This window comes from Phalacrocorax aristotelis, chromosome 3 (genome assembly GCF_949628215.1).
Source record: "Phalacrocorax aristotelis chromosome 3, bGulAri2.1, whole genome shotgun sequence".
NCBI lineage: Eukaryota > Metazoa > Chordata > Aves > Suliformes > Phalacrocoracidae > Phalacrocorax > Phalacrocorax aristotelis.
The window spans coordinates 3,826,974-3,882,063 of record NC_134278.1 but is presented as its reverse complement, the minus strand read 5'-3'; the positions used below and the strand labels follow the sequence as shown (position 1 = coordinate 3,882,063).

General features: G+C 50.3%; 1 protein-coding gene across 1 annotated transcript; it reads left to right on the top strand.

The window, feature by feature from the left end:
* The first annotated feature begins 1,423 nt into the window (after positions 1–1,423).
* Positions 1,424–24,419, top strand: FAM167A (family with sequence similarity 167 member A). The gene is made up of 3 exons (XM_075086549.1): positions 1,424–1,757; positions 10,319–10,875; positions 20,521–24,419. Exons 2-3 carry the CDS (start codon positions 10,489–10,491, stop codon positions 20,782–20,784), a joined length of 651 nt encoding a protein of 216 aa, XP_074942650.1. The 5' UTR covers positions 1,424–1,757; positions 10,319–10,488; the 3' UTR covers positions 20,785–24,419.
* Positions 24,420–55,090: the final 30,671 nt, after the last annotated feature.

Below are 55,090 nucleotides of genomic sequence, written 5' to 3'. Positions count from 1 at the left end.
TAAGGCCTTAAATGCAGCTGTAGCTCTGTGTCAGATGGTTTTAGCATGAAGGCAACAGCTCTTCCATCCCACTGGTCCCTCTCCACCAACAGCAGCCCCAGAAAGGGCGGGTGCAAGCCGTTGGGCAGCCTCCTGCAGCACAGCAAGAGCTGATCACCAGACTGAATTTGCAAATGCACATCTGAAATCTGACAAAAAAAGGTGCTGGCAAAGCAAAATAAACTATTTTAAAAATTGCATTTGCATTAGAAATGTGAAAATGTTGTTCTTCACTGAGTCTGCGCTACTGTGTCTCGCAGAGCGCCCGCTCCCCCTGTGCTCAGTGCTGTACGGACACTGCATCCAAATTACTGGGGGGGTCCTGGGCACCCCAAGTCTGGCTGTCATTTGAAGGGAGGTGGGAAATCCCAGACCTGTGATGTGGTTTTTTAAGGCCCTTGTTGGGACCCTGCACTCGGGAAAAGGCTGTAAATCTTTCCCTGATGCCCATGGGAGGGAGGAGGGACAGTTTAGGCAGGAGAAGGGAAGGGTAAAAAACAAAAAGGAGGTGGTGAGGGGGTTTCCCCCACAAAAGCTGGGTGCGGGAAGGGGCCTGGATGGCTAGGTGTCGATGGCCAACTCTTAACCCTTCGCACCACCAAGTTCGCAAACACAACCGGTGGTCCTGAGACACCAGATGTGCAGTAGCTGCACATGGGGACAGATGTGTGGGATGTTTCTGAGAGCTGTCCCAGGCTTTGAGGAGTTAAACTTCAGCTCCTGGTGAAGGAAAGAAACCCCCTCTGTCCTGTGACTTACTTCTGGCCCCGAGTCAGCCAGCAGCTGGGGCACATGCCTCTATCAGTCCCTCCTTGGAAGCAGTTACAGTGATTTCCAGCCCCACTGGGGGAAATGTGGGAGAAACAGGGGTTTTCCCAGTACAAAAGACAGGCAAAGGCTGGTTTCTGAGCTGTTTTCTGTCCAGGGATGGATGGTGCCAGTAAGTGAGTACCAGCCACAGTGCCCGCAGATACCCACCCCACGGCTTCCTGGAGATGCTGATGCAGCCTTGCAAAACTCTCCTCCACACGCATGCTGACTCCTGGGCAAGCTGTGGCATCTGGAAAACGTTATCCCGAAGCTCTCCTGAGTGCCAGAGGACCCCAGGCTCCTTGGAGAAGGGCTGGTAGCTCTCCGTGGCATGCAACGGGAGCAGCCGGGGGGACACCAGCCCCGGTTTGTGTCAGCAAGAGCCGCAGGCTCCTTTGGGAGTACACCAGCTCTCCAGGCATCTCCTGAAAGCCTTTTGGGTCCCTGCACTTGACAGCACCCCTTCATCCCTGTTTTACCCACACCATGGGCATCACTACCCCTCCTCCCTTGTTTGGGTGCCAGAGTCGGAGGATGTTTAGGACCCAGGCTGTGCAGCTCCTCCCTTTCAGGTCTCTCCAGGGTTATTGCATGGTGGGAGGTAGGTTCAGGGCTTGGTGGTATGAATGAAAGAGAGAGAGGAAATCTGGACTGAAAAGCTCAAACTGGAATAGCTCGCCTGTCTCCAGGCAACAGGCCTGACGCAACCGCTGGAAAAAAAAAAAAAAGTCCCTTAAATAAAAAAAAAACCACACACACACAGAGATTTCTGAAGCGAGACGGAGAGGAGGATGAGACAGTCTCCTGAAGGCACTGGTGACACTGCTCTGCAAATACCAAGTTGGAGACCCGAGGCAGAAGGAGGGAGCCAAGATGTCCGTGCAATCTTTCCTCTGACTCTGTCCCCGGTAAGTTTGTTGCTCACGTTGGCTTGGCCATGCTGGGGCTGGGGGGGAGCACAGCCACCCTGGGGACACCCACTTGCACCCAGGACAGGAGCTGTCTGAAAGAAGCCTGGTGCTAGAGGGGACCCCCGGCTTTTCTAGCCCTGCGGAAAGGGGTAGCAGCAAGGATCAGGTCCCTGGGGAGCATCAGGGTAGGGGTGATGGGGACCCCATGCATCGTGAAGTTCAGCACTGGGATCTGGCACGCTGGCTATGACATGGTGGGGCTGGGGGCTTGCATTGTCGTCCCCCCGCCCCAGCAGCAACCTCCTGCCTTGCCGAACGCCCCTGGAGATGGCCCGCACGGTGGCTCCCTGTTGATTGGGACAGGCTGGAAATCCAGGCAGGGTTTGAATCCTCCTTTACGACGAGGCTTGTAGATTTTGCTCTCAGCTGGGAGCGGCGTGGGGGTACTCACCACCTTCAGGGGGATTTTTCTGCACTGGATGAGGTGTAATGGAGAAGAGCCTGGCCAGGTTTCGGGATGATCACCTGTTGCTCCCTCTGCCCCCTCCCCAGGATTTGCAAAAGCCCAGGAAAGGTTTGTCATCTTCTGCAGGGCTGACATAATGGGATAAAGCTAAAAAGATACGCAGGGCGTAGCTACCTTTGATTTTTGAAATAGGCACTGTGTGCTGAGCACAGCAGGTTTCCACCTGCTCAGGTCTGGCCCTCGCAGCTCACGTTAACACTAAGGTGGGGGGAGGGAGGGGGGGGAATCACCCAGAACTTCTTCAGAGCCCTTTATAACAGCTTGGAGCTAATTACTAAAATAATACCGTCAGCCCACACCCCTCCCAGCACAAGCGCTTGTGCAACCCCAGCCAGCGCACCCCGGTGCGATGCACACCCCTGCACCCACACCACCCAGATCGACAGCCCGCACCCTCTCCAGTCCGTGCAGACTGACACCTCTCCCACAACGGGCACCCGTGCAGTGCTAAGAAGGCACCTCCCTATTTCCCGGTGATGCTCCCTGTATTATTCAGCACTGCTCTGCCCTTCGGAGCTTTTCTACATCAGGGACCCCAGGGAAGGGGGGGTAAAATGGATGAAAACCAAGTGCCTTGTTTCCAGTGAGAACCTATGTCTGGCTGGTACCGTTATCTCGGCTTTGTCTGCTCATCCCCTGAATCCCACGGACTCCCCAGTTTTCAGTGGGAACAAGCCAGTTTTGGCTGCTATGGGTTTTCTCTTTGCCAGCCATCATTTCAGCATACTGGGGCTGTTGCTGTTATTTGCATCTCAGGTCTCCTCCGCTTTCAAATGCAGTGGTACCTCTTCAAGGGGGGATCTGTACAGCACAAAAATAAAGCAGAATGGGAGAGAGCCGGCTTCTCCGGCAATAGCTCCGCAGCCATTAGGTGTTTGTAAAATGTAGCAGAGACACTGCAGAATAAAAATAATAATAATAAGCAGCCTCAGGGTAATATAGCCTTTCCGGGGGAAGGGAGTGGGGGGGGTCTCTTTGCAAGCAGCTCACCTTAAATAATATTAAATAACAAAGTGCAGCTCAGCACTGGGAGAAGGCAGGTCTGAGTACAGAGGTTGTATGAGCATTGCTCGGGCAGCCGCCAGGGCGGGTAATTGGATGGGACAGGGGGGATGTAAAGGGGATTAGGGGATCACCGGGGGGCTGACCCTGCTCCCCTGATCAATCTAACTTGGAGCCTTGGGGTCTCCAGCGGGAGCTGGCCCTGGCGCTTGTCTCTGCAGGGGGTGAGCTCAGTGCTGGGCAGTATGAAGCCCAGCACAGCTGGAAAGAGGTTGTTTTTTTGTTGGTGGCTTATTTTTTTTCTGAAAACATAGCCTTCTGCCTTCCATGATGCATTTAGGGAAAAATAACTCCCTGTGCCAGTCTCCTGGGAAGAGAGCATTTCTCAGCCTGATCTGGCTCCTTCCCAAGGAGTCCCAGCCCTTCACATTACCCTGGTTGCACGAGCACAGAGGTCCCCGGCTGCTCCGGCTGCTCTTTCCTTGCTGAAACACGGCTGTGCTTGGGGTGCCAGCAGGGAAGATAAGGGAAGGAAGTGGCTCTGCCAAACCACAGGTCCTTTCGGGGGCATCTCTGGGGACAGGTTAGGTGTGCCACCTCCAGGATTAGGTCCCAAAACCTGCTAGGACCCCAGGGCAGTGCGTGGAGGAGCAATCCTTGCCCATAATCCATGGCTCCCTTCACCTCAACAGACCTTACCAGAAGATGACTAGGGTAGACAGGGTGTCTTCATCAGGAGTGTGTAAGCTTGCCTTTGCTACTGCTGCTTAACCCCTTTTCCTCTAAGAGTAATAATACCCGGTTTTGCCTGATGGGCTGAGAGCATTGACCCCCTCCAGTGTCCCAGTTTGCAAATGCTTCCCACTCACTGGAAGACTGGTTTGCAGGAATGCCAAATATCTGGAAATGCCCACCTTCATGCAGAATTGCCACCTGACTGCTGGAAATCCACTGATCGATGGGAGCTGAGCTGAGCTGAAAATGGAGTTGCCAGGGTCCGTCTAAAGCAGGCAGCAATCTCAGTCCTGCTTCCTCAAAAGAAGCAGGCTTGATTTTGTGCAGGGGAGACAGGAGGGACGACGCAGTTAGGCAGGGAGGGATGAATGTATTTACTGAAGCAGGTTCTGACACTACTAGTGATGCTGGAGATCAGCCTGGGAGAAATACCTTAGGGCAGGGAGTGCAAACTGGTCCCCTGTTACCTCTGTGCTTCTGCTCCGCTCCTGTTGTCAGGCTGGTGGCTTGGCGGCAGTCACCGATTGCTCTCCCCTCATTACACTCTTTGGGGGGTCTGTCTGGGGGTCATTTCGGCAGAAGGATATGTCAGGGTGAATGCTCACCCTGCTCCAGGTCATACACGAACGGAAAGCCCCACTTCTTCCTTCTTGCCCCTGTGTTCCTGTGAATGCCATGTCTACATCTGAAAGGCTGAAGGAGCAGGATGGGCTGCTTCCCTGCTGCTGACCTCAGCATCTGAGCTGTCTGGGAGGTCTTCTAGGGAATTTTTCATGGCAGTAAATGGGCAGGTGCACTCAGGATCCCATTAAACCAGGTGCTGTACCTATATCTCAGCTCACTGCATGGAGCAGCTCTGTGACCACCTCGCCAAAACCCTCCAAGGGCATTGCATTCTGGATCAACGCAGGGACAGAAAATTGGCTCCTCCTTGGGATTTTGTCATGTATTAGGCTGGAAGTTGGGACTCTGTGTGTGTGGGAAGGGTCACAGCCAATGTGGGCAGCCCTGCAAGGAGGTCTGAAGGAAGAGTCACCAGACGTGGACCAGTGCTCCTACTTCTGATGCCCAGCTTGGTCACTTTGGTGTCTTTGTCTTGCCCCTGGAAGAAAGGCCAAGCTCACAGCCCACATGAGTATGGCCAGGCAGTCTCCATGGACACTCGGTCCAGTGGGCATTAACTGATGGCTGGGGTCTTTGCCGTGACCCCTCCAGCCTTGCAAGGACAGACCCACTTCCATCCTGCCCCAACCATTGTGAGCAGGCAGAGAGCATCTTATCCTGACAGCACCAATTTCAACAGGGGCCTCTGCCCTGGAGGAGCCCTGGCTTCAGGATCAGGCAGATCTTCAGGCTGCTGGAGTCTTCTCTTTTTAGGGGTAGCGAGGATGAGGGTCACTTTGGGAACCAGACCAGTTTTCCGCAGGAGCAGATTGAAGGTGCTACAGGAAGGGATCGGGTGTCGAAATGCTGGATAATATAAGCCAGGGAGACTGGCTCTCCTCTGAGACTGTGGGATGGCCAGGGGAGCAATCTGCCCTCCATCTCTGCAGGAGCCTTGCGCAGAGCAGCGTGCTACAGCCATGCTGCTTGCGGGGGCTGTGGCAGGGGACCACAGGGTGAGGAAGAACCTGAGCTCTCCAAAGCCCACATGGCACAGCAGCTTCTCTCCTGAGTGAGGTCATTTTGGCATGGGGAAGGGAGTTATTCATGTACAGGCTCCCTGAAAGGGAACCACCAGCTCCAGGGAGCTGCGGTGTTCACCCAGATGGGTGTCTCCTCCCTTCATCCACTGCCCTGGACTTCAGCATCTCTGCTGCCTGGAGGATGCTCTGGATCCTCCATCCACCACCGTGCAGCAGCCAGAGTCCTCCCTAACTCCATTGCTATGGCAACCCCCTTGCACAGGCATCTCATCCTCGATGCCCTGCTGGCAACCTGCTGCAGACCTCCGGGGGGGTCAGCCATCCTCACCCCATCCCTGCCTTTTTGCTGTGCTGAGAAGGAAAAAGAAAGCAAGCAAATACAGCTCTGCCTGCAAGGGGTAAGCACACCGGGCACCTTCCCCCACCTCTTGCTCCACCTCAGTATTTCTTCAGCCTGCTGTTTCAGGCTCAGGGTCCTCCTTATTCACTAGGATCTACAGAGCTCAATAGTGATGTTAGCAGGTGCAATCTGCTCTAGGGTTTTATTTTGTAGGAGATCAAGGGGTGTCTGCATGGTCCACAGAATGACACCTACGCAAACCCTTGGAGCAAACGCCTTGCAAACAGTCAGGGGATCTGCATCCCATACTCAGTGGATCCTAGAGGGAGTCCCTACACTGGTTATAGTCAGAGCATGGGGACCCGGATGAGATGGAGATACCTGAAGATACCAGAGGTGGATCTCTGTATGTCTCCGAAGATCCTCAGAGCTTTATTCCTAAAAGCCAGTTGCATGACCTGCCTGCTCAGTAAGACGGAAATTGAGCCATAAAAGGGGCTGAAGCGCTTCCTGAAGGTCATTAACAGGCTGAACCATTACCTCTGCCCTGCTTAATTCATGCCAGAAGTGCCATGAGGGCACCCCTTCATCCTGCAAAAGGACCTCCCTCAGCCTGGGCTTTATCTCATACTGAGGCTCTTTTTATTCTCTGGATGAGCAGAGTAATCCAGACTCTTACAACCACTGCCGCTCCTCTGCAGCAAAAAATGGTATTACAGTAAGATGAAGCCCGCCAGGAATAGTGAAGAGAGCAGAATAATTTGCTCCCCACACCTCTTCCTTGGCTGATAGTTTTATTTATTCTGCTTTTCCCCCTTTCGTTTCCACCCTGAGTATTTCTCCTTTCTTTTTTTCCCTTTCTTCTCCTAGACATCTTGCTGCCCAGCATGTGACCTTCCAAAGCATCATGTGTCCTCATTTACAGCTCTTAATTTAACAGGCTGTAACTGTGCTGCCCTGGTCTAGCACATACCATTCAATGCTGCTTTGTGAATGCTTCATGTTCAAAGCTGACCAGGGCACAGAAAGCTGATGGGGAAGGTACAGATGTATAAAACTTCTCAAGCACATAAAATTCCAGCAGGGTAAAAGGCTGTGTCTAGCATCATTTTGTGCAATCTCCCCTTTGACCATGAACAGCACTGAATTTATTGTTATCCATCATCAGTGATGACAAAGCGAAGCTTCTCTCACACCCTGTGTCTCCTAGTACTTGCCCCATCACACCTGGTTTGTCAGGGGATGTTCACATGGGTCTCCCGATCCGCTGCTCTACTGCATGTGCAGGGATGTCTGGGGGTGTGTGATGGGGACAGCTCTTCTGCATCTGCTTCAGGGTTGGAGGAATGGCGGCAGTGGGAAGTTGTGGTGGCAATTTGTGCCACTGGACATGGTTTCTTAGAACATTGGACACCCAATGGGCCTCACAAGGTGTGTCTGGCATGCGGAAGAGCAGGGCTTGCATTGCTGACCTGCAACCATGCAAAAGCCAAGCCTCAGGGCATGCCACCTCTGTGAGTCTTGGTGTGGTAGGACTTCACACCCAATCCAGTTTGACAGTCTTATTCCTCCACCCTGGTCAGGTACTTCTGCTAACCCTTTTGCCTTACAGCTCGCAGGGTAGGTCAGTTAAGCTGACTCCTCGGATGGCAAAGAAATTAAAGGGTGTTTTGTTGTCACAGTAACCTGATGTGTCCTTGTGCCTTCAGGACTGATAGGATTCATGCAAGGGAAGGGGGAAAACCCTGAGTAAAGGCTCAGAGTGAGGTGGGAGCAGACTCTCACCCCATTTTGGTGCTGAAATCCTATTACCCCTAATTAGGCATGGCATGAACTCCCTGAGCCTGCCAAGTGTGATAATGAAGACAAATCATTGGTTAATCACTTAAATTTACTTGCACAGGCCAGCTAGAGGGTAACTGAGCCTGGGCAGGGAGAATGGGAGTCTGTTGATTTGAGCCAGAGGCCAGGTTCGTTCCTGGGAATTAGGTAGCTCTCAGGCAGCGGACAGGTTTGTATTGCAGCCTCACACACAGCTATTTTTCACACGCTTACCACTTTCAGGTCTTTTTTTCTACAGCAGGCATTTGACCCAAATCCAGGATATTGATAGGAAATTAGAGGAGGCTCCTTTCTGTCATTTTTGAGTTAGGCCAGGCTGGGGAACAGACGTGCCTATTTGGGGGTGTCCCTACAGAGCAAATGAGAAGTTTCGTGTTGCACCTGGGAGGAGGTGAAGGATGGGTTGGATCAACGCTGCTTTTAGGGTGGGAAAATCAAATCCCTCCCCAGCTGCTGGGAGGCGGTGATGGGGAGGGAGAGATAGCAGCAGGGTTATGGCAAAGGGGATGCTCCAAACTGTTGTCATGCTTTCAGCATCCAGTGCCCTAAATGCTAACTGAGCGGTACCCAGGGCTCAAATAATAAGGGCCTTTTCCACTCTGAGGATTTTATATGTGCTGAAGACACAAGACAAAGGAGTTTGTGGGGGCTCTGCTTTGTAGCTGCAGCATTCAGAAAAGTCAGCCTTACATAAAAATATCTCTTCTAGGGGTTACCAAATCCAGTAGCCCAGCGTGGAGCTGCAGCAGATTATTGCGCTGCTGGCTTTGATCACCCCTAGCAATCTCCATCTCAATGGACAGAAAAAAAGTTCAGAAGTGAGGTCTTTAAAGTTGTTAGGTGTTTCCTCTTATTGATTTCAGCAGGTTGGAGCTGGACACAAGTGAAAATCATTGACATGCTCTCAGCTCTGCTGAGCATCCTTGCAAGAGCCAGTGCAGGACCTGCCTCTCCGACAGGGCAGCCCTCTGCTCTCCCCTCTGTATGATCTATTTTTCAGTAGAAGAAGGAAAATTCTTCCTGCTCCAGGCATGAGAGCTGTTGGCTTCAACCTGTTATAGTATCTCTGTTTGCTCCCACTCACCATAAAACTCTCATTAACATAAATAGGAGCAGGAACAAGACCGCAACATGACTAATTCTCCACCCCCAGACTGTCTGTGTGTATATTATCAACTCCTCGTTCAGCTCATGTGCCTGCACACAATTGTGGGATAAATCTTGCTCTCTGTTGGTGTTTATTTTAAATTGAATCTTCTTACTGAAAAGGTTTGAGAGGCATAATTATGGTCTGGATTTCAGAGTTACACAGATCTTTGTGGGTACAAGTAGCAGGGAAAGGAATGGCTGAGTAACTTATATTGCTGTGGTTTAGTGCATCCAGCTAGAAAGCTGCATACGTCCTGGCTGGTCTTCCTGGGCATGTTACCAGGCAGGCAAAAAAGTATTCTGTTTTGTGTTTGATGTATAGATGAGAGCTCAGCCGTAGCCGAGCACATGACCTTGAGAGAGTCTCTTATCTGATCCTACCATCAAATGAATGCAGAAACTGTCTGAGCTTAACTCTTGCAAAGTTATTAGAGTCCTCTGTCCCACCAGGTCCCACAGAGGCAGGTTTGCTAGGCCAGCTTTGGCTGTGGGCACAGCTTCTCCGAATCCACGGCTCATGGCAGGAGGAGTTAGTTTTCCCAGGACTCTGCGCTAGTCCTCCACCAGGGTGTTTTCAAAAGAACAACTGGGGCCATTCCCAGTGGGCAGACTGGATCTGTCCAGGGGTGGAAACCACAGATCCAGGTCTCCCTGAGTGCGGGCATCTGAGCCCAAGCTGTACCAGCACCCCAGCTACTCCCACACTTGGCTGGGGACCATGCTCCTGCCCTGAGCCTGCTGGACAGGAGGGAGCTGATTCTTATGGCTGCAGGCTGGCATCTTTAGTAAACATAGACCTAAACATAAATCTGTAATACTGGGAAGGAAAAAAAAAAAAGCTGCTTTCTCCAGCTGTCCTTTTAGCTCAAACTCTTGGAGAAGTTTGGGTTTTCTTACTTCACCTGGTCTTTTTTTGCCCAAGTGGAAAGGTGTAGGTTTGCCACCCAGGAAATCAGCAAAACATCACGCATAGACACCCTGACCCCCAGCAACAGCCACTGCTGTCTCCAGAGGGTGTCGGGTTGTGTGATACAGCTCCAGTCTGTGAATGTGTCCTGGCCTCCTTGGCAACCCTTTCACGGCCCCTTGAGTGAAGGCTGGAGATGTAAGTAACCAGAGCTTCCCTAAAAGCTAGAGCCTGTCTGTTCCTGCCCCAAAAGCAGTCAGATAGCGGAGGTGAGGTAACACTCCCCAGGAGCTCCTTGGCACCATGCCTCTCCCAAAGCCCTCACTCCCTCCGCTGCAGCAGGAGCTGTTTCTCCCTTCTCACTCAATTTTCCTTCTCAAACTGGAAACCAACCATCTGCTTTTCTTCCAGGTGTTCATCCAGGGCCAGCGTGGTGCATGAGCGGGAGCCACCACCACCACAGCTGGCTTCCCACAAGCTGCATTTGGCACACCACAGGAGCTGGTCCAGCCCTGAGGCTTTCCTGCCTCCATCCCTGACGCCTTGCAGCACACCCCTATGCCATCTGTCTCCCAAAGAGGATGTCTCTACCCAAAATCCAAATAGAAGAGGCACTGGACAGTACGGATGCCGGCTCTGGAGGTGCTGCTCCTCCTGATGACCATCTGAGGAGCCTCAAGGCGTTGACGGAGAAGCTGAGACTTGAGACCAGGCGCCCATCCTACCTGGAGTGGAAGGCAAAGCTGGAGGAGCAGGCATGGAAGAGCCCCCAGCCAGCAGGAGAGGAGGAGGAGGAGGAGGAGGAGGTGACCAAGGCCAAAAAGGCCATGGGGGAGACTGTGCCCTTGAGGAAGGTGCAGCTGCATCTCAATGGGAGCCCTGCCCAGGACAAGGTGACTCTTACCTCAGGGAGAATAGGTGGCTTTGAGAGCATCGATGAAGCTTTGACATGGCTCAGGAAGGAACTGGTAAGTGGTTTCCTGTCCCTGTTAGACAGCACACTTTTTCGAGAGGGGGAAAAAAAATGAATGAGGAAACAAGCGACTCCTTGTTCCTATCTGCCTTCAGCTCCAGGTGAAAAGACGACAATCAGTCATTGCATTTTCTGTGGCTGGTGGGAGCAGAAGCGGCCAGGGAAGGGAAAAGGCAAATTTCAGAGCACCCATAACCTCAGAGAAGGAGCTGGGTCATCTCAGCATCCCTGCTGGCATACAGCAGGCTGGGGAAATATGGTAGCTTGTGCTGGTTAGGACTTCTTAGCAGTTTGCCCCCTCCCCTGCTTCTGTAATTCTGTCTCAACACAGATGAATACAGCAGGTATGAGTACACCATGAACGCAGGGACACTGCTGGTGCGATACCCTTCTCTGATGGGCATCACGAAGGGATGCTTCATAAGGCTGTAAGAAGGAAGCATGACTAGATCCATCCCCGGGATCTGCCCTTGCAGCTTGTGGCTGTCAGTGGTTTAGGAACTCCCCCATCGGGAGGTTGTATGCTGACCACTGCATTTAACATGCATTAGCGGATCTAAGCTCCAAGTGTTTGCCTAATTTGCCCTTTTTCTTTTTTTTTTTTAAACTCACGACTCCCTGTAAGGTCATGTGGTGACCTGCTTCCCCTGAGCAGGTGAATGGTGAGACCAAGTACTTCTTTTTGTTTCAAACTGTTGTGGAAACCTCTTGTTCTGACCATGTAGTACCTGAGGACTAATATCACTTCTTCTGCTGTATGCATGATGCCAGAACCTTATCTCAGACCCCTCCTCATCCAGCTCTTACAGGTTCATTTTCTTGTCTCCTGCTCTATTAGAAGCTAGTCCACATTTCTGTCATCTTCCCATCCCAATCTTAGGCCCAATCTTATACATATGTTTGTTTCTGGTGGTTATGAGCAGGTATTTTCACAGAGAGGGAAACAACACTAAGATGCTACACCTATGCCAGGAAAATACACAGAACCAGGGCACGGGTGCTGGAAGCTCATCTTTTACATGTTGTGTTGCTATTATGGTCTTTGGCACAAATTTGGCCTGGGCCAGCTAGCACTGACCTAAGCAGCTCCCAGCCCAGCTCAGGAGTCAGCACAGCCTGGGGATAATTCCCAGAAGAAAGCATGGATGCAGCATGTCTTTTCTGGAGACAGCAGAAAGTCAATAGCATGGACACCACCAGATCAAAGCAGCTGTTTTCAGGGCTGGAGAGTGGGCCCCAGTGCTCTTCACAAGTGTAGGAGCAAGCAGACACCAAGACCACACTTCCCAGTGATCCTTCCCTTCTCCTAACTGGAATTTAAAAATCTTTATTATTTGGCCCACATGACTGGAAACAACTCATGTCATGTGGCTTTGTTTCTGTTGCCTAATTGGAATTTTGCCTGCGAGTTCCACTAGCATTTGCAACTGTATTGGCAGCAGAAATATTTGAAGAGCTTCAGATGCATGTGTGAAAATATTCCTGTGCAAATGCTTTGCTTCTCATAAGCACTGAAAGTCTTTGAGGAAAACTTCTCATGCACAATGAATAATAGCTTTGAAAAATTCTCTTTGACTTTTGGTTATTGGTCAACTTTTTGTTGCTCTTGCTGTATTTGCCCAGCTATATTGATCTCTAGAGAAGTTATTTACAGAGGTGGTTCACGGTTTTGGTGATTGTGATGTTTCTCAGGACCATGGCTTTCACAAGGAGAGTGCAGTGCTTTCAGAAATCAAGGACTATTACAAAGAGTTTCGAGCTGATCTCCTAAAATCACTTAGTGCTCTGAGGAATCTCAGCTACTCATCTGAGACCTGAATCTGGGTCCATGCTTTCTTAAATGCAATCTTAAATTCACAGTGCACTTGATGTAAACCCCAAAACTCGAGATGCCGAAAGAGAGTAAGAAGCAGATTTTCCTTCTCAGAGCCCTGGATTTTAAAATATTTCCTTTGTTCCTTCATTTTCTGCCTATGTTGGAAGTATAAATTGTCACAGAGTCCAACTGTACCCTTTAGACTTGGGTGTGGTATATAAACCACCATCTGATGAAAACTAAAAGTTTAAATTAAAGAAGAAAAAGGGCAAAGGAAACCCTAATTGTTCTTCACTTTCCATTTTCGTGTCTCTCAATTATACCAGTCTTTGCTGGATCTGGACGTGACTCATGTAATTTAGAATGATTTCCCCAAAAGAGAGAGCATGTATTTGACTGACCACACAGCTAAATAGCTATGTTGGAGGCACTATTGTTGGGTAAGAGCTGCCAGCAAACACAGAACACAGTGAGGCCATCGCATCCCAGGATGCTGGAACAAAAAGATGCATTTCACATTACATTTCGAGGGTGAAACCTAGTTTCTATTCAAATAAACGAACAAGCTTCCACACATCCCAACACAGCAAGGATTTTTCCTTGTTTACTCCCATGTTGTGATAGTAAAGCAAACGGGAAGGCTTCAGATTAGGCTAGTTATTGCTAAGTTTAGGTATCTATTTAAGGCAGGAATGAAGGCTGGAAAGAACAGCACCCTGCTTGGGGCAGGCAGGCAGGTGGCCAGCACCCCAAACCTTGGGCAAGGTCACCCTAAGCGGGCAATCAATCCTTCTGCTCTGATTTAATGTAGGACACCACAGACCTGGGAGCACCACGCAACCCAGCCTTGAACCAAGCAAGTGTTGAGCATCCCAGGCAGCTTTCTGAAGATGATCCAGAAATGATCTAGTAGTCATAACTGGGCTGAAATCTGCCTCCACCACACTGTCCTCTGCTGCAGGGTGAATTCTCCCCCACTGCCCTTCATGAGAAGTCAGTTTAGAGTATGTAGGATTCATCTATCCAATGAAAGGGCAAAAGCTGGTGTACGTGGAGATTTTTATCCAGGGAAGAAGTACACCACCCCATGTCCTTTTCAGAATGAAAAGCAGCAATGCAGGGCATGCAGCTCCATCACCCACCCTGTGCAACCCCCATCACAGCTACCAGTGTGTTTAGGCTGGGTTATTTCAATAGCATGGCCCCAGCATGGTCTTGGCTTGTTCGAGTTAGCACCCTGCCAAGCAGTTAGAGCTTCAGGAGTCTGCACATGCTGAGGACTGTTCCCAACAGGCAATTTGTATGGGACCACCCTATTTTGGAATTAACTCTATCCCAGCCAGAACCAGTAAAGGCAGCAAAGTGAATATAGTAGCATGTGTATGCCCAAACTTCCCCGTGGCCGTGGTGCTACAGAACCAGCCATTGCATGGGGTAGTTGCTTGGTCAAGTGATAGTCCAAGAGTGTCCAGCTTTAAAATTAAAGTTATGTGTAAAATCTGAAGCATTACTGCCAGTTCACACAGAAGGGGTCATCCATCACTGCAAGGAATTTGCCTCTGTGTCTTCAGAGTCTGCTCTGGTTCAGGATCAGCCAGGTTCAGGCTCCTCATGTTCAGAAGTGAAGGGCAAACCCAAGGTCTTACTGTGCATCTGTTGTTCTTGGTCTTTCACCCCACATGACCTGTCCCAGGACCTGATTCTGCACATGAAGTCCTGGCCCTGGTTTATAGGACTGACGTATGCCCACTGAGCTCCAGCCAGCCATGTCAGCTGGGACCTGCTGAGAATCTGGCCCCGAGAAGGTGATTTATTCAGACATGCAAACTCCTGCTCTTGTTTCTGCGCTGAGAGGCTCTGTGTAGGTGTGCGAGCAAATTGCAGCACTCAGCACGTGCTGAATCGCCCCAGGGCTGGAACGCTTCCCTCCCCAACTCCTCCTGCCTCTTCTTTGCCCTCGTGTTTGCCTTTGCGCTGTCAAGTGTGGCTGCTCTTCATCAGTGCTGAAAGTAAAGCCATCAACAGCCTGGGTATGGTGACAGACCCAAGGATCAGAGGGGTCAGACTGTATTTTCCTCTTCGTTTTCGAAATTTGTCTGGTTTTACAAGTTCTAAAATTAAGCCCTCAGAGTCTTCTCCCTCCTAAATGTGGTTAGAGAACAAAACTCTGCTATGAACTGGGACATCTTAGGACAGTTCAGTTTTTGACCCAGTAGGAAAATACATCTCAAATCAACTAATGTTTGACACTGAAATCTGAGGTGTGTGAGCCAGAATGCAGGAAAGACTCTTGAAAAAGGACACAAATGTCTGATGGTCTCTCCTGGGAGATCATAAAACACCTATGTCCAGATGGTCAGACATTTATTATTCAATATTAACCACTATTTCCATTTGGGATACTGATATTGGCTAAACAAGTAAAAAGTGAATTTAAGCAACAATGCGGCACCAAACCAGTATTGAGCTTCGTTGCAGGTTGCTCTGTGGTTGTTCAGAGGAGGAGACGAGGAGAAGGAGTCTAGAGCATGGGTATGGAGATTGGCATGCGTTGGGAGCCCTCTGCTACATAGCAGGTCCAGGAAGGATTTTTTCTGTATTTTTATTTAAAGCAGCAAAAGGGCTTGGGCACAGGCACCAGAGCGGGGTCATCTCTGCTGTTAAATTGCTAGAACAGGGGCGGAGTTTGGGAGTTATTACACAACAAGACTGTACCCAGGGGACATCCACCCAGTTTTGCAGAGAGAGGGAGTTTCATGGGGTGGATGTGGATTTATGTGTGTAGCAGAGATGTAACTGCAGCTCTGAGAAATGATGCGCTCTTCTCCTGTGTAAGCCCATGTGCAAGCCCGCTGAGATGTCCCTCTGTTCACCTCACCCAGATGCCAAGCTGCCAGGCTTTTCCCCTGGTGGTGGGTTTTCTCCTAGGTGCAGCATTCCCAGTCCTGGAAGCATTTTAGCACCCCTTAATTTAACAAAAACCAGAGGTAACTACCTCCCTCAGGAACAGTAATAGGATTAATTCTGAGGGAGTCAACACAGACTAAGCTCAACACCGAAGAAGTGTGAGATGTGGGACTCACGTCAGGCTCTGCGTGTGTCAGCTGGCAAAGGTGTCCTGGACTTTGCTGGAGTGTAACTCCCAGGCACTGCAGAAAGAGATTGGATACCTCATTTGGGCTGTGGGTTACACCACAAGGGCGTGAGCATCTAAAATTAGCCATGGCAGAGGGGCATCTGAGCACCTTTGAAGATGAATCCTCAAACCAAAACACAGACTTAACTGACTTCTCTGAAGTGTTTGGCAAGGGTCTAATAACTGGCCTGTGCTTCTCCATGCTTGAATCCAAGTGGCTGCACTCGGTTAGGAAAGCACCAGTTTAGATTTAAGTTCCTTTTGGTCTTTTGGAACTAAAAAGGACTAGCCCCATGAGAGCAGCCACCTCTCCACAGACCATCACCCTGAGCTTCATGGACCACAGAGTGGGATACTGTCGATGGGGCATATCTCTTTTGGGCAGAGGTCCCAAGTAGCTCCACACCTCCACGCCATGAGGTGCTCTTTGCTGATACCTCCCCCTCAGCGGTGCAGGGAGATGGACCACAGGCAACGGGAACATTATTGGCCTTTCTCTCTGTGACCATATGGTTAAGGAAAACTTGAAGACAAGTCGAGGCTACACCCTGAGCTACTTCCACCTAAGCCACCTAAACTGGGCATCAGGCAAAGATGCATCCAAAACTTTCTCTCCTTTCCCCATATTGAACGTCCCTGGGAGGCTCTGTGGCTCAGTCCAAACAGAAAATCCTTCCTTGGTTCATAAGACTTTGGGCCTCTGTGGTCCAGCTTTGTGATTCAGCCTAAGAGCTGCGCTAGTTCCTCTGCCAGGAAGGATCTGGGTTTTGTTTCTCCTCCCACCTGGAGAATCTCAAGCCAGCAGCTTGTCCATCCCAACAGCGCGCCCCACACATGCAGATGAAGGGCAGCTCCTTGAGTGCTGGAGCTGGGCGTGCAGAATGAGGCAGAGCGTGTTAAAAAGCGGTTTGTATGAGCAGGGCAAACCTGAGGCTGCATTTGGCATGTGAGACTCAAAGGAAGTAAAATACACGGATTCTGCTGGGTGCTCCCCGTGGGTTTCTCCAGGACATTGCGCCGAGTGTGTGGGATCATGCTGTCATCCCACACAGATGAACTGGTGCATCGGATTGCACTGTGGGGGCTGGCCCTGTGGTTGAACTCTGTAAACCGAAAACCCACAGCTTCCCACGATGTGGGCCCTGTAATCCCATTATGTCTTTCCAGGAAGCTTTGTGGAGCATTGCTGACCAGACAGTGCTCCTTTTAAAAAGAGATCATTAATCATTTCTAGAGATGGTTCAGTCCTGAGTGTGGGATGGATTGAATGTTTCTAGTACTTGTGAGGATCCTCTGGGGAAGAGAAGGAGAATGAGGATTTCTGGATCCAGATCCAAATTTTGCTAATGTTCTGAGTGGCTTTAAACAAAGCAAGGTTTGACAGGACAAATCCATGGAGGGAGGACAGGGTGTTTGCATCTCAAGCCAAGCCTTGGTGATGAGCAGGAGTAGTGAGAGAGGCAGAGCAGCCCAACCTTCCTTCCCATGGTGGGGCCTTTCGTGCTCTGCTCCCCACCCAGCCATCACCCCATGGACCTGCCTCCATGGGACCTATCACCATGCAAGGCACTCCTGCGCCCTTGGGAAGACAAGGGGGCCTCCCAAGGGGTGCAAGTGGTGACAGCCCTCATTCCCTGTGCCATCTTCTTATTGTGCACATCATCCTTTAGTCAGCCATTGCCAGGTTTTGTTCCTCACCCATCTACCTGTCTTTCCTGGAGGGCAGAAGAGGGCTTTATCCCCCTGGGAAAGGCTTGGCTGATGGAGCACATCTGACAGGTCACTCTTGCTTCCCTGTTCAGCCCCAGAGCACAGCCAGCCAGGGCTGTTCCTAAGATGGTGTCACAGCCTAGATGGTCAATGTAGATGAGTGGTGGTGTTGCCCCATGCCATGTTGCCCCCACCCTACAGGCCATGTGGCTGCAGAAGAGGCTGGTCTGGCAAATGCCAAGGTCAGAGGGTCTGATGGGTTAAGGAAGGGTGACTGGAGATTCAGCACCTGAAGGACATGCCCTGGAGGGCTTTGTCTTCCAGCTTGCATGAAATCAAGACAGCTTCCTCAAAAGACAGGAAGCAAGAACTAGTCAAAAAGTGGAAAGCTGGCTTGCAAGGGAAAAATTGCAATTTCCAGCTCACATCCCTCTCCACAATGGCCTCGTAATTCATTTTTAAACCCTTTTTGGTGTTTGGGTTTTTTTATCCCACATTCCTCGAAGCTTTTAATCAAAGCATTTGTTGACATTTCTCATGTAGCTTGATAAACTGACAAGAAAGAACGTCCAAGGGTCAGTTCAATAATGCCCACGATCGCCTTCCTGATAAAATATCAAGTTGCAGCATTCATTGTGAAACAGGGAAAAATATCGACAAAATTAATTTTTTGTTGTTGTTACAACTCACTTGGGAGAAGAAAAACCTGCTGGGTGGCATTACTCTGCTGGGGGCACAGGTTTTTAGTGTTTTTTTGAAGAAGGTAAATGGCTACCACCCTGCCAGGTTTCACGAGAGAGAAAGATTCGCTCTGAGATTTGTACAAAGGTGACTTAATCCTCTCCAGGCAACCACGCTGGAGTCTAATTGCTGGCTGAGAGCACCAGGCAAGGTCCTCCAGGGTGCCTCCATGGTGCAGGAGTGAGAAAAGCCTTGCTTGGCTTGGATTAACTTTCATTACGCTGATAACAGCTCTCAGTTTAGGCGCTGAGCACAGCATTGCAAAAGGCTTTCCAACAGCTGCAGGAAACAGCTTCCCTCCAAGCCCTTCAACCTCCTAAGGTGGTTGCTTCCCCTTGCTGTGAGACTGGCAATGCTGCAAGGGGCAATCCCAATGTCTTTGGAGGCATTGCCTGGAGGGGGAGGGATTGTGCCACAAGCTAGAGCAACCCCGAGGCTGCTCTGGTTGACACCCTTGAGGCAGCAGCCCATGCATCAGGCATCGGAAAAGTCTCATGTAGAAATACCAGGGCCACCCATGGAGCCACGCAAGGGGAATTTTCCTTCCTCCCTTCCCTTCTGCAGCCTCACATACAAGCCACCAGACCAGGAATAAATTTACCCGCCACCCCTAGAGCTACATCTGTACTTACAAACTAAACAGCTCATTTTCAGGCCTGGAGGCAAACTAGTATGGTCCGGCCATGTCCATGCTGTTAAAATCCATCCATCCATCCTCAAATGCCTTCTGAGGATGAATTCTACTGTGTTAACTCCTGAAGGGTGTCTGTGGGGAACTTCTTGGGACTGTGAGAGCTGGCCTCAGCTCAAAGGATGCTAGGACTTTGCTTGCAATCAAGTGGAGAGACTTTGTTGCAATGCACTATTTAATGTATTGCTATAGATGTAGTCTGGGTCTGTTTCTGAGCTCGTTCAAACCATACAGAGCCAAAAAACCAGTGATGCAAATCTGGGATTTGGATTTGGGGTGAGGTCAGTTCCACAGCACAGCTGGAGACGAGCCCAGGGCATCCTCTCATACACTGAGGAGTCGGTGAGGACAGCAGATACCCAGGGAGAGGGGAAAAAAACCCAAACAAAAGAAAATCAGGAGCCCTGGTACCACGGGGCTCCTTCCAGTGCCTGTTTGTGTCCTGCGATGGAGGCGACACCAGGGAAAGAGACAGGACATCGCATCGGGGCAGATGTAGGACTGTTTTCCAGCCAGTTTCACTCTCTCTTTGTCTTCAGTAGCTACAGGGAGATTTAAGCCGCCAGGTTTGCTAAGAGCTGTTCGGCTTCTCTCCCTCTACTCTCTTTTCTTTGTGACTTGTGGTTTGTTGCTTTTCTGTGAGCAGGGACATGGGGTGAGACATGGGGATTGTCTTCTTGGCATCTGCTGTTCTAGCTCTGCCTGCTTCTGTTACCCAGACAAAGGCTGATTCTTGCACCAAGTGATCACCTCCTTCCTTCACCACCCTCAATATCCTGTGGCAATAAATTCTCTGCTTAATTATAAGTTGGAATTAAAAAAAAAAAAAGCTCTTTTCTTTCATCACTTCTGAATCTTCCACCTTTCAAAGTTATAGCTGCCAGGGGAGGAACAAACCCTCTGAAACACTTAGCTCATTAGCCTGCGGGATAGTTGTTCTCTCCCCTGTGGGAAAACGTGGAGGTCCAGTCCCAAAAGCCACTTCAAATAAGTGAGATAAGCCACGGCGGGGGGGGGGGAGGCAGGGGGATGTGGAGGACAGTGTTCCCAGCTGACATGAACCCGGTCTGATTTATGGAGGCTGGAAACCTGGGTTGAGTATGTGGAGATCAGTTCTCTGGGGCTCTTTTAATTGGTCCTTTCCAACTCTAATTGCTGCTTCTCACCGTGGCTGCTCCCTTATGAACAAAATTAATTTGGGCTTTGCTTAAGGTTGAGACGGAGGCTACGAAGCCTGCGCTGAGGGATGCCTAAGCCAACAGCCTTGGCATGGGTGGCTTTAATACCAGTTTCCTGGTGCTCCTGAAAACCTGAGCAGGCACAGACTTCCTGAATGCTAAAAATTCACCATCCTGAGCTGGTATTTGACTGGGATGTATCGCTGGCTTGGAAAACCCCCATCCCCCTCCCAGTTCTTTGCAATGGGGTAGCAGCTCTAGACGAGTTACATTTCCAATGATTTGGTGCAGGGAGCAGCATGATGAGCAAATTTGCTGTGCCCTTGGCAATACCCTCTTCCCTCCTCACCCTCCGACTTGTGTTTCAGGCAGAGATGCGCCTGCAGGACCAGCAACTGGCAAGGCAGCTCATGCGCCTTCGCAGCGACATCAACAAGCTGAAGATCGAGCAGACCTGCCACCTGCACCAGCGCATGCTCAATGATGCCACGTACGAGCTGGAGGAGAGGGACGAGCTCTCCGACCTCTTCTGCGACTTTCCCCTCGTGAGCTCCTTCAGCCTCTCCACGCCACTCAAGCTCATTGGGGTCACCAAGATGAACATCAACTCCCGCCGGTTCTCGCTGTGCTGAAGTGGGAAGAAGAGGGAAGGATGGGGGAGAAAGAGAGAGGACTGGGCAGCGCCAGGGCTCTCTCCGCCTCCTGGCTGGGTGAAAAGAGGCCAAAGAGGGGCAGAGGGAACAGGAGCAAACAGGGAACCCACAGCTGGTCTTAGCAGCAGGGCAGAGCAGCAGAGCTGAGGTGGCACGGAGATGCTCATTGAGAAGACAGGACCTGCACAGAGGAACCGTGGAGAGCATCTGAACCCAAGACGTGCACTTAGCCTGCTCCTTTGCAGTCTCTTCTCCTTCTTTTCCCTGCACAGCAACTAAGAGAACGCAGCTCAAATGTGGCTGTTTGCACTCAGAAATCAAAAGGAGGGGCTGACAAAGATCAACCACAAAGCAAAGTAAAATCCCTTTTCCCTTCCCCTTTACCTCCTCCCAGGCTAGAGCTGTCTCTTCAGAGTCATTCTCCTGTACTTCTGGATGTCTCCTTGGACATCAATCCTCAGCCTCTGCTGGCCCAAGCACAGGGTCCATGGGGCTATTTCAGATAGGGAGCTGATTTTCAGTGGAAAGGAGCCCTCCAAGCAGGTGAGGGACTGTGGTTTACGTGGTATGCAGCTCCAACAAGCGGTGAGAAGATGTGTTTCTTGACATGCTCCATTGAGTCCAGTGTACTCTAGCTTAATTTTGCCTGTGGTATAGATTATGGACAGATCATGGACACTTTTATATAGAGACTCCAGCCAGACAGAAGTCACCTGTGTGCCCTAGAAGTTATACCCAGAGCAATATGTGTTCCTGATCTTGTTGTCAGCAGTGGCCACAAGACACCGTGTGGTTACCCCCACAAGCAGTAAGGCAAAGGAGGTAACTTACACCAAGACATCTCATATCAGAGAAATCACCCCCAGGCTAACATTCCCCCAACAGCAGCACCAGCAAATCCTGGATCCTCTGTAGCAACACACATCTATCAGAGAAAGGAACTTCAGGAGGAGAAAAGGGACTTTTGTGTAATGAACATAAAATGTGACTATAAAATTAAAGGGAGAAATATTGCTGCAATGAGCTTTGGACCTGCAGTAAACATACGAGATTCCCTCCCTGCTTGGCAGTATAAAAGATGGATGCTATATTTTCTTGCCTTTCAGTGCACATAGCTGCACACCTGCCTATACGTGGCACGGTGGGCAGAGACACCCGTGGTGTAGCCCAGCAAGGGCAGGGACTCAAGGGGACTAGCCATGGCAATCTTGGGACACCTGGCACCCAAGACAGTCTGTCTAGAGGGAGCGTGGGTGCCTCTAGGCTCTCCCTCCTGTGCCAACACCTCTCCTGGCCGTGTCAGAGCACTGAAATGTTTCAACCCACCGCCCCAGCCCAACTCTGCTCTCCGCCACGCGCCCAAGCAGAGAGCTCTGTGGCTGAGTGAACGTGACTGTGGCCACACAGCACCAGCCCAAGCCCTGGGGACGAGCGGGAGATGCAAGCCAGCGCAGGGCTGAAAGCTGTGTGGCTGTGTTGATGTGCCTGTACCCGACTGTGTCTATAAGCTGTGTGTGTGTGTAAGTTGTTGTGTGTGTGCATGTGAGCCCGCTGGATGCCTCTCTTGGGAGGCTGATTGGTAGACCCATGTCTTTGTTCCCAAACGTGATGTGAACCAGAAGCCGATGAGACTCTGCTGTGCCTGGGAAGATGCAATGAGGCTTCAAGACTTGGGGTTTCAACAGAGTGCTTAGGTCAATGCAGAGAAGGCAAATAATTTGTCTGCCTCCACAGGAGGAACAAATTAACATCGTGAAGGGGTTCATAGACACATAGGGCTGGGGATTGGCAGGGGACCCTGGGGCTGAGTTCAGTCCTCTATCTCCCGTAGTACGTAACCCCTCAGTGACGCCTCCCTCTCCACTTCAAAGGTCACTGAGTAGCATTTCTTTCTGCTAAAGAAGGTGGTATCTGGGGCACTGGAGCTCTATCTATATCTGTAAGTTAATCAGTGCATTGCCTGGGTGCTGAGACTTGCCCAGGCGGTGAAGGCTTAATCGGGTTGTGGCCTCTGGGCAGGACAAGCAGCCACGATGCTGTTTAGTTTACTAGTAGAGAAATAGCCTTATTTCCCCATAGACATCTTGGAAAAAAAAAAAAAAAACAACACTTCATTAGAATTCATCTTTGTTTACATTTTTAATTAAAAAATCAATTCATGTCCCACATGTTGATTTTCAGAAGCATTTTTGATCAAAAGATAACAACGACAACTTTTCAGTGAAAATAATGCCTTGAAGAGGGGGGCTGGTTCTCTCTAGGATCAGCTAGAGCCAACTATAGGATGGACCTGCCTTTGGGCTCTTGTCTGTAGCCAAATGCAGGAGGTTAGTACAAGCACAGTCTTAGGAGGCCATTATATGTGGCATTAGAAATATCAGATGTCTGGGTTCCAGACATGTATTTTCTGCATTAAGTGGAATGGAGGATGGTTATAACTGCCAGCTGTTTGTTGAAATGCACAATTTTTTAATTATAAAATTATGTCTGTATTGATTTCTGCCTCTGGTCTCTCACTGTGTTCAGTGGCTCCAGCTCTGCCTGGCGAGCGGTCGGGGAAGCACCAGTCTGGTGTGTTCAAGGTTTACAGGTGTGCAAGGTTTCCGGTCAGGTTTCTCTATCCAAACACATCACTGGGATGCCCCTATAGCTCCATCAGCAATTGCCCCACCTTGCAGTCTGGAGGAGACGGAATGAAATTAAGGTGGGAACACTACGTATTTAGACAAAAATGTATGGGAAAGACAGCCCCCCAAAAAAAAAAATCACTCTTTTAAATTAAGTGCTGTTTTGTTAGTCAGTCACTGAGTCAAAAGTGGGTCCAGGCACTTAAAATTTATCAGGCTAGGGAAGAAAAATAAATAGAAGCATGACTGATTCTTGCTAGAATTTTTTAAAAAACCCAAGTAAACCAAAGGTTGGGTGGGCCTTGAGAAATGTGAGTTTAGGTCACTGCTCCCACCACAAAAACTCCCAGAAAGGACCCACCAGGTCTCAGCTGTCTGCGATGAGATGATTCAGGCCCTCGGGTGATGGTTCCTCTCCTCATACAAATGGCTCAGAGCCACATCCCCTTTCCTAGGTGAGCTACAATGCCTGCAGAGAAAGGCTGGTGGCAACCAAGGTTGATGCTGCTGGGGTCCTGAAAACACCTGAAAAGACCATCCTGAAAATACCCTTTGATGCAACCACATGTGTCGACCACTGAATCAAGGCAGTGGTATCTCCACCTGGAACACCAGCGGCATCGCGGAGGTGGCTGCTGCTCCATCTGTTTGAAGCAGGGATCTACTGGACGTTGATTCAAGGGTTGTCCACACCCACCCAGCAGTGACACATGTTCCTTGCTGAAATTAAAGAGCGAGTTTGAAACTAGTCCATATGAATAATTAACTGCATTATTAATCTAGATGGCCAGACTGGAAGACCATGGATTTCTCTGGGCTAACCCGAAGACCAAATTTCACATTATTTTTTCTTGCCCCCAGAAGCTCACGTATATGCAAATTTTGGATGGGGGGAGTCAGTCTGGTGTTTAATTGGTCACATTTTGTTTTTACTTAAAACAGTTCTAAAAATATTAATTTAAAACTGAAACCATTAACACCTCATTTTCATTCAAACATTGTTTGAATAGTCTTAATTAAACTTTCCTACTTTCTCTCTTTCCATGAGTAACAGCCATTCATCCGGCTAGACCCAATCCCTGAAGTTTTAGTCAACCCAAAGCTCTATGTATTTTTCAGCATGAAGAAATCAGTTAAAAACTAATTGGCCCAGCTTGATTTCTGACTTCCTTTGGGTGGGTTAAGAGGAAGAACAAAGCAATTTTACACATTTTAACTTACAGTCAACTGGCCACGCTCCCTGGCATGGTCCACCACAACATACTAATGGACAAGACCTCACTCGCCTGTCACAACCCCAATGCAGTAACGATAAAAAGGGTCATTGTTGCTAGGACAGTGTCTCATTGCTCACTCTTTTGGCACTGGGAAGTGCTATCGTATAATCAGTGAGTGATTTGTATTTTAATGTCTCCCACAGTTGACTCCATATAACCCTTAATGAAATTCAATGGAGATGTCATCACAGAAATGCCCCGATAGGTCCCACTTACGCCAGGAAAGCCACGGAATGACATGTTTAAGGACCTACAGACTGAATTTTCAGATTGCCTCTGCTATATGGCATTTCAGCTATCACAGTCTTAACCTTTTATATATATATATCTAGCAAAAAATAAAACCACCCAGCTGGAGTATTCCCAGCACCTCATGGATTCTTTCTTCACAGACTGCTGTCTGCTACGTGGGTTTTATTTTAGATCGAGGAAGACAGAAGCTGGGGGGGTAGGAGGGGGGGAAGGATTGCAAGGAGGAGGTGGCAGGCTACACACCAAACCCAGAATCAGACTCGCTTCCCTCGCTGCACGTGTTACAACCAAGTGGCGTGTCTGAGGAGTTACGCACAAGGGAGAGAGGCATCCCAAAACCTTGGGGAGAAATCACCCCTTGGGCATTGCTTATAGCTCAGCCAGTGTCCAGAGGAGTTATGCAGCCACCCAAAGGAGGAGCAGCGCCAAAAAATGTGCAAACTGCTCCTGAAATCCTCTCCACTGGTCTCCACGCTATCCAGGAAATCTGGGAAGCTAAATAACACTGGAACCTCCCTCTCTTCCCCAACCAGGGGACACCCCTGAGCCTCAGATGACCACACTTACTCGTGTGACGCTGGGCAATGGTTGGATGTAGATTTTAAGGTAAGCGATGATCAGATTTGGGGCAAACTCTTGATTTCAGGCTGGCTTTCATCGCCTCCTTTCAATCTATTTTATGAAGGACCAAGACACCAGCTTCATGCACCCATCATTCAGAGCAGCTGAGACCTGGACTTGCCCCATCCTTGCAAACGGCAGACGGTGTAGAGTCCCTGTGGGCTGAGCCTTGGGGCAGCCAAGCCATCCTGGTGACCTTCAGCACCTCAGTGTGCTGTGAAACATTCTGGGTCAGCCACTTTGAGAGGTTTGCAATGCCCAAGCCCTGAGATGTTGGTGGAAGATGCCCAGTGCTTCACCACTGCACCTTCCCCGACACCCCCTTTCCCTGGTGGCTGTCTTGGTCCTGTCCCCAGCCGGCTGTTCTCAGAGGGGGAGGAGGAGGATGGGGGCTATTGCACAATGTTTTTGTTCCACTGACAATCTCCCTCTGCCTGTTGGAACAGGCTGCTCATAAATTGCAGCTTTCTGGAGGGGTTTCAAGAGCGTTGCATTCTTAGATCATTGTCTGTCCTCCCTGGGAACAATGTGGGTAGGAAAGAGCTGCTCCAAAAATGCCATGTGCTATGAGGGGATTTCTTTAGGATGGTGACTGCTCAGGGAGGCCGAGGGAGTTTCCCCCAACCACTGTATCTTGCAGCCTGGGTAGATAAGGAGGCATCTCAATGGGAAGCAGGAATGCTGCTATAAGTGCTCTGCGGAGATCTGCAAAGGTCAACTCCTTGCTACCACCCCATAAAGGTAGTTAGAACAATTATCCTTTGATTATAATGTGGAAAATGAGACATGGGATTCCCCAAGCTCAGTCTAAGATACGGCCAAGGATATTCTGGCCTTCCAGACGTGACCACCTTGGCACACTCAGCATGTCCTTTACCACCCTGGATGCTGCTGGGACTGGGCTTTTAGACAAAAGCCAGTCCTGCAGGTGAATTAAAATTGGAAGCCTGTTGCAAGGCTTTTAACCAACCCAGACGGTTCGAGATCTTAACGTTATTAAGCTCATCCTGTGAAACCAGCAGCTTGTTAGACTGCCCTGTCCCCCTTCCCATGATGCCAATTCCTGCCACAGCTGTGGTGGCTTTGGCATGTGGCTTGCCAAAGGCTAGCCCTGCCTGCTCAATTGTCAGCAAGACTGGTGTTGGTCCAGCCTAGTTAGAACTGACTCAAACAGCTGGCAGGTATGGCTCAGGAGTTAGTGTAAGCCAGAGACCACCCCCAATAGGCAGTCTGGGTGCAGCTACCTCTTCTGGGGTACAAAGGTTTAACCATATGAACCTGTCTGGGCCATACCAGTTAGTCTCATGGACAGAGGGACGCTGGTGCTGTTCAGTTCACCAATACAGAAGCAACAATGCATGAAGAAATGCAGTGAGGACAGCGTGCAGTAAACCTTCCTAATAAAGCAGCAATCACTAATCATAGGATCATAGAATCATTAAGGTTGGAAAAGACCTCCAGGATCATCAAGTCCAACCATCAACCCAACACTACCATGTCTCCTAAACCAGGCACTGAAGTGCCACATGTCTTTTAAATACCCCCAGGGATGGTGACTCCACCACCTCTCTGGGCAGCCTGTTCCAGTACCTGATCACTCTTTCAGTGAAGACATTTTTCCTAATATCTAAACTAAACCTCCCCTTATGCAGCTTGAAGCCGTTTCCTCTCGTTCTATCGCTAGTAATGACTCATAACTCTTGCAAAGGGGCAGTTCCCTAGCACACTTTTAAGCCAAGACTGTAAAGACAAAGTTTTCTTGATTCGTGATATACAAACCTCCCACCCAGAGGAAGGATCACTCATTTGGAGGGGAACACCAAGCACTACATTACCACCAGCAACCAGGACCCATTCTCTAACCTAAGGCCAAGTGACCAATCTGGCCAAGTCCATATTGTTAACTACAAAACAGGGCAGCCACAGCCAAAATACATCTCAGGAATGGTCCCTGACTCAGGCAAGTTCCCAAACTTTGCCTGGGGATGGTTGTCCCATGCCTAAACCACGCCAAGGACTGTGATGACCACTGAACAGCTGAATTCCGGTGCCTGGAAATGCTCCTCAGCTGTTTGGTTTGCCAGCACAAACATAGACACAGCAAAAAAATATAGAAAAGTCCTAAAGAAGTTCTTCCCTGCCTGGGTCTTTTATAAGACCACCCAATGCAGGTAGAGGCCACCAGTCCTCTCAGATCCCCATGGGAAAGCTTGGCCAGCTTGTTAAGAAAGGTGACTATAAAATATTAATCTTCATTAACTGCCAGTCTGCTCTGAGCAGTGGTCCCAGAGATGCCAGGGTGTTCCCTAGACATCTTGGTAACAAGATGCAATTGGCAAAAAAAGAAGGAATTAATTATCAGATGGTTCCTTGTCATGGAGGAAGAGAGGACAGCGGAGGGAGGATGCTCCAGGGAGGAGGAGCTGGAGCTATTGGGAGGAGTGGCAGCCTCCAGCACCTCACTGAAGGATGGTGCATTGGGGTGTTCCTGGAAATCCCTCCTCTGGGCAAAAACCAGCTGCCAAAAGGAAATGAAAGATCTCCCACCATGTGCCCTGGGTGGGATCAGCCGTGATGGTACACAACAGTCAAGCTGAGCCCCTGTCCTGAACAAAAGGCAAAGCTTCAAGCAAGAGGCTGGCTATATATAGGCTATATATAGGCAGCCACACTGCCTGGGAACAGCCCTTCTTTGGGGTTTCCACCATTTTCCTACCCATTTTTTTTCCCACTTTCTTATCCAGCAGGAGGAAAGCTCCCCTGAGGTGAGGCTTATTTGAGAGCAACCAGGCCAGAAGGAGTATGTGATGGTTCAGTGGTCAGGGCAGTCCCCAGGAGAGTGGAACTCTGGATTTCTCTACATTTCTGTGCCTTCACCAGTGACTGTTTAATGCAAAATATACAGACAGACTGGGAGCCAGCTAGCTGCGCTTGCTCAGCTTGAACCAGCCACAGCAAACCCAGGTTCCTGCAGGGTCTCTTTGTCTTCCTCATGGTTGTCCAGCTATCCCTTTGGGATGAGCAAGGGCAGGGACTAACCTCGGTGCACGCAACCCTCAAGATTTGTCATGTATCACAGTGTAGGGTGACATTTGCCCCAAGGTTTGTGGTTTCTTCCCTGTTTCAGGGTTCTGGAAGAGAAGGAAAGGATTTGATATGAGGACTTCAGTACTAAGAGGTTTCTTCATACCCCCAGAATGCAAGCTTTCTTCCTGGCCCCTATTTAAAGCTGTTGCCACCAAAAAAGAAAATCAGATTCCTTTGTATGCTTTCTCTCTCTGAAGTCCCACATCTGTTTCTGCAGAGCAGCAAGGTTCCTGGACCCCTCTTTTATTGCTCTTCATATATCCAGAAATTAATTCCTAGGGGACATGCTTCATGATCTTTCCAGGGCCCAAGGTGAGGCTGACTGCTATGGCTCTCCACATACTCCTTTCCCTTTCTTAAGATACTTGGAGACACCTGATGGGTGGACAGAGGCCAGTTTTTTGTAGGCTCCAGGCAGCAGCCTCACAATCACATCAGAAAGCTCTATCAGAGCACTAGGATGAATAACAGCCAGTTTAATTGGTGAAAATACATTTAGTTTCACTAAATAGTCCCTAACCTTCTTCTTCCCCCACTTCTTGCTCTCTTCCTTCCCAAATGCTCTTGTTATGTGCAGAGGCTTGGAGCAAGTCTGACCTATAAAAACCGAGGCAAAAAAAGGCATTCAACCTTTTCCATAGTCATCCATCACTAGGCTATTCCCCCATCCACCAGTCAACCTACATTTTCCCTGAAGTATGCTGTTAAAATACTTGCAAACCCCCTTTTTGTTACTCTTAGCATCCTTGGCCAATCTGTGCTCCAGCTGGTCTTTAGCCCTTATGCTTTTATCCCTAAGTACCCAAGCAATGCATTTGCACTCTTCTTTCATTTTGTCTCCTTATTTCCATTTCTTGTATGCTCCCTTTTACCAGCTCCGTTCACTAAGAAGCGTCTTAATTAGCCAAGCAGGCTTTGTGCTGAAATTCCTGATTTTCATGCGCAAAGGCACGGTTTGTTCCCAAGCTCTGAATAAGTTTTCTTTTAAAAAATCAGCCAGCTGTCTTGGGCACCTTCTCCCCTCATAGCAACCTCCCAGTTCCCCTAATAAGCTGAAGTCAACTCTCCTGAGGCCGAGTCCTCAATCCATGGCTTGTCTTCTCAAGCCTCTCTCCAGATGCAAGCCCAGTCATCCAACAGCTACAAGCGACAAAGCTGCCACCCCTGACCACAACCGCCCTCTGCTCCTCCGCGTTTATGAGCAGCAGGTCAAGCACATTGATGGGGATGAGGACAGGCATTGATCAAGGACAGCTGATGAGCTTGAACGTTAGCGAGGAGAAGGCAAGGGTGGTAGTTAAAGACAAAAACACACACACACACATAGAGACCCTGATGGTGCACATTTTTCTTCCCTAGAAATCTGGGTTAGAAACAGGGCCAGTCCTGCTCTCACTGGAACTGGCCTGGATCTCTTCCAGGTGCCAACCTACCTGCTTGCTAACCCCTCTCCAGCCTTTTTTCCTTCTCTCCCATTGGATGGCCCAAGCATGGCAGGGCAGGACTGACTTTATGTCTTGGGTTTTCTGCATGATTTAGCCGCATTAGTTAAAACCCAGATGGGTTCATCACTCCAGTTCCCCACATGGCCACATAAAAGTGTACCAATGCACAGGAGAGGGCTGGGAAGGAAGGGACAAGGACAGGCGCCCTCAACTCCTCAGCACCAGCTTGTGTGGCTCTTGGAGCTACGCATTGTGTCTAACTAGCAAAGAAAACACAACCAAAGGCAAACCCCACAATCAGCCCCGTGCTCCCTGGCACGTACCAGCAGCGCTTTCCCAAACCACACCTGGGAATGGGTGGTGGCACGGGCAGGTCTCCAGCAGCAGTCTGATACAGCTGCCCTGCTGGAGGAGGAAGGATGTTTAGCTACAGGTATGGGTGTTATCATACGGATGACATCATCTATATCATGCCACTTGATTCTTGGGACCACAGGATAGTTCCTGACCTGTTTTACTTACTAGCATAGATGTAGTTACAAAGCCTGAATCCAAGGGCTTGCATTGCCCACTCTACTCAGCACTTGTCAGGCCACACCTGGAGCACTGTGTACAGTTCTGGTCCCCGCTACACAAAAAGGATGTGGACAGGCTGGAAGGGGTGCAGAGAAGGGCCACCAAGATGATCAAAGGGAAGCTGCCATATGAGGACAGGCTGGGAGAGCTGGGTTTGTTCAGCCTTGAGAAAAGGAGGCTCAGAGGGGATCTCATCACCGTGTACCGGTACTTAAGGGGCAGCTACAAAGAAGATGGAGACTCCCTTTTTACACAGAGTCCCATGGAGAGGACAAGGGGGAATGGACACAAGTTGCTCTTGGGGAGATTCTGATTGGACACAAGAGGGAAATTTTTCACAGTGAGGACAGTCACCATTGGAATAATCTCCCCAGGGAAGGGGTTGACTTGGCCACATTGGACACCTTTAAGATTCAGCTGGACAGGGCGCTGGGCCGTCTGGTCTAGGCTGGCTCTTCCTAGAAAGGTTGGACTAGATGATCCCTGAGGTCCCTTCCAATGTGGGATTCTGTGATTCACCAAAGATTCAGCTGCAAAGCTTCAGCTGATGCTTGTGACAAGTGGGATTTGCAGATGCCGCTCCCCAAGCACTGGAGCAGCCTGTGTGTCCTTGGCTTGGCCAGACACCCAGCCCAGCCTGGCCAAGGACTTAGCTCCTGTAAAGAGCACAGGGACATGCTTTGCCCCTGGTATCACGCTACCTTCCTCTTCCCTTGCTCTAACCAGTGGGAAAGTCTATCTCAAGTTTGGCTGTCAGCATCACAGCCCGTAGGAAATAAGGCTTTTGATGAGTTCAAGCCTGGTAGATCTGAGAGATGCCATCGTGGCTCAGCCTCCCACCCCTCCGAGCTTAGCTCGCCTTTCTTTCCTAGCGGTGCCCTGCAGAGAGTGTTTACTCCTGCCTCCCCGCTCCCCCCTGCGCCTCTTTGTTTTCCTTTCACTGCTCAGCGGCTGCAGGGGTTTGATCACCTGCGGCTCGTTAATTACGATGTGCAGCTCTCCTCCATCTCTGCAAAAAGCAAAGAAAGAAAGGTCCCCTTTTAGCTTCTCCCCGGGGACCCGTTTTGTCTACAGGCCTCCAGTTTCCTCAGAGAGCAGCTCTGCCCCATCGCCTTGCGCATCCCGCTCGTACAAAGCCCTCTTTGTGCTGGTGCTGGGCTCCAGCCAGCCGGGGCTGCAAGCACATGCTTATCTTTAAGCTGAAGCTGTGTTACTGGCTTCGGCAAGACAGCTTGCATACTGAGACAAGCAGTGCATCGTGCCAGGAGTCTGAGCTGCTCCTGTAGGGGCTTGAGAAATGCCCTGCCCCACACATGCTGCAAAGTCTCCCCCTTTTCCATGCCTTCCCCCAGGGCTGCACTCAAGGTCGTGAGCACGGAGCCTCCAGGCGAGGCGATGCAGAGGGGATGGTGGTCTTGCTGCCGTGGTTGTCTGCCATCGCTTGCTGGCACCAGCCAGAGGGATGCTGGGCTGCCTGGCCAGGCACTGGGGGGCTCTTGCCAGCAAGAGGATTCCTCGGGGGCTCACCCCACTCTCCCGGGGTGATTGCTAAGGGGACAGGGGGAAAGTCAGGAGTCTCTGGCAAAAGCACAGAGCCAACACTCTTCCTGGGATGCAAGGATTCAATTCATCATGTCCAGATACCTGGAGGGTTTTCATGCATTGCAGAGGAGCCTGTTTCCCTGGGGGAATCTCTCTGAGCAGAGACGAGGGGGGGTTCAAGGGCTGCTCTTAAAAGAGGCAACATGGATTTCAGGTCTGGAGTGGGCTCAGCAGGAGGGGATTCAGAGAGGGGTTTTCTGGGTTTCCCTCTGGCCTGTTTTTGCTTGGGAAGGTGGCAAATTCCCCTGATGCTACAGGTTTGTCCTCTGCAGGCTGCGCTTGCAGACCCCTAGCCTTGCATGCAAGTCGTGGCCTCCAGGCTTGTTTTGGCAGGGTCAGTTGCAAAGATCAAGCTGAGCACAAGCTATTACTCTTCCCCTCTGTGGGTCCTAGAAGGGAAAGTATGCTGCTTCGCTGATAGGGAGTGCCCTTAACCTCGTAGGTGACTATATCTGTGTGTTATTGTAGGGTATTTTCAAAGGGGAACACCCCAATTTTTAATTTCTGTGTTGCTGGAGAGAAGACTTTTGTAGTTACAGCCTGATTTTTTTTTTTCCACTGGGCTGTTTGCAGGTGGAAATCATCAGCTTGGAGGTGGCAGTCCACGTTATTTACTCACCTCCAGAGCAAGCCATGAATCCTGATAGCGTAAACCCTTGCCTGGCTTCTTACAGAGGGGTTTCCCTGGAGTTTTGCAGGCTCGTATGCACACCAGCTCTTGCTCACCCATGCCAGCTTGCTGCTTCCTCCCAGCGAGCATCCCTGCATATCGCCGGTGGGTTTTGTAATGCTGGCGGTGTAGGAAAAGGAGCAAAGGTGTCTCTTACAGGTAAGCCTCTTGCAGGAGGGGAAAGCCTGCATCTTCTGTCCCCAGCCAGCATTGCCTGGGGGGAAGAGAAGAGCAAAGCCGCTCCCTCTGAAATCAAGGAGGAGAGCAAAAAGTGAGGGTTTGAGGTACGTGCCAGCAGCAGACAAAGGCGTGCCGAGAAGGGGAGGGAGCGAGGAGCTGCCGGACGGGTTGCCATGGATTTTGTGCTAATCGGCCCCTTCCTTGCCTGGAAGCAGAGGGAAAAGGGAGGGTTTTGAGCACGGAGGAGCTGCTTTCATACCTGAGCTGTTTCCTGCGACCATCTGTCCAGCGGCTGTGCCAGAGTGAAGGGCCAAAATTTGCCGGTATGGGGTATTTTGGGAGACAAGGAAGCGCTGTCCGTGTGCCGGGGCCGCCCGCTCCGCGGCACGCTGCCGTGCCCCTGGCTGCAGCTCGGACCCGGCCGCGCTCGCCCGCAGGGCTGCCCGTGTGCTCCGGATCGTGGGGCGCTTGAGTGTGAGTGGTGGGAAGGGGAGATTTGCCGGAGCAGGCAGCAGGGCCAGCATTTATGGGTGCCCACATAGGCTGCAGGATGTCTCCAGACCCCAGACAAACCTCACCAGCTTTCCTGTTCCTCTGCAATGCAGACATTAACACTACTAATTCCATCAAAGCATCCCTCCTCAGATTTCATCTGTCTCCAAGTCCCCGGTTACATGTTTGTGACTGCATTTCTCACCTTGACATGCTCAGGATGCTGTTGTCTACCTGGGCCAGGGAGGATGGGGGCACAACTGTGCTAAACCTCCCTTCCTCTGAGTGATTGCTTTTTATTACGCCCTGGTTTTCAAATCATCAGGGAAGCCACCCCAGTAAAGCCAAATGTGATGCTGGTTTCCCTGAGAGCGCTGCTGCCTTCACCAACCCAGGTGAGGATGCTCACAGTGAAGTACGAGGAGTCGGAGCTGGCATCAGACATTCAGAAAGGCAAACACATGTCAAAGAGCTTGGGGTTTTGAGACCTCCCTCATAAAGGGATTTAAATTTATTAACATGGCTTCCAAAACCCATTAATTGGCCTCAGACACTTAAACAGATCTCTGCCTGGGGATCAGCTTCCAGGACCATGCTGTATCTGCTGGGGGGGGGTGTGTCTGTACCGCGATGTGAAGCATGGTGCATGTGCCTGCATGCGCCGTGGTGTTCACGGTATGTGGACGGGTGCGTGTGTGCTGGCACACATCTGCGTGCTACAGGCGTGTGCATGCCCACAGGCTGTGCTGAGCATGCTCACGTGTGTAACGCAGACTTTGTATGCGCCTGTGTACAGGTAACATGAGAGTAAATAGCATGTGTGTGTGTATCACAATGCTTGTGCACATACGTGTATCTGTGTGTGTGTGTGTTGAAGCAGCAGCGTATGTGTGAAAACTGTTTATATGTGGCACGTGTAGACCACAAAGCATGTGCATAACGTTTGCATGCATGTGTGCACATCACGGTGCAAACGTGGGTGCGTGTCTCGTTGTGCACTTGTGTGAACACAACGTGCGTGGTTGCGTATGGCTGGTGCCGTGCATGTGGCTCACGGCAACACACAATTTTAGCTTCATTTTCAGGATGTTTCCTTCAAAAGCACCAAGGGGCCCAGGCAGGCTCCAGAACTCAACACATCGATGCTCTGGGGTGGGGCTGCAAACCAGCCCTGGGGACTTGTCACCCTGTGGGCTGTCAGATGGCCCAAACGTACAATTACTGCCCTGTCGCTGTGCCGTGACCTCCAGCCACATCATCCCCGCCTGTGTGGTGCTGCTGTGTCTGCAGCAGGTGCACAGGGGACAACCCTGCTGCTCCCAGTAGCCCTTGCCGGTGCAGGCAGGTTGAAGGGTGGAGAAGAGCTGTGCTGGCCATCCCTGGGGACAGGAGATGAAGCACATCCTTTTGGTACCTAAGCAGCACCTCCCCAATTGAGATGCACTGTCAGAGGATGGATCTGCACGACACATTTCATTCCCAAATCCCCCTTTCCTCCTCTACGCCGGCCTCCCCAGCCTGCTTCTTGCATCGCTGTTCTCTAGCTCCTCTTCCCTCCCCAGCATCCCCTCCAACCCCCTTTTTTCTCTGAAATGCCCTTGGCTGTAGGACTGAGATAAGGGCGTGCACTTGAAAAAGGATGCAGATGTTCTTCATTCAGTCTCGCCTTCCAGCTGGCTGCCAGAAACTCCTCGTCCAGCCCCTCTAATAGTCAGAGGATAGTGCTGGCGCTGCAGAAAGCCCTGCGAGAGTAAGGAGCCGCTCGCTGCTCGCCTTTTGGTTTCTCCTTCCTCTGCACCCCAAACAGTCAAATATTTGCCTGTCCTTGTGGCATCTCTTTTTGTAGAAATGGCAGTGGGGGCAGGGAGAGAAAATGGTCTCACTTCACGCAGCCCATCTGTCCTCTGTATCACTGTAGATCTCGTTAGAAGAGAGGACATAATTAAAGAGGAAATAAATAAAAACTCTGCTGGTCCTGCTTTATTGTTTAGTGGTGTTCCCAGATATTTCTCTGCCTAATTGTTACTGCTTGTCCTGCACTGGCTGCATCGAGGGGCGTCCCTTCTCCTGGCTGCTCTGGGGTTTGGAGCACTACACAAAAGCAAACTTCAAGTCCGCAGCGGGCAGGAGCTGATATTTGCAAACTCCTCAAGGTTGGAGAGAAAGGAAACCCCAGCTGCCCTTTTGGTGGTATGTCCTTTTCTGGATGGAGCTGGTTCACTGCGTCCATCTACCCAGGAACTCTGCCTGGCTGGGGCTGCACCCATGCATGTACCACTTCCAGAGCTCTTCTGGGCACCATAAAATATTTTTTTTTATTTTTTCCTGGGTTTTTTCATAGTGACTACTCATACAATTCCACTGCTACAAAATCCAGAGCTGGTAAGTATGGGGGCTGGTCTTAAAACCTACACACCTGAGCTTAGAGGACCTCTGAACTTTTTAAAAACTTTGCAAAAGCTCCCAATGCAATCACTTCTCTGGGGAGCTGCTTTATACTCTGAGGTTGTGGTGTTCAGGTACCAAAGCCCATAAACCAGAGGTGTAGCTGGTTTGGATTTGCAAGATCCCCTACACAAAGCCATGGTTATCCACCCAGGTCCCAAAGGATGGCTGTCATCACCCAAGAGCCCGTCAGTCTGGGCAAGGGCAGTGGCTATCCTTATCACAGCAAGGGCCAAGTGGGCACAAGATTTCAGTGGGAAAGGATGAAGGCAACCTTCCGTCCTCAGGATCTAATTTTGAGGGCGTATCTTCATCTTGGCCCCAAATTTTAAGCTTCTGCCATCAGTGTAATATTTTCCTGAGCAAGACTGGGTTCAATTGCTATGGATAGACCAACCCTCCATGAATTTCTGTTACCCCCTCCTTGAAATTCCATACCCCCTGGGCTCTGAAGAGGAGGAACACATTAGCCCAGCAGTCAGGAGGTTTTTGAGGGCTCCCAAAGTCTTATGTTAGAGTCCAGGCTGTGAGATGTCTCTGTCGCACGTGCTTGGGCCAGTGCTCAGCCACCATGTCCAGGAGCAGCCTTTCCCCACTGCAACATCATGGTTTCAGCCCTGGGACGAGGTTCATCGCACTCTCAGTCCTTCCCAAAAGGTGCCTGAGCTGGGGGCGTGAGATGTAGGGAAGACCAGAGCTGCTCTGGCTATTGAAGCTGCAACATCATTTCCAAAGCAAGCAGCTTTCAGCTCAAGCAAAAAACAACCCCAGATGATTCCCTCCTCCTTCTCCAGCATCCTTTTACCTCAGCAAGGTAACCTCAACCAGGTGTTTTGCTCTGGGGAGCAAAGGAAGGCAGGGAGGGGGTTTCAACTGGAGACAAAACTGGGTTAATTCTGCATGGAAGGGGGTTTTTGCCTCCCTGTTTCTCACTTGTCAAAGGAAGAGTGTGCTCCTTCTCCTTCCCTTCTCTATTTGTATTCTGAGCTCATTTGCTGCAGCGGGAGCTGCACGGCCGCCAGGCAGGCCGGGAAGCATATCTGCATCATGATGTAGTCAGAAACTCAGGTCTCCAAATCAGTTACTGACCTGCTGCTGCTCCAGAAATTGCTCAGGATGGATTTGCGTGTTGGGTGAGGGAAGAGAGACACTCTCAGCCTCGTTCTCTGCCTCTCTGCTTCTCCAGCTTCCTCAGAGGCAGACCTGTGATTTATTTGGTGGATCTGATTAATTATGCCTTGTAAAATTTCCCCATTTGTCCTGATCTTCCTTCTCTTGGTACCAGTTCTGGTTGTTGATGCACAAGCTGGTTTTGGAGTGGGTTTTTTTTCCCCTATGACTCTTACGAATGCCGCCAATTGTGCGTCCTTCCATTTGTCATCCATCCCCTCTTCCCCCCAAACAACCTTCTGATCCCTGCCAGATTTGACAGAGCAGTGAACCTCAGAGATGTCACATTCCCACAAATATTTCTTAAGTGCTTCTCCATCAGTATATTTATCTAGCAGAGGACATGCTTTAGACTAACTACGTCCATACTAGTGAACTAACCAGTGCCTGGACTTGTCTTCTGTCCTGAGGCACCCCTGGCTGTATCAAGTGGCCATGAAGGAGGTGGATATCATAACTGCACACCTGCCTTTTACCAGGTCCTAGGGAGCAAGTGAAGAAACCATCAGGGAATCAGTTTAAAACAGATATCACAAACTAGCTCTTGGCACAGTGGGCATCAGAAAGTATAAGGATGCTGGGAAAAAAAGAGAGAAATAGTCATGGACAGCAGGACCATAAAGGGATGTTAAAGACTAGGCTGGGATATCTTCCCTAGTATCCCTAATCCCAGGGGTGAGGACACTGAGGAAACAGTTGAGGGCTGGCCCACAGAGAGGTGCTGAGTTCATGAGCTCTCCCTGAAAAGCATCTTTGGCCAGCATGGGCTCAAGGGACCATGCTGTGACCCCTGGAGATATTACCTATGTCCACTCCTGCTTGTACCAGCCGGATCCTCACAGTCCCTCCTGAGACTGATGTCCCTCTGCCCAAAGGGCTGTGCAAACACATCCGGATGGATGGAGCCCATGGTCCAGCCAGGGAGCAGGGTGGCACATGGGAGAAGGCAGAGACAGGTGTCACAGCACCCAGAAGTCCTGCAAGGATAGAGACCTTGGAAAACAGAGGGAATAAGTGTCTCAGGGGACATAATGTTCCCCCGGGAGCAGCTCTCCATCTCTGTCTGCATCATGTGCAGAGCAGAGCTGGGAGTACCCGAAAGCAAAGTGTTGGTGTTTGCTGAGCCGTGAACATGGAGAGGCTGGTGTAATTTGTCTCAGTAAACTGGATATTAATTCTTGCAGCTAGGAGGGGATGCATTCGCATTTCCTTGGCAGTATTGTGTGCTGGAAGGAAACAAAAAGGCAAAAATGTCGGCTCTTCCAGCATTTAGAGAGCACACAGACGCCCAGACAGAGCCAGGATCTTCCCAGCCATCCATGAAGACACTGAGAAAGCACCTGGGGGGTGTGCAGTCACTGCCAACACTCCAATCTATCCAGCTTAGAGGGGTGCATTTTAGCCTTTTCAGGGAAAAAAACAAAACCCAACCAGCAATGAAATCCAAGTTTGTATTCATTTAGAAATCCCTATAGATACAAACAAATATGCCCACGCATACAGTGTCAAATAAATAAGTAAATATGGGAAGGTTGCTCTAGTTCTCATAGGGTTTTACCCTCAGCTCGCTGCTGGAGATCAGCGCATCTCCTGAATAATATCAGGACTTGGCTCAGACTTCTGGCAGCCGTCGAGGGGGCTCAGGATTCGCTCCCTTCCTTGGATAAAATATCAGCTTCGGAGGTGGGCTTTGGGGCTTTATTATTTCAGCTTCTGTTAAATCCTCTCCTTCTTTTCCTGGTTCTTGGGGCTTACGGGAGAGGGAGGGTGGTGGGAAAAGCCCTCGCCAGGTGAATGCCAATGGGAAGTTGCAGGCTGGCTTTGGAAGAGAGGGGCAGTTACTACAGGGACGAAAGCACAAAAGGATCCCTGAAACTTCATGCTGGCCCCATCGCCGTCCCTCTGTGCTGGGGAATCGCGTGTGTCACCAGTGTTGCTGCATTCAGAGCTCCACTGCTAACTGGGAGAGTGCAAAAGCTCCAGTGAAGTAATTCAGATCTCCCCCTGCAACTGTTCCTCCAGGGAATTTGGAGGCAGCAGGACACTCCTGGGGCCATCTGAGCCAGATCAAGCAAACTGCTGAGCCCCAAGGAGACAAATAAAAAGCAGAGTTGGCCAGTGCCAAAAGTAGACTGGGGAGGAGGAACCTTCCTGGCTTTGCACATAATGTTTTCAAGGATGACAGTTTCCACTAGCACCTTTGAAGAAGGGGCAGGACATAAATGCCCAGCAAAAGATCAGATAAGGCTTCTCTGCCTGCAGAGATGAAGAAAGGCAGAGGATTCACTGAAAGGGTTTCTGCTTCCCCAGCAACCTTTGAAAAATGGTCTTTGATCAGGAAGAAAAGCAAAGAAGCTTCATGCAATGGATGAATTTTTACAGTGTTCAGGTTTGTGTCCCACAAGTCCTAGGTTTCTTTCACCTATTTGCACAAGACTCCAAGATAATCCCATAACAGGATCACACAGGATATCACAGACCGGTGGGGGTTGGAAGGGCCCTCTGGAGCTCATCCCGTCCCACCCCTGCTGGAGCAGGCACCCCCAGAGCAGGGGCACAGGGCCGCGTCCAGGCGGGGGGTGAATGTCTCCAGGGAAGGGACCCCACAGCCTCTCTGGGCAGCCTGTGCCCCTGCTCTGGCACCCTTATTTGTAATGAGGTGACCCTCCATAACCCTTATTTGTCCTTCCAAAGTCCCCTGGATCTCCCAGGGGCAATACTTCCACTCCCTCCCTTCCTCCAGACCCCAATCTTCTACCCATCCTTGGCTCTGAGGCTGTGGATACACCATGTCTTGGCCTTGTTCAGAGCTATACAGGTGCTGAGCAAGAAGGCAGAGGCACTGCCCAGCAGCTTTGTCTTTCCTCCAGTGGATACAAGCCGGTCTGAGGCACTGCCACACCTGCCCTTCTTTCAGTACCAACAGTAATGGATCTCCTGTCCTACAGCCAGCAACTAGTTTTACTAAAAACCTGCAAGAACCAAACATCTTTGAGACCTGCACCCCTAGATCAGATGTAGCTGCAATTTGTCACATATTTCAAGGTGACTAACCCTGCAGACAAGCAAGTGGCATAGGTCTGCATGGTCATGTCAGCCCCTTTCTTTAGGAAACACAACAAAACAGCATTTCAGAGCCTTGAGTTGGCTGTTGGCTGCAGGGTGGTTTCATTTCCTCCAAATGTTGCTATGTAAACACTGATCAGTCCAAATTATTCAAATCACAACTGTAGAGCATGGAAGTAGCATTAATGAGGAAGAAAAGGGAACAGAATGGTAGAGCAGAACATGTCCTTTGGCTGGACGTCGGTGGCTCCCATCCAACACATGCAACTCATACCCCTTCCTCTCCCATAGCCCTTGTAAATGTCTCTTGTTGGAAGGGAGCTCTGGGCCAGGTTGTCTAGCCCCAGGGCTTCTGGCTGGTTAAACACTAGGCAATATTTCCCTTTTCATGAAGAATACAAGCACCTTGGGGTCTGACTCCAACCTGAGATGTCCCAAAGACTGGAAGGGCTCCATCCTGCTCTGCTGTCATGTTTCCAGCCAGTGCAGGACCACCTTGGGTGGCTAGTGTGAAACCAGGACGGGTGTGAGTGCAAAGCTCTGTTTTATCCTTCCAATGTTCTTGTGCAGACCTGTGAGTCATTTAACTCATTTCCAAAGCCAGCTAAGCTTCAAAGCACTCTTAACACCTATGGCCACCAGCCACAGCCATGGTGGTTCCTGGAGGCAGATGCAGTGCAGGTCATGGTGCCTGGCGCAGCTCAGGCCTATCTCTGGGAGACAAAGTGATTGCAGAAGCCTTTCACGGTGCCAGAGGAGCCCTCCATGTAGTTTGGACAAAGGAAGCCCAGGTCTATGAAGGCCATGGCAAACAATGTTTCCCCATGCAAATCCAGGTGTACCAGGGCTGCATGCATTCATCACCTCCCCCTGGCTGTCTCCCCTGAGCTATGCTAGACCAGGGAGATTATGACAGACAAGTGAAAAAGTCTCTCATCCTGCCTCAAAGCTTTACATGGCCTGGCCAGGCCCTTCTTGGCCTCCAAGTACCAAAGCATGGCACCTCACGTGGGCTTTGGTAACTCGTACCCAGCACATTGCTACCTGCGTAGTACCCAATGCAAAGATTGCAGCTAAGGCCAACAAACACCATGCCTAGACCAAAAAGGGAAGGCAGATGTTACAACACGTCGTCGTTTTCATGTTCAGTGTTGGCAAGACTGGGAAGTCGCCCAGGGTGGGTCCTTGAAGGTCTCTCCAGGCTTTTGCAGACCCACTGAGGGGCTGATCATGGTGTAAATAATGGGGGCAATCATCTCACATTGTGCCCATCCACCCGGGATAAGTTGCTAAGTTGAAACGGCCACAGTGTGGACACCTCTAGCAAAAGCAGAGGACACAAGTGCACACCTCTGCCAACCCCTGCCCCAGGCTGGCAGGTTGGTACTGTTATGCCAGTCTGTGAAAGGAAACTGTAGTTGTCTTTGCTACAGGGCAGTAGCTTCTGGAAAAGGAGTAGAAACAAGTTCCCTGGTGGTGTCCCAGAAAGGCTGTGGGATCTTCATCCATGGAGGTATTCAAGACTCGGCTGGACATGGCCCTGAGTGACCTGATTTAATTAGACCTGCACTGGGCAGGACGTAGGACGAGGTGAACTCCAGAAGTCCCTTCCAACCTGAATTCTTCCATGATTTTAAATTGCTGCTGTGGTCTGTACTAATAAACTAACTACTACCAGGCACCAGGCCAGGAATTTTCACCCCTGGGTGCTACATCTGGTGTTTTTGTTTTGTTTTGTTTTAAAATGAACTTTTCCAGTTAGTTTTTGAACATTGGCGAGACCAACACCTAAAATAGACGTGAACCACTCATCCAGAATGTCGTGGCAGAACCAGAGCCTTGCAGGAGGCTCTTCAAAGGTGGGAATGGGGATCCCCTGGGGGCTGTTCAGATTCAGCGTATTGGAGCAATTTTCAAAAAGCAAAGCAGGTGTTACGTGTAGAAAGGGTAAGCCAGGCTCTGAGGAGGCGCAAATTGACATCATTCCATGGAAAGCTTCTGGTCCACAGAGAAAGCCGGCCAGAAATCACCTGCATCCAGTATGACATCCAACTGCAGCATATACAAAGGCAGGAAACCATCAAGTCAGCCCTTGAAGCTGGTGTTTGAACTATCTGGAAAATATCCCAGACGTTAAACACTTGGAGCTGTTAGAATAAGGTCAGAATAAAAGAAATGACACTTGGGAAAGAAAAAAAATGAACCCATCAATCTTCAGGCCTCTGGAACAGTGATTTTAAAACCTTCAGGGGAAGAATTTAAAATTTGGCCAGAGCACCATGAAACCCTTCACCTGAGGTGTTTGGGTTTCCCTCTTTGCTTTGCTGCTTTGCTGGCAGTCCTGTTTTCCACGTGTCTGGCCCAGAAACATGGAAAATCTGGGTGTTTTGCTTTGTGGCCCTGCACCTTTCTCCACTGAGGTATGAAAGGATCTGTTGTCCCCATCTTTGCTTCAAAGGCAGCAGCATTTTCAAGGGACAGAAGCCAATGCCTATGCCCAGAATCTGAAGGAAGGTGTCTGTATTTCTCAGAGACTCACTGTTACCCTGTTTTCCACTCAGGCTCAATTCAGTTTGGAAAGTGCTTATAAAGAGATTCAGTTACCAGAACTGGGTAACACCTTGCTACAAGGCCTTGTTGCTGCTAAAAGTTGACATGAAGTTGGTGCGAGATCAGATTATTTTTTGTGACAGTGAATTTCAGTGTTGGTAAGTGAGCAGACAGAAACCATAGACAAATTGAAGAATACCTTGAGGCACAGGCAAGGCTGGAAAAGTCCATGGGGGAGGAATATTTTAGGTTTCCTTATCCTTATAGTATTTTCTAGGCATCAGCTTCTGGGCAATGAAGCAGAGATGTTGGGGAGATAGACCTCAAGGGTTAATGAGGGCTGGTGTTTGAGAATACAGTTTCACGTGTCTGACCCACCTGGTTTTGTATGCCCCAACCCAACAAGGACGTTTGTCTCTTTGGTCTCTGAACCCATGTAGTTTAGATTCCAGCTCTTTGTGCCTTGTGTGGTCTGTTCTTGTTAACAGGGTGTGGGTTTGGTTTTAGAGGGGTAATTTCTCCCCCAGACAAGAGGTCTGAATTAACTTCACCTGTGCTCAGCTCCCACTGTCTCCTGAGAAGAGATGAGAGCAGTGGGTCAGTGCATGCAACTCTGGAGACTCCTAGGTCAGCTTCTGGTAGCCCACTGTGAAGGGAACCACTCCCATCCATGCCTCCATACACCTGATTTCCATATGTCTATATTCTGCTCTGGGCTGATGTTCGCACTGGAGCTAAACTGAGGTTGGGATTATATTTGCACACCCAAAATGTCCTCTGCTGATGGCTAAATTCCTGTGACTGATAAGGGTGCTCTCTGTGCTCAGGGAGGTGCAGACTGCCTGTCCTCCAGGCAGACCTTGCAGCAAAGTCCGTGATGCGGGTCAGGGCTGCCGCTCAGCTGCCGGCACCTGGAGATGCAACCTTAGGCATCCCTTTCAGGTGCAGGTGCCCCAGAATCCTTGCGTGGTTTCCCATGGGCTTTCAGGATTCTTTGGCATTGGAAGCATGAAGAGTGGCAGGGGGGTTAGGTAGAAATTAAACCATCTGTGCCCAGCTCCTGGATCCTAAGTACTACACAGCATGTTGGTTTTCAAAACACCATTGACGTTGTGGATCAGGGCAATGGCAGATTTATTACCTGCCCCCTGGCTCGCTTTGCCTGGAGACAGTTTCGGGGTGACAGAATTAGCATTGCTGATCAATTATGTAAGCAAGGTGGAGAAGGAGGAGGAAAAAAGACCTGTGGGGTTTGCAGTTTGAGCCACTCAGGCATTTCACAAGGAGATGGAGAGCAGCAGGGTGGGATGAGCCCCAACATCATATAGGCAACCTGCTCCAGGCAGGGGCACCTTTGGGACCAGCGCTGGCTTGGGGCTCATCCTTTGGGAAATTAGTTGGCAGCACCTTCCACTTCTCTCAGAGAAGGGGTTACCCCCAATTTAGCCATCCCCTGCTTTGCTGGGCATCTGCTCAGCTTTTTGTAGGATGTCGGTAAAGCTGAGGGATGCGTGCAGCATCCTAAAGATGACACACACCCCAGCGGCTGTCCTGAACACTGGGTGAGGGCCAAAGAGTACTTCACAGCACCCACCAGCCAAACCCAAGGGACCTTTGAACTGACCTGGAGGACCTCTAGTCTTGAAGGTCTTGTATTTGAAAGCCCTGTCTCAGGAGCTATGGGGTGGTGTTAAGGTCAGAAGAGGCCTCCCCCCCACCCCCTCCCAACAGGATTGATTTCTGGAGTGGGTTTTGGCCCACTGATCCCATTCTGACATAAGTAGGGGCTCAGGGACACACCTTGACCACCACAATGCCACGCTGCAAAAGTGGTGCCAAGAAACCCTGAACTTTGACCAAGTTAAATGGGAAAGAAAGTGATGAGCAAAGATTGCTGTTCTCCAGCGTGAGAAGATGTGTCCTAGATCAGGTCCTGGCTAGGCCAGCACCCAGACCCCTGGCAGAATTACCTCCATCTCACAGAGACCACACAGCCAAACAGTGGGGAAGAAGTTACTGTTCCCAGTCTACCATCCTACGACTAACTCTTTCCCTTCCAGATTTGAGATAGAAATCCTTCGTTTTATAAGCAGTGGGCCAAAACAGTGTGAGCGAGTATGACAACCCAGTAGAGATGGCCATGGTCCATCAAGTGGGTCCATCTCCTGGCACATAGGGACACTGTTTACTGGCCCAAATATAGCTGATGAAACCCACTTCTGCCTGCATCCATTTGCACAAAGCCTTGTATGAGATTTATATGGGACTTCACCCCATATTAACCCCACGTTCTTTCAAGGAAATGTGGCAGGCACCCAGAGTTCCTCAGAGGCCAGGACACAGTTCATTAGTGTGTAATTGCATGAGCAATTACAGCAGAAAAGCTAAAAGAAACCTAAACAGAAGAGCCGGCCCCCAGACACAAGATACTAGATCATATCGATGTTCTTGCGCAGTGCATACAAGATGCAAAGGAAGGTTTGATGGCTTCAGGAAGTGTAATTAGCTTGCAGTGCTGAGTGGGAGACTGGGAACAATATTAGTGCAGCATATATCATCTTTTAAACAAGTCCTGTTTACTTATAACAGGCTCCCATGACCTGTGCCCTGAACTTAAACCTCCCCCTTGCTCTCTTATCCACTCATCTCTGGGTTTTTGCATTGCTGGGTGAAAGGGAAAGTCAGTCTGTTGGTTAGCAAGCTTGCTTGGTCCTTAGGAAATGCAGATGAATAGATCTGGAAAGGGCCCTGAGAGGTTGTTCAGATCATTTCCCAGCCCCACAGGAGGAGAAACTACACTTAAATCAGTGCTGGCAGAATCTATCTGATGGTGTCATCAAGTATCGCACCTAGATCGCATACCTTGTATCCCACCTGCCCTGGGTTTTCTCTGCCATAGACTGAATGATCCCCTTTGTCCCTGCTCAGTCCCATGGCTCTGCATGCCCCAGTGACCCTGCTCCATCCCTTAGCTTTGCCTTTTCAGCCCAGGATGATGCTCAGGACATAGAGAGGCTGGTAGCAGAGTTCTTCATTCCCATCCAAGTCCTGGTGGTGTCTTCTGAAAAATCCTCCTTCCTCCAAAAAGCCCATTTTTTTAGTCCACCACCTCTACATGCACATGTATGGGGCTGTTCGGGTCAGTGGACTCATTCTGGCCAAACCAATGCCCACAGCTAAATGGGTGGGTGCAGAGCAGGAGTACAGCCCTGAGCCTGCCTACATCTTTATACTGGCTCCAGTACTGCCCTTCCCATGCAGCTGAAACTATGTCAACTCTTTAATTATGCCAGGTTTCCCAAAAAAAGGGACAATTTTCTAGGAATGTGCTTAAATATATGTTTAATATGCATCATGAAGCAAGCACTTTCAGCAAGGCAGGCTGGGTGGTGGGAACAGAGAGACCTCCCAGCACCAAGAGAGACACCTCTGAGGAGATGGGACCAGGGCAGGGTAGGTCCTCGGCCATGCTGGGGGGAAGGCGAACTGCCCCTTGCTCAGCCTGCTCCGTGCAAGGGACAGACATGGGTCAGGCCCTGCCGTAAACTATGCAAATACGCTATAAATAGATGCAGTCTCCAGCTGGAGCCTGTTTGTTACTGTTTTTAGGGCCTGAGCCAGTTCTTGGTGCTGAAGTCCCCACGAAGCCAAGGGGAGAGGAGGATGTGTTGTTGCAGACATGAGTGGTCCTCACCACGCCAGTGCCCAGGCTGACCCCAGCACCAGCTTTTCTCCAAGACAGAGCCCCTGTCACGATGCTGTGGCCTGGGAAGTGGCTGCCCAAGGCTTTCTGGGGTTGAAAACAACTCGCCTCCTCCCTGTCAATGAGCCAGTTCCTTGCCGTGCCTCCCTTTGACCTGCTGCATCTCCCTGGGAGGTGAGTCCTGTTGAAATGGCAGGTCCCTTGCAGCCGGATTAGAGACTGGGAAAGGGTTTCTTACCGGGGGCTCATTCAAGATGAGAAATTCCTTAATCTCCATCATTTTTTAAAGTAGCCCAGAGAAATACCTGCCAGGTTGTGTTTGGGTGTGATCCTACCTTGGAGCAAATGTGTGGGAATGGGAGATCTCCTGCCAACTCTTTGATCTTGTAATCATAGAATCACAGAATGTCTTGTGATCATGGAACCATAGAACGTCCTGAGTTGGAAGGGACCCACAAGGATCATCAAGTCCTGCTCCTCTCCAGACTCAAAACAGCATTGGCAGCAATGGCACAACTCTCACTGTGAGTCCTTCCTCCTGCTCTGCCTCGATAAGCAAAACATCTCCAGCCTAACTACGGAGCCCCTGAATTAGGGTTGTGGGAGCCAAGACAGTTTGCAGGTACCACTATTTGCTGCAGATCAAACTGTCTCTTTTTCAGAAAGCGACACATAGAGTTAAACTTGAGGGCTACTGCCTCTGACCTCGAACCATAGGGAATTTGTCTCCTGTTTTGACTGAGACTTGGAGCTTCAAGGAATGAACATTTAATGCACCCAGTTCTCCTGGAAACCACTGAAACTATTTCAGATTATTAATAGCTCTTAAAATGGAGCCCACTCTGACACTTAACTGCTCTCTGTTAGCGGGAGAGCCTCTTTGCCACCTATCTGTGCGTCTAACCCATCGTTTTCTGTATCCACACGCCTACAAACACAGCCCTTTGTCTGCTTGAGATGAAGTCTGGCTTTCTCTTAGTAGCTGGGGCTCAGTGGTTTTCTCCCTCTGGCCTGTAGACTCACCAGCACATGAAGAAGACCCTTTACCTTATCCTGGCTCCTGGCATGGTCTCCACCCCATACAAGCTGAGTTGAGGACCCCTCAGGCAGCCCCAGCTCTCCTCAGACCCCTTTCCCTGAAAAACTATAATGAGGGCAGCCACAAAGTTAAACCATCCCCTGCATTCAAATCTTCGAATCCCTCCTGGCCTTCCTTTGATGTTCCCCTTCCCCAAGGTCCCCGGCTATCCCTTGTTCCCCTCCTCCCTCCCCAGTCGTCTCAAAACCACAGAAAGGGAAAGAAAATGTGTTCCCAGCCCCAGCCCACGGGGAAAAGGTCTGGGGAGCTAATTATAGACTAATGCATCAGAGCCATCAATAATTCAGGAAGCTCTGAAACTGAGCTGGAGACGAGATGCAGGACGGTGCTTGCTCAGCAGCTGCAGCACCCAATGCTGCTCTGCCCCCAGTGTCAGAGTGGCCAGTCCATGGGTGAACACGTGGATTGCAGCGCTATCATCCATGCATTTCAAGGGGCAGACACCAAATTCAGGCTCCCCATCCTTTCTCCTGCTTCACCTACAAATGAAGATGGCAGGGTCCTGCTTCTCTCCAGGCTTCAAGCCACCAGGCTTCAGCTTCCTGCTAGGGTCTCCCTCGGGAGAAAGACACAAGTCTCATTTATCACCTCTTCCCACACTCAGCTCTATGCTTTTCTCTACCCTAAGGTTTTGAGCTTGCTGGAACAAGATTTTGTTTGTAAGCTTGGAGTTAGGGTGTCCATACAGCTCTGTCCATTTTCTGGCACTGTAGAAATGCTCCACTCTTACCGTCCTTGAGCTGTTGGGATGAGGCGATCACACATTTCTGAGCAATCCTTAAATTTACAGGTAGCAGGGGGAAGGAAAGTAGATGGTAAAAGCCTGAAGATGAAGTTAATACAACAGCACAGGGGGCATCTCTTCCTAAACTGGGGATTTAGCTGATCCTTGGATGCATTTCTCATCGGCTGAGCTTCTGGAAGGACAAATGTCCGCTCCTCTCAGCTTCAGCAAACCAAGAGTGATTGCATTTGCTGAGGTAGATGAATGCAAGCGATTTTCATGTCACCACACCCTAAAAACACAGCCCAAGTGCCGCCTGCCTGTCTCACGCAGACACCACACGTACACACCTCAAACACACCCTGATCAGTGCACACCTCCGTCCAGCCCCACAGCCCCACATGCATACCAGTGCACGCACGGGCTGGCCCCACAGACACACCGCCATGTGCTGACACACACAAGTGGACACCAACATGTTCAAATATGCAAGAAGTATTTAGGGGGCAGCTGAACTCAGGCTCCTAACATAGCAGAAGAGGGGGCAAGGAGAAATCCCACCCAAAGCACATAGCACCCACAGCGCTCAGTGCAACCAAAACTGAGGGCAAAACTCCACCAGGGCTTCAAACTGCTGTCCCACAGGGCACTCGTCCCTTGTGCTGACTACACCAGCATGTGCAACCAAAAATTAGGGCCCTGAAGGACCTGACTTGCTGGACCTACTCTGAGTATTCTCAAATGTGGCTGGGGCCAGCTCCAAAGCAGGGTGATTGTGTAGTGTGGGATGCCGCTATAGCCGTGAGCAGCCCTTCCCGGCAGTTCTCACAGCTCTCAGCTGAGGCTCTGGCTCCCTCTCCTGACACCTTTTACTGGTCCAACCATCCTCCCAGAAAATGGTGGGGAAGGCACTGGGGTTGCTTATCACCCATCAGGTCTGGGCCACAGGCATGAACAGAACCACCGAGTGGTCAGGCGTCCCTCAAAATCCGATTTGGTGGTGGTTCACCCACAGAAACCTTCGAAGGAATAATCGGGTATGCTTCAGCAAAGCTTCTTCCAGAAAACCATAGTAAGCATGCTGAACCAAATCAAAGCACCACCAGCACTGTGCCAAGCATGGCCATGCATAGAGGACACACATTCCCCTCCCCCAGACCTACAGAGAGCTTTCCCCATGCCCATCTCTTTCCAGTGCATCAGGGTTTGCACATGGGAGAAGTTCTCTTGCTTCTCTAAGCCCTGCTGGCCAGAGGTCTCACCTGGGGCAGGTTTCACAGCCCCCTAACCCCACCAAAATCCACCCCGTGGTCCCTGTGGCCCAGGCCACCTGCAGATCATCCTTGGGACCTCTGTGTTGAGGAAGGTGAAACGAGGAGAGCAGCAGACGAGACAAGCCAGAGAAGGGAGCATCCCTGAGCCAAACCCAGGGGACCAAGTAGGGAGGTACCCCAAGGGAGGTTTAGGAGAGGGATGATGCTATCACGAGGATGACTATGTTTAAGCAGATATTAGCAGAACAAAGGAGCAAGAAAAGCCTTCTGGAAAGCAAGAAATTAATTTGCAGGGCTGTGCTTGGTTCCCCCCGATCGGGCTGGTCCCCCCCAGGGGTTCCAGCAGCAGCACAGGGCTCAGGTCTCCCAGTCTTCTCCCCGTCCTCTGCCCCTGCACCTCTGACAGGCTCCCACCAGTAGATGGCAAGACAAGCCCACATTTTGGGGTGAAAGCATCCATGAGCCCCAAAGAGAGCGACATGGGCCAGGGAAGGGCTTCTCTGGTATCTAATATGGGGTTCAGCTTACCCCATGGCATCTCTCTATTGCTCCTTCCAGCTGCCTCTGCCCCAGAATTTCTACAGACTTTTTGTCTCTCCAGCTCTCGGTGCAGCCTGGCTGAAATCAACCACGGAATGCAATTATTGCTGGGGAAGTGCTGATGGGAGGACGGACAGACAGTCGGGCATGTAATGCTTCATTTCCTTAGGAAGTAGGCTAAAAAATGCCTATGACACTGAAGCTTGGGGAAAAGCAAGGGGGAATGGCCAGGTTTCAAGCCCTTTAGAAAATAAATGAAAAAGCAGTGCTGGCCCTGTGCAAACTCCCTTGCAGGTCACCTGGTTGCATTCCCTGCCTGAGTTTGGCCTTCTCGGGAGAGATTTGGTTCACACACACCCAGTTCCCATTTTTAATACCCTTGGGATTTATTCCAGGGGCCACTTTTCCTCTCTCTCCATAAGCTTCCCACCCTGCCCTCATGCTTATGGGGCCACATGGGTTTCTAAAGCTTTGTACATGGCTTAGGGCAGAAAATCTCCTCTCCCCAGGGCCATGGACCGTGCTGCTAACCTCTGCTGGCTGCTGGCACAGGCTCGGCAGCAGCATGGCGCTTGCTGTCCTTGAACGGTGCCTGGGGACACTTTGGGGGTTGCAAGAGCCACAGCATGACTGGGGCTCCCCAAGTCATCACCGTGCGCACGGACCTGATCAGACACCCAGGTTTAACCTCGCCAACATGTGGAAGAGATACAGGGGAAAAAGAAAGTCGAAAGCAAAATGCATCATGTTGCAGAGTAACTGCACTGGCTAGGTTATAGAGTAATGTCAGATTCACCCTGAAATGCTGATCCACAGCTGGACGGGGAAAAAGGCAGGGAAAACAGTGATAAAGTTTGCTTAAAAAAGTTATTGGGAAGGGGAGAGCTGGTTTCCCATAAACATGTGTATTGCAGTTGTGCAGAAGCATCGGTTTCCCTTAAAAAAAACAAACCAAACCCCAAATAAAATCTAGCATTTGGGAAGTTTTGCATGGTCAGCCCCTGCAGTATATCATGCACAAGGCCTTCAAAATCCAGGGTGGAGAGAGGCGAGGGTGTGGCAATGCAGACAGCTTTTTTGGCCTGGGCTCACTCTCTGAGAATGGAGAATCCCCACCACCACCCCCCTCCCACTTCCCTGAAATGGCTCCTTGAGCAACTTCTCTGGGGTCACAAAGGAAACCTGGGCCAGTTGTACCTCTGACACCAACCCTGGTGATGGAAAAGCCCTTTCCAAAGACTTCTGCTGCTCCAGCAGTGTTGCTTGCCCCACGCACCCCCCAAATCAGGGCAATAGCTGCACACCCAAGTGTCTCCCATGCCCAGAGGCTCCCAGAGCAGCACTGACCACTTCTGCCTCCCGGTCAAAGACAGTGCTAATTAATTAATGGCTTCAGGGGAGAGGACAAGTCAAGCCTTAAATTAAACTTTCCACTTCAACAGGCATCTCGGCAGGGATGGAGACCCCTGCCCTGGCCAGACAACAAATAAAGCTGCGACAGGCTCCATGTGTCTCGCAAGAGATGGAGACGCCGCTTCTTGTGGCATGGCAGGTGGCTGAGATGGAAAAGGATTTGGAACCCATCATGCAAGCAGCTCATGCCCCAAGCTCAGCAAATACCTAATCGCCGACCCTGGAAACAAAGCCATCATGAAGAAACGTTGGCCAGAGCAATGAGCAGAAACGTCTTGGCAATAACTGCAAGGTGTTGGAAGAGCATCCGGGCTTTGCGTTCCCCTAGCGGAGCTGCTGGCAACGTCGCCACCCATGAGTGGCACTCCTCTCGCTGTTTTTATCACTGCATTCAAAAGGTTTACATAGGGCTTTTCTTTCAAAAATGCAGCCTGGCCCTGAATTGAGAGGGAAATCTTCTGAGAAAATCCCTGAAATTTTTTACTTATTAAAATCCTGCATTTTGGTAAATAAAAAATAACTTTTTTAAAAAGTTATTTTAATTGCAGGTTTTAAAGTAAATATATAACACCAGAAAATTGAAGAGAGAAAAAGAAACAAGTGAACATCAACGTAATAAACATTTTTTTCCCTCCTTTGATGATAGAGTGTGCTGAGAGTGGGAAGAAATTTGGAAAAATCTTCCCAACTAAAGCTGAAGCCAGCGGTGTTGACCTCGCTTTGCACCCCCTGCAGAGGCGAGAGGGTGGAGGGCACCACCAGTGCCCCCGCTGGCATGTGCAGTGGAGCTGGGACACTGCGTGTTGTTGGTTTTTTGGGGAAGGACATCTGGCAGAGAGTTTTGTGGGGAAGGACATCTGGCGGAGAGTTTTGTGGGGAAGGACATCTGGCGGAGAGTTTTGCTCACCCCGTCCCACTGGTCACCCCAAGTCCCAGAAACCCCCATGGAAGGTCTCAAATCCTCGTGTTCTGTCTAGACAGCATTTCTAGGGAAGTCCAAAATGCCAGGGCAGGGGCCGGCAGTCAGATTTCATCTCCTTCCACCTTTCTTTGCCTTCCCCTCTGGGTTCCTCATTGCACCCCCATTTCAGCTGTGGCCGGCTCCAGGACTCCCCATTGCCCAGACTACATGGGACCTTCACACCTTCTCCACTTGGCCTCTTTAGGTGGTCCAGTGAGTATTGTATGGTTTAGTGGGAGGGACACAGGTGGGATGGAAGAAGGGTCCCACGGGGACAAGCAATGGGGGCTTCGGTTCCTGTGTTTCTGCCAAAGGAGGTGGCAGATGGATGTGCAGCAGGGTCACGTCCAAGCCCCAAAAAGGCCAAGCAAGGGCAATCCAATGGTGGTGGGTCACAGCATCCAGCAAACAGCTTAGGTGCTGTGGTTCAGGGTCCCTCCTCCTCCTCGGGTTCCCAGCCCAATGGCACCTTTTTCCTCCTGTGCCTGGTGCTTCCATGTGCATGTGGAAGTATGTGTCCTTCCCCAACACAATCCCCTTCACCGTAGCAGCTGTAGCTCTGCTGCAATCTCTAGTGAGTCAAAATCCCTCCAAACTGCCCTGGACCCTTGCACAGACACACTGGGTCAGGCCATGGTGTGTCTCCAGGGACCAAGGTCCACCCATTCCCATGCAATGTGGGTCTGTCTGGCCCTGCTCTCCCACTGGCTGAGGACCTGCAGGGGTCACTGGCAGGCATACGTGCCTGAGGACATATGAGAAACGTCCCCCCTCTCTCCTAACAGCTCAGCGTTATCTTGGGCAAACGTCCTGGCCCCTGTTGCCAGGCGGGGAGGCTGGAGGTGGAAAATCTGCTCCTGGCGCTGATCCCAGGTCATGCTGCCAACAGAGCAAATACCCCTGGGCAGCCATGAGTCATTGGCAGCTCAAACATCTGCTCTATCATCTATGGCATGTCTCGAGTGAGACCCTGCTGCTCTTGTGCAATGGATGGGGCAGTTTTTCCACCCATCAAGAAGACCGCGAGGCTGAGGGCCAGCTGGATGAAGAAATAAAGGTGTTGCTGTTTCTCTGGAAGCTCATCAGCAAGCCATCAGAGAAAGCAGCCCAGCAAACTTCCAGGTAGACCCTGTCCTCTGCCTGGTGTCATCATGAGGCTTTGCAGGTCCTCTGCAGTTACTGGAAGAGGTGATATTCATGGATATGCAAGGGCTGAAAGAGGTGGTGCCATGGCGCAAATCAAGGGCTGAACCTTAACAATTGGGCATGCATAGCAGGTGTCCACAGGGAAGTCTGGCCATGCAGTGCAGTGGAGTGATAGGGAACATGCTGAATCCCGAGGGCCTGGGATCCCAGCTGGGGTCCTGCTGCTCCTGACAACAGCCCAGCTTTTACCAGAGTCCACCTTCTACCCAGATGCTGGCTACAGACCCCTCCAGTCCCCATCAGCACACTCGAGCCATAGCAGCTCCTCCAGGGAGGCTGCTGCATGGTCTGATGGGGGAACCAGCAGATCAGCTGTCCTGAGCATGGACCAGCAGGATCTGCACCTCATCGACCCCCTCCCCTCCTGCCCTCAGCACTGGCAAAGATGGCGGTTACCCAGCTGGGGATTTTTTCTGTTGTTATATATGTCAGGTTTTGCACCACCTTCAAGTGGGGAAAAGATGGCAGGAGGAATTGGGGTTATTCCCAGGTTCCAAAGTACATTTGGCTTCAACAGGGCCAGCTGCGACCCCTGTTGGGCCCTGGCACAACTTCAAACCTGCGTCACACGCACATAACCAGGGAAAAAAAGCAGTAGATGTGAAGGGAGGAGAGATGACATTAAAAAAAGGAGCAATATGAAGAAAGGGAAATTGCTCATGTATTGTCCTTTCCACCCTTTGCATTCCTCAAAGGTAAGTGCAAGGGGGAAGATCGTGGAGGGACACGTGTGGGCGTGAGGGGGATGGGCTCAGCCAGAGGGAGGGAGCGTCTATTTGCAAAAGGAATATTTTTCATTTCATTATTAGACACGGGCATCAATCAGTTGCAAGACAAATCCATAGCAAACCAAGTTTCACTAGTGCTGGATCTCAATATACCACTTACTCCATGAAGTGGCATCCTTGGGGTGATGTTTCTGTGTAAATGAAGACACTTGGACACTCTGTGATGAGCTGCCTATAAGGCACTTTACAGAAAATGTCATTTTAGCCGTTTATGACCATTTAGGGAATGTTGGCAAGCCACGTCCGAGCAATAACAGTGTGATTCCTGTATTTACCAAAGGAATGTATGGATTTTGCTGTGGCCATGTAGTGAAAAACTGTGAGTCCACTGAATTGAAAGTGAGATAATTAAAATATAAACAATGATTATAAATACAATAATTATAAAATATTAAAACTCTGTACTTTTTAAAACTAATTACAGATTTTTAAGCTCATACAGTTCATACTAATTTTAAGAAGATTATTTTTTTCCTTCAAATTATAGGGCTAGAAAGGTAGGGACTGTTTCTAAACC

What these genes read in the sequence shown, in the direction of transcription:
- FAM167A (XM_075086549.1), top strand. Translation starts at nt 10,489, where the DNA reads ATGTCTCTACCCAAAATCCAAATAGAAGAGGCACTGGACAGTACGGAT. An exon ending in CATGGCTCAGGAAGGAACTG is followed by an intron (nt 10,876 to 20,520) that starts GTAAGTGGTTTC and finishes CTTGTGTTTCAG; the next exon opens with GCAGAGATGCGCCTGCAGGA.